This window comes from Henckelia pumila, chromosome 1 (genome assembly GCF_033568475.1).
Source record: "Henckelia pumila isolate YLH828 chromosome 1, ASM3356847v2, whole genome shotgun sequence".
Lineage (NCBI taxonomy): Eukaryota > Viridiplantae > Streptophyta > Magnoliopsida > Lamiales > Gesneriaceae > Henckelia > Henckelia pumila.
In genome coordinates, this window is record NC_133120.1 from 166,304,265 (window position 1) to 166,376,353 (window position 72,089).

The 72,089-nt window shown below is 35.3% G+C and overlaps 2 protein-coding genes and 1 long non-coding RNA gene across 3 annotated transcripts; 2 read left to right on the top strand and 1 right to left on the bottom strand.

Moving 5' to 3' along the window:
- The first annotated feature begins 7,872 nt into the window (after positions 1-7,872).
- Positions 7,873-8,603, top strand: LOC140875831 (uncharacterized). Its single transcript, XM_073279634.1, has one exon. It carries the CDS (start codon positions 7,922-7,924, stop codon positions 8,486-8,488), a length of 567 nt encoding a protein of 188 aa, XP_073135735.1. The 5' UTR covers positions 7,873-7,921; the 3' UTR covers positions 8,489-8,603.
- Positions 8,604-21,876: 13,273 nt separating this feature from the next.
- Positions 21,877-22,610, top strand: LOC140875741 (flowering-promoting factor 1-like protein 3). Its single transcript, XM_073279522.1, has one exon. It carries the CDS (start codon positions 21,961-21,963, stop codon positions 22,267-22,269), a length of 309 nt encoding a protein of 102 aa, XP_073135623.1. The 5' UTR covers positions 21,877-21,960; the 3' UTR covers positions 22,270-22,610.
- Positions 22,611-50,753: 28,143 nt separating this feature from the next.
- Positions 50,754-55,503, bottom strand: LOC140874380 (uncharacterized). Its single transcript, XR_012148132.1, has 3 exons — positions 55,414-55,503; positions 53,991-54,145; positions 50,754-50,796 (listed from the first exon to the last, which is right to left on the bottom strand). It is a non-coding gene; the product is annotated as an uncharacterized lncRNA (long non-coding RNA).
- Positions 55,504-72,089: the final 16,586 nt, after the last annotated feature.

The window sequence follows — 72,089 nt, forward strand, 5'->3', positions numbered from 1 at the left end:
TCGCAAACATCTGGATACTTTGCATACCTTTCTTATGCTTGAAAGTATATCCTGAAGTACAACAGTCACTGATCGCACTAGACCTCGAACAAGTCTGAAGTGCGGATAGTCGCACCTTGTGACTCAAAGCATCAACGGTGAGATTAGCAGCTCCCAGATGGTACTTAATCTCTCAATCAAAGTCCTTAAGCAAGTCCATCCAACGTCTCTGCCTCATGTTCAACTCCGCGTGAGTGAACAAATACTTGAGACTCTTGTGGTCGGTAAAGATCTCAAATTTCTCGCCATACAGATAATGACGCCAGATCTTCAAAGCGAACACAATGGCTGCTAACTCCAAATCATAGACTGGGTAGTTGTCCTCATGAAGCTTCAGCTGTCTAGAAGCGTATGCGATCACATGCCCATTCTGAGTCAGGACACAACCTAACCCCTGAAGAGAAGCATCAGTGTATACCACATATCCTCCAGATCCTGACGGTAATGCCAACACCGGTGCAGAAGTCAACCGCCGTCGAAGCTCACAGAAATTCTCCTCATACTCGGAGGACCACTCGAAATCCACACCCTTGCGGGTAAGCTGCGTCAAAGGTCGAGCTAACTGAGAGAAGTTCAGAATGAAGCGACGATAATATCCTGCTAGACCCAAAAAACTACGGATCTCAGCAACCGTCGTCGGACGCGACCAATTAAGCACCGCCTCAATCTTGCTTGGATCAACAGAAATCCCCTCCCTGGATATGATATGGCCAAGAAAGACCACTCGATCCATCCAGAACTCACACTTGCTCAGCTTGGCATACAATTGCTCATCTCGAAGAGTCTGCAGTACTAACCGCAAGTAAGAAACATGCTCTTCCGTATTACGTGAATACACCAAGATGTCGTCAATGAAGACCACAAAAAACTTGTCCAAATACTCCCTGAAGACACGGTTCATCAGATCCATGAATATAGCCGGCGCATTAGTCAAACCAAATGGCATCACTAGAAACTCGTAATGCCCATAGCGAGTACGGAATGCAGTCTTGGCTACGTCCTGATCTCGAACTCTCAACTGATGATACCCAGATCTCAAGTCAATCTTGGAGTAAACTAAATTTCCCTGCAGCTGATCAAACAAGTCATCAATACGAGGCAATAGATACTTGTTCTTCACAGTGACTCGATTTAGCTGCCTATAGTCAATGCACAGCCGCATCGACCCATCCTTCTTCTTTACAAAAAGAACAGGAGCTTCCCAAAGAAATACACTAGGACGAATGTACCCCTTGTCCAAAAGATCCTGTAGCTGATTCTTCAACTCATGCATCTCTGACGGAGCCAGATGATACGGTGCTCGAGAAATAGGTGAAGTACCCGACATCAACTCTATGCCAAACTCGACTTCCCTAACAGGAGAAAAACCCGGAATCTCATCGGGAAATACATCTGGGAATTCATCCACAATAGGAATACTCTCTATCCCGATGCTCTCAGCGGACAAATCAACTGCATATATAAGGTAGCCTTCCCCGCCAGACTCTAGAGCTCGACAGGCTCTCAAAGCTGATACCAAAGGCATCGGGGGTCGCGCTCCCTCACCATAGAAAAACCAGCTATCACCCTCAACCGGATGAAAGCGTACTAATCTCTTATAGCAGTCCACTGAAGCTCGATAGGTAGTGAACATATCTATTCCCAGAATGCAATCAAAGTCGTCCATCGCAAGAACCATGAGATTCGCTAACAGAATGTTCCCCTCGAACTCTAAAGGGCAACCCATCACTAGACGCTTAGCCAAAGCAGATTGGCCCGTCGGAGTAGAAACAGACATCACTACGTCTAGTACAATGCATGATAACTTATTCCTCTTAACAAAACGTGCAGAAATGAAGGAATGAGATGCACCAGTGTCAATAAGTACAAGAGCAGGTATACCATAAATAAAAAATGTACCTGCGATGACTTTCTCATTCTCCTCCACTGCCTGATCATGTATCAGGGCAAACACCTGGCCAGAAGCTCGTGGCCTCAAATGAGAACTCCCAGCAGGATGTCCCTGCGACCTCTGCTTAACGGTGGCCTGAGAACCAGATCCTGAACCAGAACCAGAACCGCCTCCCCCAGATAGTGGACAATCCCTCCGGACATGACCAGTTTCTCCACAACGGAAACAAGCTCCAGAAGCTCTACGGCACTTGTCGGATGGATGGTTCTTCCCACAGTGATCACACTTGTCCTTCTTACCGAAACGGACAATACCAGCAGAGCCAGAGGAAGAAGAATTAGATCCAGAATTCTTGAAAGATTGGGCACGGGGACCCAAAGAACTAGCAGGTCTCGACTGAGAGAAAGACCTGTTCCGTCGAATGCTGTCCTCCGCCTGGTGACAATGGCTCACCAAACCCTCGTAGGACATGTCGTCACCAACCGCCACACGGTCATGGATCTCAGGGTTAAGGCCCTGAAGGAACAGATTATACTTCATCTCGGAGCTGTTGGCAATCTCGGGGCAATAGGATAGCAGATCAAAGAACTTCTGCTGATACTCAACAATAGACATGGCTCCCTGTCGCAGACTCAGTAGCTCGCCTGCCTTCGACTGACGGAGTGCAGGAGGAAAATACAGCTTCTGAAAAGCTATGCAGAACTCGGCCCAGGTGGCCACTCCCCTCGCCGCAACAAAAGGTGCAGAAGTAAACCTCCACCACCTGCGCGCACGTCCATCCAGAAAATAACCCAAGGTCTCCATCTTCTGCTCCTCGGTGCATTGGAAAGTCTGAAAAGTCATCTCCATGCGTCTAACCAATTCTCCGCATCCGACGGAGACTCACCTCCAACTAAGGGCTTAGGACCCATAGCTAAAAATCGACGCACAGTGAAACGCTCGTCGTCATGATGACGATGATGCCGTTCTCGACGACGCTCTCGGTCGGCATCGCCCCAACGACCGCCTCCACTTCCGTGGCTACTCTCATCATCGTAGTTTGTCATCTACAAAAATACCTCATGATGAGACTAAATCCCAAGAATACTTTTGCATGCTCTGATACCATAAATGTAGTGACCCTTACCTGGATCACCTACTAAACAGAACTTAGGCATGCAATTAACTTATTTAAATGGATATCAGAATAAACTGCGGAAACCATAAAACAATATACAATCCCAAAGCAAGGAATCTGTAAATACCCAGATATTATACAACCAAATCGAATAGCTGTATCAACCCAAAACAACAGAAATAAAACCTAGACGAAGCTCCAGCTGGCCAACCACTGACTAGCCCCTCTTGGATCCACCCGCCTCGTTCAATCGCAAACCTGCCCCATGGAATAGGGTGTCCATAAACACAGAGTACGAGACGTGAGCATAAAACGCTCAGTACGAGAGTATGAGTATACATGCATGCAAAGTGAACTCCCTATAAACTCGAGGTCAAGGATCAGATAACAGAGACAGACCGGACCCTGGTATGTAGCACGCTGTGCCGTCGCTTCAGGAGGTGGCTCCCATACCATAATACAGTGGATATGCCGGACCCAAATCGATGGAAGTCCAACCACTAATAGGATAGGGAAAAACCCTACTAACAGACATCTCGAAGGAGATAGCTCAGTATGCAAATGAATGCAGCATAAATCAATGACATATAAATCATGCAGTCACATAATACATGCATACTCAGTCAGAATATCTCAAACAGTACTTTCATACCTCAAATACTAGGCAAGTGCTATCAGCCCTAGGTCCACGCCTATAATCCGCTCTACACTGCCAAATGATACTACTATCATTATAGCGCTCTAAAAGCCTTAACTAAGCTAAAGCATACTCCTAAATATTTTTAAGAAGCAAAAGTTATACCTTCATCCGTCGTTAGCCCTTTGCTGTCGAGTGCCTCAAAACTAGGCCACAGCTCCACTACGACGCCTGGATCGCTATGCCACTTCTGGATTCCCAATGGGACGCCTAGAATTCCCTAGATCTAAGTTAGAAGGCTAAGGAATCGAAAGAGAAGAGGTGATTGGTGCACTTCAAAAATGAACTTGGCACCCCCTATTTATAGACGGAGTTCGGATCGTCCGAACTGGACTTCAGGTCGTCCGAACACGTTCGGGTCGTCCAAACCCGATATTACGTCATTGCTTACGTCAGCATGATGACATCATCCATGATGACTGTCGGCAGCACGTTCGGAGCGTCCGAATCACTCTTCGGATTGTCCGAACCCTGACTTCGGACCGTCCGAACCTTGACTTCGGAGCCTCCGAACTCGATGACCCTCAAACCATTTTCAAGTGTTCTGAATCCAATTCCGGACTCTGTTAACCCATTTAAGAGTTTCTTTAATCACGTTTACTCTTAACTAGTAGGATTAATGAATTGATTAACACTTAATCACTGATTTCGATTACGGGCTACTACAAATAAGTCATGAAAGATGATCTGTATCTCTTGCACTTGACTAATCAGAGTTTTTGAGTCTATTATCTTGAAATCCAAAAACTTGCCAACCACGAACTTCTTTATGCCGGCATCTTCAGTTTTATATTTTTTCTCCAAGAAATCTCAGAGTTCCTTGGCCGTCTTGACAGAGGAGTAGACACTATAGAGAGTGTCATCAAGGCCATTCAAGATGTAGTTTCTGCACAAAAAATCGTTGTGGTTCCATGCATCAACCGCTGTCCTCCTTTGGGTGTCAGAATCGCCTTCAACGACGACAGGGGGATCCTCCTTGAGTAATCTAGACAGATTGAGTGTAGTCAGATAGAAAAGCATCTTCTGCTGCCAACATTTGAAGTCGGCACCAGAAACTTTGGCGGCTTTTCTCCATGTGCGGGGGCTGAAGCAAGCGGTGTGAAGGAGACAATAGACATCTTCAGAATCCGAGAAATACAAAATTTTGTCTTGCGATTGTTAGTATGATGTATTCCGAATTTTGAAACACTTTAACAACCCCAGCAACAACATCAGAAAACTAGTCGAGGCGAGAGAAACTCTCTATCCGCAAGACGAAATTGCCCGTTAACAGTGCTCAACGTTGGCGGAAATTGTCTCTAAGATACAACGACTAACGATCGTGATATAGCAACACTAAAAATATCACGAACTTCAGCGAACAAAAATAAGTATCAACTTTTCTTTTTGAGAGAGTGAGGGAGATATTTTTTCAGAAATCTGATGTATACGTTATCAGATGTTTTTAGATATATTCTCTGCTTATCAGATATATAACCAGAGACTCCAAACAATACGTATTATGGCCTAAGGATGCAACCCATGACAAAAAAGCCCAAAAAGAGTCATGAATTTTCGGACTGCAAAAGGCGCGCTCGAGCGGTAAATAATTACCGCTCAGGCGGCCAACTTTACTCAACCTTTCTGTCTCGCTTTTTAGACGCTGCGCCCGAGCGGTAATTTTTGACCGCTCGGGCGGCCAAATTTTGGCCAGCCTGCGCACTAAAAATAATAATAAATATTATTATTTTTTAATTAAATTTTATTCAAAAAGAATAATCGGATCATAAGACCTCGTCTCGCCACGCCTCGCCGCGCCGGCTGCGCGCGCGTGTGTGTTTGTTGCATCAATTAGCGTCTTGCCCCTTTACAAAACATCGATGCCCTAAGGACCTAATCCCATAATCCAAAGTTGGATTATATAAGGTGAGCAATACATTGGAGTTGTTCCAATGTGGGACAACTTTTCCTCCAATTTATTTCACAAAATTCAAATTTTTCAACACTTGAGACAAGCTTTTTGGACAAGCATTTCAAGCCATTTTATTCCAACAATTCATTCAATATTTTTTCAACAATAATTTACTATAAACACAATTTCAATTAATATTCTAGATTGAAAAACCAAATACTTGGTTGGTTGAAATTTTAGCCATATGAATTGATCCAACTACTATTTTTACTTAACAAAGTTGTAAAAACCGTTATGATTGTTAACTATCAATACATTGTTTTTGATTTTTTTTTTAAAAAAACTTACCATCCGGCTAGAGATGACAATGAGTTATGACTAGGGGAAGATGTCTTCCGCATCTTCGAATCCAATATACATCCCTATCTATGTCTCAATTCTCACTTTCATACGCGAATTTTTACTTGGATAATCCCCACTCCCGCAAGGATATATACTTGTCTATTCTCAGATAGCACACACATAAATGTAAATTTTAGGGGGTCTGGGAACGGAGATCACGATCCTATTTCCGTCCCATACCCACTTCCGAGAATTCGAGTTCTTCCAGAACACGAAACCGTATCCAATAAATAGCTTGAATCCGCCCCGTTTGAGATGACACCCATGGCATCTGAACTTGTGGGTGAAAATTGTCATGTATTTCTCCAACTAGGGGTGATCAAGATGCGGTTTTGCGGTTTTTTTATAAAAAAATTCAAACCAGATTGTGATATGCGGTCGATTAGTATTTTAAAAAATAATAACGGTTTTACAAGTAGAATTAATTTTACGGTTTTTTGAATAAAACATATTAGAACATATATTCAAATTGATTCGAAAACAAAACAATATAGTGTTAGTCAAATACAAAATATAACTCAAATAACAAAAAAAATTAAAACTAGATAAAACAATACTAAAGATTCAAAACTAAGTTAATAATTGAACACATAAGACATAACAGAATGATTTTTTTTTTTAAAGCAACAAAATGATATTGATACTATGTCATTTTTATTTTACTTTCAAACTTTTTTAAACAAATAAATACTCTAACAAATAAAAAAAACTAATTTGAAGAATATTTAAGAAAAAATATAAGTTTTTTTTCAAGGAGTAATAGTTTTCAAGAGAGTTGAGATATAACGAATGATGATTTCTTTAATTGAGTACATTGTTTACAAATTATTATAACTTTAAGCCAATTAAAATAGCAAGCGGTTTAGGCGGTGCGGTTTGGTGCTTTCTTGATCAAAAAAATAATTGATTCATGTATGTGATGTGATTTATGATTACTATTTTTAATCGTGATTTTTTGAAAAAATAGTAAACACGATGTGCAATTCGGTTTAAACAGTTACGACGGTTAATAAAAAAAACTTTGATCACCCCTATCTCCAACCATCAACTTCATATATAAATATATATACATATAAATTTAATTGATTAAAATATATGTTGTTTCTTCATAAATTAAATATAATATAAGCAGAGACTAATTAAATAATAATAAAAATAAATATTTGGGCATTAGCACGATATATCGAGGGACGAGGATACGAGAAATGGTAATCTTTTTAATATCGTTTTTTTTAATTATTATTTTGATGGACCATATTTTATGGTACATATTGGATATCTACTTAATTCATTAGCCTGCAAATTATACTAATTAGGTAAATCATATCGAACAAATCATGTATGAGTGTGACAACTAGTTCAAGAAAATATTGGTAAGGAGAATTTTATTTTATTATTTTTTTAACGAAAGTGAAAATGTTTTTCATATTTGATGTTTTTATTTTTTATTTTTTTGAATAATAAGGAAATACGTAGTCGTTACTATTCGATATGCATTGAATAAACTTCATATTAATGCAATAAACTATAAACCACGTTAAACCACACTGAGAAACCTCGTACACAACTTCGTCCCTAAATCTAAAACTTACCACCATTCTCACCCCGTAGTCCGATTTTTTTACTCGTGGATTTGCTAGACTTCATATCTAAGCAAAAGCAATTGTAAATTGTAATATTCTACTATGATACAATTTTTACTATTGCTAACTCTAAAATGAATTAAAAGAACTAAACCATATTGGGTCGACAGTCAGGCCCAAATTGAATTCGAATCAAGGCCCATTATATATTCTCTTTCATTTGCCCTAACTCCTAATTCCTAAAACCCTCCACCAAAATCCATGCTATCGCCATAGCAATAGCAAGAAGAAGCAGAGCACGATGAGACCACTGGACGAGAAGGAAACCACCCAAGTCTTCAACAAACTCCACAAATTCGTCGGCGGAAACCTCAAAAACATCGTTTTGGAGAATCAATCGCACGAGGGACCCGACTTCAACCCCGGCCGCTACTGCTTCCGCCTCCAAAAAGCCCGGGTCTACTACGTTTCCGAATCTCTGGTCAAGCGTGCCACCAATATCAAGCGTGAAAAGTTGATCTCCCTCGGGACCCAGATCGGTAAATTCACCAAGGTCGGGAAGTTTCACCTCACCATCCAAAGCTTGAATCTTTTGGCCGCCAACGCGAAGCACAAGGTTTGGTTGAAACCCACTTCTGAAATGAGTTTTCTGTATGGGAACAGTGTGTTGAAAGGCGGGGTGGGGAGGATTACGGAGAATATTCAGGTGAATGATGGGGTGGTGGTGTTTTCCATGGCGGATGTGCCGCTGGGGTTCGGTGATGCGGCGAAGAGCACGGTGGATTGCCGGAAGATGGATCCCAATGGGATTGTGGTTCATAGGCATGCCGATATCGGGGAGTATTTGAGGATGGAGGATGATCTTTAGGTACCATATCTATGTTGGAATTTGTGGAGTGTGTGTTCGTAATTTTATTTGGTTATTAAATGTAACGTGACTGGTTATTTGTTCAATGATAATCCATCCAGCCTTCAAATTTTGTTCCATACACGGTGATCTTTGAACTTATTGTTACTTGGTTCTTTTGGTTGAGGGTTCTGTTCTTTTACTTATTGGTGATCTTTTATTTTGGTTGAAATTTGATTCTGCGGAGTTACTTTGAGACAGGTATAGGTCTTAAGATAAACTCAAGGGGACTTGAATAGCTGGTGAAATCTAGATCAGTGGATGAATACATGGAATGAAATAAATCTTTGGTGATCGTCTTTGTTAGCGAGTTTTAATGAAAACGTAGAGGGAGTGTTGGTACTAATGTAGCATATACTTAGCATAACATTAATTTTTGTCAGTGTGTTGCTGAACTTGATTATGCAAATCTTCCAAGCTCTGGGGATTGTGAAGCAAGGTTCAATGAATGCCTAGCCGTCGCCGCAATGTGATTACAAATTCTTGAGGTCCTTGCATATATTTGTGTATATTCTTCTGCGAACGGAACTCATCTGGGATTCCACATTTCTGTCAATAAGTTAAGCAGAGACTGTGCTAATGGAATTCATCTGGGACTCGAGACTTCTTTGAATAAGTTAAGCAGAGGCTTGCTGTGATACCATTAGCTAGCTGGGTGCATATGCAAAATCAATGTGGTCCTAACTTCTGTATAACAACCTAGGTTCATGTTTGTTCGGGCCACTATCAATCTTTCCATTTTTTTTTGAAGTCGGCCACGATCATTCTTGGCTACTTATATTATTGTGGCTGCAAGCGTGTAGCTTTACATCCTTTAAATATTTGTCAGTGTGTTGCTGAACTTGTTTAGCTAGCTAATTTTCCTAGCTCTGGAGACTGTCAAACGACGATTGACGAATGCCTAGTCGCTGGCTGCAATGCAAATACAAATTCTTGCCCGAATGGATTTCATCTGGGACTCAAGATTTCTGTGAATAAGTCAAGCTAGCTTAGCTTGGTGCTCTGTTGGAACTCAACATTACGGCGAAATGCTAGGGAAGCGGACCCAGGTCGGTACCGTGGGAGGAGGGTACTATGATACCACCATATGACCAGATGCGGTCTTGGACCAAAAACCATTTTGTTGTGATAAATGGCCAACAAGACACATATTCCATCTTATCAAAATTCTTGGTTAAAATTTAAGAAACCCAACATATGGAATAAAGTTCTTCAATTGGCATTTTGTTTGCAATCATTAGCCAAATTAACAATAGAATGTTGCTGAAAATGACAAAGCGAGGATGCTAAATACTTAGCCAACACAAGGAATATATTACATAATAATTTTGCCGTAAAACACACGTCTTGGTAATAATTTGGTCACAAGTGATGCATTAATCCCGTCACCGTATTCTTAAACCATGATTTCAAGAAATTAATTTTCCTTTTTATTTTTTTGAAAATGGAATAGATCCTTCAATCCAAAGCTTCATGGCTCTTTATTCCCAAATTCTTAGCATTTGGCCCGATTCCATCATTTTTATACAAATGTAGATAATCTTTTAAATCGATTCCTTTATAGCCAACCAACAAAATTGAACTACCTTAATTGTTTATTTTTTGAATTAACTTGTGGAACCAAAATTCTAATCGATTACTAGTACTAAAAACCCTTGTTGCAATTCTCTCTTTTTGAATGCCAATAAGGTTTAATCTAAATTCATAATGTAATAACTTGGCGTGTGAGTAACACCTAGATTTTTATAAAAATGTTTGTTAAGTTTAAAGTATACTTCTTGATACAGTAGTGTGAGTGAATCGAATATCATAAAAAAAATTTGAAGCTAGAAAATTTTAATACTTTTAGCTCAAAATATTAGAACATATTCGAGAGCAGCACGAATATAAAGGCCCGAAAGATAAAAAAAAATAAAAAAATACTTATTTAATATATAATTATATATATTAAAAAATTATTGAAATTCATGAGAAGCTCGTGAACTATCGAACTTTCGGCTCAAGTTTGACTCGAGAAAAAACTTATAATGTGTTCAAGTTTAACTCGAATTCAATAATTTCAAATATGAATCAAATAATTGTCAAGTCAGCTAGAAAAGCTACTAAGTCGGCCTTATTCGTTTACACGACCGACTTTTTTGAAAAAAAATAATTTAAAAAAATTACCACTATAAAGCAATTTTTAAAGTTTTTTTTTAATAACATGAAATTTCATAACCCGCTATTATTCGGTGCATACTAGATAAACCTATGAGCTAATATAGACATGCATAACATGCTAATTAGATAAACGAAACCAGGCAAGCCCTCAACGACAAACTTGCTCAAAAATACGTTGGTAAAAAGAATCAAACTTCTGATCATTGGTCAAACACTCAACTACTCCATTTAACATATTTGAGAATGATTTTAAAAGTTTTTACTCAATGCATGTCATAAATTTTAAAATATCATTAATGTTAGATAAATATTAGATTTAAACCCTCTCCATATATCAAAAATAAATATTTTCAAGGACACTCGCTCGATAAATAAATCCAATATTAGAGAATAAATTCGCTTCACATGGCGAGGGTCCGTCACGAAATCATCCTAAAGATGTAATATTTGTATTATAATTGAAGGCTATAATCTTCAACGTAACCTATTACCTACCTCAATTACCTCATCAAGAATAATTGTGGGAACCGATATTTCCTTTTATAATATATAGAGATTTGGGAATAAATAATATTTTATTATGGTTTCCAAGCACTTACCTAAACGCCAGATGTGATTCATTAACTAATTAAATATTCTTTAGAATAAATTCCATCATTAAAAAAAATAAGCATGCGAGATTCTCATTACAAATAATTCCACAAAAGGTGATTTCAATTTTATACCTATAACAATTATTATTACAATTATAATGAACTTCTTCTAGTGTCGTATTCATACATATATGATTAGACACTTGTCCATTTACTGAAAATTATATCTAATGATAACTAAATTTTTAAAATTGTACGACAATTCAGATGATACATTTTGATTGCTCTTCTAGTATGGGTAAGTAAAATTATTGTTTATGTCGTGCAATGGAACTCGCATATCTCCACATGGTATGATATTGTTGACTTTGAGTCTATGCATCATGAATTTGCATTTAAACTTTATCTACAAAACATATATTAATGAAGATATTACTTCATCTTATCCATGTATTTTTCAATATGAGATTTTAATTGAAATCCTAACAATCCTCTCATCAAACGAAGAACTACCGATTATTCTCATGGTTCCGACCTCCTTGTCATTCCTCTTTAGCATATCGAAATCCAAATTGATAATAATAACATGGCTCTGTCATGGTTGTGCAATGGAACTCGTACATCTCCACTATGATGATGTCCATTTTGGGACTAAGCCCTCATAAATTTGCTTTTGGACTTTATCCAAAAAGTCCTGTGTCAATGTCGATATATTTTCCATCTTATTAACTCATGATTTTTTTTTTTAATTATTTTCAACGTGAGACTTTGATTGAATGATTTCAATAATTTCTAACATCCCACGTTCAGTTGTACTCATTGGAGTCCACGTGAATGGAATTTGTGATCTTGCCTCCGTCACCAATTATAAGATAAAAAAAAAATTTCATTTAATAAAAAATTATAACTATTGATGATAATGATATTCAAATATTTTAAACTGTATATATCAAATCAAACGTAGCCTTTCAATGAATCTTCTCTAATCTAAGCAATTAATATTCAGCTTAATTCATTCAATACCGTCCACTTCATAAAACCTAGGATTTCCACCTCAAATTACCCTTAGAAGAAGTTAAAGTCAACGGAATTATGGACTGTGTTCCCGTATTGAAACACAAACAAGTGATCTATTTTTCTTTTTTTTTTTAAAAAAAAACACCACGTACAATAATAAAACTTTTTAACAAATTTCTCTAATTACTTAATATATACAAGATCTACTGTCTACATATCACACCTGCATTTTTACACTTAACAATTATATCATCTGAAAAAAATATTTTAAACACACACACACACACACACACACACACACACACACACACACAGAATTCATTAATGGATCAGTAATTTTATTAATTAAATATGGTTTAATCTATATATATTAATATATGTGAGTAATTAGTTATCAGAAATAATAGCTAACTAAATAAAATAAATAGAGAAAAATAAAATGAAGAAGAAAATCATATTATTTTCCTTGGTCCGAAAATATTGAGATAGGAAGATTTAATATCCAAATTATTCAACCAATTAAAAACGTTAGCAAACAAAGGGCAGCTTTGGAGTTTGTGATTCCCAAAGAACCAAGAAAGTTAAAAAACAAATAAAACATCAACAAATTCATAAATTCTTCTCATTTGTTAAATAAACTTCATAGTTTTTAAATGCAAGATAAATAAATACCTTGACGTAATCTTACAAAAAATTTGACATAATAACAATAAGATTTAAAAAATAATTTTAAAAATACATTGGAATTTTAAAATATTGTATTTAACTATTTTATAGTTTTAATAAATTATCAATTTATTAGAGAAATGTTGATATAATTATACAAAATTTCTCAAAAAATATTTAATTAATAGTAGTTTATATACATTAATTTACCCAATTAATAGGAACAGATTAAATATTTTTAAAAATAGAATGTAATTATTTTAATATCGAAAAAATATGTTATATATCCAATTCTCTGAATCAGATAGAGTAACACTCCTGTGAGACGGTCTCATCTGTGAGACAGGTCAATCCTACCCATATTTATAATGATAAGTAATACTTTTGGCATAAAATGTAATACTTTTTAATGGATAACCCATATAAGAGATCCGTCTCAAAAAAATTACCCTTAAGACCGTTTTATAGGAGTTTTTGCCAATCAGATAAGAGATAAGGTTGACAATAACTAGTTTATACAAGTCACAAGAATCATACAAGTGAACGGCCAGGTGATCTAGGAACAAATAAGCTAAGCTACGTGGGCATATATTTCATTTTTTAACAGGGGCGTATCCAGAAAAAATTTATCAGGTGGGAAAAATTTTATGAGTAACACTCCTGTGAGACGGTCTCATTCGTGAGACGGGTCAATCTCACTTATATTTATAATAATAAGTAATACTTTTGGCATAAAATATAATACTTTTTAATGGATAACCCATATAAAAGACCCGTCTCAAAAAAATGACCCTTGAGACCGTCTCATAGAAGTTTTTGCCAAATTTTATTCGCAATCAATCTAACAGTTTTTGTGACTTTTAATTTATAAGACAATGAGTTTATTTTTGGAAAACAATAGATTTACATTTTGTGAGAAGAATATTCTATTTGATCCGACACATAAAAAATATTAATTTTTATGTCAAAAATATTATTTTTCATTGTAAAAAAGGATAGGTCGATCCGTCACACGGATTTATATCCGTGAGATCGTCTCACAAGATACTTATTCAATTAAAGTACTGCACTAATCATATCCAAAAAAATGCATCACTAATTTTATAACTTAATTTATAAATAATGAAATAAATACATATTTAAATAATGATATTTCGAAAGTGAAAATTTTACCGATTTATTCAGGAAAATAGACTTGAAAATTGAACTAATCAATTTATTGAAAACAAATACACATTCGATTTTGGCTATTCTTTTGAGAATTCCACCAAAATTTTATATTAGATAAACATTGGCATACATCTCCAAATTTTTTACAATAAAAAATCCATGATAATATGTAAATGAATAATAACAAAAATGACTGAAACATTAACATATTTAGCAATTGGTAAGGACGTGGAATAAATACTATGATAATGCAATTTTCATTGCCACAAAATTTGAAATATAATATATATATATATATATATATATATATATATATATATATAAACAAAATATGGGCAAGAGTCTGCCGGGCAAGAGCCCACTCTTGCCCATATAGGAGGTCTGCCTTTATATATATATATATATAGTATAATCGCACACGCGTTGCGTGTGTATAAAATCATGCAATATATTTAATATTGTATGTTATATGTAATATTATTTTTTAAATAATATTTAAATTTATTTTTTAACATTTATAAAATAATATAAAAATAAATTTAATTTTTTTTATCAATTTATCTTATCTACAATGTTTAGTTGAGAAAAATATGGAAATTTGAAATATAAAAAAAACAAATAAAAATAAAATTATAATATTTATATTACATAAGAGCAATTTCGGCAATTTAAAAGATGGTGTCTAAGGGGGAGATTCTTTATATTTATATATATATATATATATATATATATATATATATATATATATATATATATATATATGTGTGTGTGTGTGTGTGTGTGTGTGTGAAATCCTCTTTTATAAAATTGTGTTTTCGTGTATATATATATATATATATATATATATATATGTGTGTGTGTGTGTGTGTGTGTGAAATCCTCTTTTATAAAATTGTGTTTTCGTATAAAATATTTAATGATGCTACCAAGTACCAACCATATATGGAGTACATTACTGATATTGAGATGCTTTGACATAAGAGGAGGCAGTGGATAGTGGTTGCGCTATATAAGGGGGTAAGGGAGAACTTTCTCTATTAAATTTTGATAAAAAAAAATACTTAAGACTTTTAAAATTATATACATACAAATATAATAAAATAATAAAATATTCTCCAAACTCGTACACCGTTAACCAACAACTCATGTTTGAAGAGTGAACATTTTTTCTTGTTACTACAATTCATTTATATATATTGCTCTTTGTAGGGTACTGAGGTACTCCAATCAAAGTGTGCATCAGTTAATCGAATGAAAGATTAATATTTAAAAAATAGTTTAGTTACATATATTGAAAGAGATATACTTTGCAGTTTGTAAAATGTAGTTACTATTAATATTTTAAGAAAATTTTAAGCCGTATGAGATATTATAAGTAAAAATTTAAAATTTAAAATATATTATTTATATTTCATTGTTATATATATTTATTTGTGATACCTACTCTTTGATTGTCCACAAAAAAAATTTTAAATCCGTCTTTGAGAGGATGAATATTTTGTCCATTCAAAATATTTTTAGAGAAATGTTTTTTAAGAGCATGTACAAGGAGCTAGCCATAAAATCATGCAATAAAGTGAGCTTCCTCACCCCATTTGATTTCAAGGGGCGAGGAAAATCACATGAGAATTGCTCCTCATGCGATGTTGTAGGCGGGTCCCGCACGAGTTCCTTCCGTGCGATGAAGTCTCGTCGTTTCTTTGTTTTTTAGAGCATGTAGAAGGATGTGAGAAAGTTGGTGTGGTCAAGTTGGTAACTTGATCGCATGATGATGTCAGCGTTGATAACTTCATTGTACGTTTCTACAATGGTGTGGTGATGTTGTAGTGGTGATGTTGAAATATTATTTTTTTAATCTATTTAAATAATGTTTTTAAAACATAATAAAAATACAATTAACAAATTAAAAATATGCATAATTAAATTTAATAATTACATAATAAAAATGAACATAAATATAAAAAATTAAATATTATTATTTAATTATATTTAATATTTTTAATCATAATAAAATTGAACATAAATATAATAAATTTAAAATAAACATAATTAAAATTTAAAACTTACTTGAAATATAAAATCACTCGAAATAAAGATTACACGCAATAACAAAATACAAGAAATAAAAAAAGACAATAAATTTAAAAGGATTACAACCGAATAAAATATAATGAGATATCACTGAAATAAATTACTAATTGAATCTTTTTCGAAGAATTTGTTCTTGCATCTTCATGTAGTACTGACGTTGAATGTCAGTGAGCCTTGGATCGTTAACATCTTTTTCCATGATTCGATTTTCTTGTTCTCTCTCCATTCTTTCTTGCTCCCTCACCCTCATCTCGTGTTCCATCATCCTCATTTCGAACTTTTTTTTTCCATATTTTGAGCCATTGTTGCATAATGCTCTTTTGTCAAAGCAGTCCTCTCTTCATCCCTTTTTTTTCTACTTCATGTATTGTTTTCAACATTTTCACCATGTTTGTATCTTTCGATCCTTCTCCTCTCATTGCCCTTTTGAAGGCCTTCCGTCCCATCGACCTAGTGGTTTTGCTCACTTCTTGCACATCATCTCCTTCTTCGCCGATTTGTATGTCAGATGGTGTGGAGAAAGGAGATGGAGATGATTCAACATCAATATTCTTAAGCTTCTTCGTAGCATTCGTCGAACCTCCTACGAATTTATCGAACGACCATACTTCCATTTTGGTTGATCCTTCAACACTAACCAAGCTTTCTCATCGGACCATGGATGGTTATGATCTTGTTCGTACATCGTTTGAGCTTGAGCATACTAAACAAAAAAAAAAAAAACAAGTTCGAAAATGTTGAATTTAAATTTAAAAAAATTATGAATTCATACCTTCATATCAAATTAAGATCCGCTTTGGTTGAGTGCTTCAAGTTCGCTTATTTTGTTTTGGAAGGCGAACACTCGTTTTGAAACATCATTCCAATGTTGCCGCATGTTGTCCGGTGAACGTATTTTCCATCCATTTGGTAACTCATGGTTATATTCATTCCAAACCAATCCCCAAAAACTCGAGTTTCTTTGATCATTGTCAAGTGTCGGATTGGTTGAAGCGTTGCACTATGACTTTGCGAGACGTTCATCTTCAACCTTCGTCCAAGGTTTCCTTCTAATGCCTTCACCACCATCGCCAACGACAATATTTTTTCCTTTCCTTCTAGATTTAGTAGACGGGGCTTCAAAGGTAGGAGGCAATATTTCGATGGAATTTTGGGAGAATTGAGTTTGGTTGAACATAAAACTCAACATTTGCTCGTCGGTGAATTGAGAATTATTTGGTGAAGGAGTATTGAGATCATTATTTTTTCATGAATCCATTTTCGAAATTGGATTGAAAATATAATGAAAGTTGGAGAATATAGAATTTTTGGAATTCAAGTAGTAGAAATTGTGAATTTTATGAGATGCATCCAAACCTATTTATAGAAGAATGCTTGAATTTGAAAAATATTACCGTTTGTACTTTTTCAGAATAAAAAAAAAAATTAGATTTTTTTAATTTTTTTTAATTTTTAATATTTTTTTTAAAAAATAGGCTGGGATTGATCTGGGCCAGATCATTCCAACCATTCTTTTTTTTTAAAACTTACTTTTTTTTTTTTTTTTTTAAGATCAAAGGGCCAAATTTTTCTGGCCCTTTGATCTTCAAACGGCCAGAAAGATTTGGCCGTTTATTAAATTTTTTTTTTAATTAAATGGTGGGCTTCACCGCGCAGAGCCTCTCCGCGCGGGGCCCACAATTTTGACCGCACGCGAAAACATCCGCGTGTGGTATCCTCGCCCCTTGGAGGGGCGAGGTGATGAAGTGGGCCGGTCAAGTGGGCTTGATTGCTCCACTTGACCGGCCCTTGTACATGCTCTAAATGATCAGATACAAGACTAGATTAATATGTTTTAAATAATTAAAATTAACAAGAATAATAAATTAATAACAATTGTTTAAAAAAATAAAAGAGTGGTTGGGTTTTTAATAGAAAAATCATTTTAAAATTTTAAAATAAAAGATTTAAAAAAATGCATATAAATCTCCGGGCTATATATATTCTTCTATCTCCTATAAATTTAATTCATTGTACCGTCAAAAAATCACAACTTCTACCACTTTCATTCTAAAAACAATTCAATTTTTTCATACAATTAACAACATTTCACACGCAATTTGTTCCTCATGACGCACGTTAAAAGTTCTTCTTCGTCATATTTTAATTACGTATTTTTTTTATTTATGTGTGTTATTTCTTAATATGTTTTTTTAAAGTTATGTCTAAGATTTTAAATTTTAATTATGTGTAATTTAATTTTTTTCAATTACATGAAATTTTATTATGTTTTTAAATATCCATTTATTTCATGAAATAAAAAATTAATATTTTCAATGTCATGATCATGCAACATCATCTTAATTACATTCTCATGATCATGCATGCGATGAAATTACTTACACTGACATGAGTCTACTAAGGTAGTATTTGAAAGAATTTTTAGAAAGCACTTCTCATCTTTTCATTAACACAATTTTGAAATTTTATGAAATTTTGTTAAGAAAAAGCTGAAAAGTGTTTTTTAAAAAATATCTCAAACCCTACCTAAATATCATCGCATCACAAAATATGAATTATAAGAGGGAGATTTGCGCCGATGACGTGTAGTTCATCTGACACCAAGATCCCTAATATGAGATGAAGTCTCGAGTTCGAAACCCAATTGTAACAATCCTCTTTCTCAACTCAAAAAGCGAGAGATTTGCTTATGACCAAAAATGGAACACTGTCCCCAATTAGAATGGAGATATAACTTATATTGTGACAGGACGTTTTATTACAAAATATTTGACTTTGGCTTCTGCAAATATCTAGGCTGCCAAGATTTCGTGTACACGATAGATACAAAATCTCTATATATCTTTGTGTCATATATTTTACTTATTTTTTTCATTGGAAATACACTCCTCTAAATTCAATTATAAGTTCTAAATATTAACTCGCATCCAATTCTCTCTTAGAAAATTCTAAATCAATTAGAATTAAAAATCTGGCTCTGAATCATTTCCTTCTCAACACTAAGGGGGTGTATTCAATCCAGAGTTTTAATGACTTTCAGTGACTTTTTAAAATGATAGACTTTTGTTGAGTTGATGGATTTTTATTGATTTTTATAGAATCTCACGGATTTACAAACAGATTTGCATGGATTCTTTGTAGACTTTTGAAGAACTTTTATAGAGATTTGTAAACTTTTCATGTATCTTTAATATATCTTATTATTTTTCTTTTTTTTTTTTCCTTTGAAATAATAATTATTTGACATAAATAATAAATTTATTTGAAATATTTTTTTAATTTATTGATGAAAATGGATTTCATTTATTTTACACACACACACACATATATATATATATATATATATATATATTAACGTAGCAAAATTATAAACTAAAAAATTTGCGATTGTGTAAAGTTTTTTTTAAAAAAAAACATATGATAAATTATAAATTATATCATAAAAAATTATTTGTCAATTTTTATTTTTTATCATGTCTGTTATTCACTATTCAAATATTTGAATTAAATCATATTATAATTTTTTGAATCATATATTATTATCATTAAATATTATAATTATTGGTACAAATCATAATTTAAAAAGCACAAAATATTTTTAAAATTTCAAATATTTAAATAATATTTTTTATTTTGATTTTAGGAAAAGAACGAATATATAATTCATTTTGAATATGAGAAAGAGTGAAATAGAGAGGAGATTCATTTTGAATATGAGAGAGAGGGAGATAGAGAGGAGTGAGATAGTGAGGAGTGAGAAAATGTGAGAAAAAAAAGAAAATTATGAGTTTTATTATTTTAGAAATCCATCCAAATCTTTGAGTTATACCAAAGACTTTTTTTTACAAAATATAGTTGTACCTTAAGCATTAATGTTTGTATGTTCATGATTTTCATGGAGTTATTAAAAGTTCATTGACATTTTGAATAACACTAGACTTTTATAGAGTTTTTAAAAGTCAAGGTTGAATACCACTTGACTTTTAAAACTCTATAAAAGTCTATTTTGAATACCACTAGACTTCTATAGAGTATATAAAAGTCATCATTGAATACCTCTAAACTTTTAAAATACATAAAAGTCAATAATTCTCCAGATTGAATACACCCCCCTAAATTTATATACATACACATGCAGTGTGGCCTAAATCTTTAATAAAGGAGACAATTTAGTTTATAATTTGGTAAAAAAAGGGCTAAATTTTAATTTAATTTATATATCACCTATATTGAGGCACATTGACTTTTGAATGGACTTTACAACACGTTTGTAATATGCTTTCGACAATTTTCTTTGAACCCCCATTCCTTCCCCGAATGGGCTACTATGATATTTCCCTCTCCCTCCTCAGGTATCAACTAAAAATTATATATAAAAATAATTAAATTAAATGGGGGAAAATAAATATATATTTCATTAATTTCTTTCTTATCCTATCCATAAAGCATGGGTCGAGAAAGTTGTAAATTTCTTTCTCACGAGTTTGATTTTGACAACTTACAGCTTTTGTCACACTCATGCCATGCATGAAGCTTAATATTTATTTTATATTCATATTTTTCAATTTAATTTTACAGCAACAAATTTTAATGAATTAAAACATGTATGTTGGAGTGTAATAATTGTCCGTGTAACGTAGGGCAATCGAAATATATGATTTGACCTATTATATGATTTAAAAAGATTTAAGTGAAATCATTACCATCAGCTATAGATAAAACAACAAACACTGATGCAATAATTGTGAGATAGACATTGATATGCAATAATTGTGTATGCTGGCTGCTGCGTAAAATAATTGAAACGTAGTGCTTAAGCTGTTGTACGATTTTTTTTTTAAAAAAAATAAGTTGCAACATTTCCACTAACTATAACTTTTAGTAAAGCGGTAAACGCTCGGTCCTGAGTTGCCATTGAATTGACATATAAATATTAGAAAAAGAATATTTGGAGGAAATTCTTTTCCCAAATCATCTTTTATATTCACCCCACAATAGATTCATTTAGAAACTTTTTAATGGGCAATTTTATTACATACTATTGCATGCATGTAAGAATATTGAGAGAAGGTTCTTAGGAACCCATTAAGACAAAAATCTTGTATATTTAATTATGTAGCCTTTATTCACTAGGGTTTTGGGACGTAGAATAGCCTTTTAAATAAGTTATTTACCCATGAAAGGCTCTTTCCGAAATTCTTGTGCTGTTTGAATCAATTAAAAAGCAACTTTTTATTTAAAAATACAACAGGAACCTAGTTCCCAATATTTTTCTTTTTAATCACACAAATGAACGATTTTAGTTCCAATTTTTTCTTGCAAAAACATTACAAATTCTTGAAAATAACTACTATTGCGACACGGAATTTAGACACGAACTGCATAATAATTTATATACATGTTTTTACTTTCCGAAATTTGTAAATTAATTGATGTCTCACATAAGTATTATTTTTTTTAAGAAAAAAAAAATCAAGAAGCATTAATATTGATAAAGTGACTTATCAAGAATAAAAAAGCTTCATTTCTAGATAGCATATGGGTAATATATAAAAAAAGAAAAAGAACAAAAAGCAAATTCCAGAGCATCCACTATATAATAAACCTTTGCATGATACAGAAACTTATCAGCTTAATCTGAGCTATCACAAACAGTTCCACACAGTAATTTTCATTATAATCCACAGTCTTTCATCCAATATTTCTCTTGAATCCATAGCAACAAATAAGGAAGACATGTCTGGTGTTTGGGTATTCAAAAACGGCGTCGTTCGGCTCGTCGAGAACGCCGGAGAATGCAATACCAAGAAAGTCTTGGTGCATCTCCCCTCAAGTGATGTGATCACTTCATATAGCGTTCTCGAGATGAAATTGTTGTCCCTCGGATGGGAGAGGTATTACGACGACCCCGATTTGCTGCAGTTCCATAAAAGATCCACAGTTCATCTCATCTCTCTTCCTAAAGACTTCAACAAGTTCAAGTCCATGCACATGTATGACATTGTTGTCAAGAATCGCAACGAATTTGAAGTTAGGGATACGTAATCATCGTGCTCGGTTAGGATTTTAACGGGTGTTTCGGGTTCTGGTAATGGATTAATACTGTTCTATCGATTGATGAAGTTAGTGCAAGCTAAGGGTGTGATTGATGTTGGAGTTTATTAGGTTTTTGTGAATGTTTAAGGTTTGTGTGTGCATGTGAATGTTGTCATAGCTAGGTAGAGATTAATGTTTGCTTATATATTGGTATGTTTCTTGTGAAATTGGGGTTGTGATGCTTGGTTTTAGGGTGAGGTTGCCATTATTGTTGCATAAAAGTTGTTCACTCTCATGATGATAATATCTGAAATATGAAACTTAATAAAGTTTGGTCTACATTATTTTGATTTGTGTATCCTCATTTCACCTATATTTGATGTTACAATATTGATGATATATATCGGACCGAACAATTGTCGTTTTATCAATAGTTATTGTACCAAACATTAAAATATCATGATATTTTTTATATGTTTTCCATCCCATAAAATTTATTTAATTTTTAAGAGTATAAATAATATAGATAGTTCTAGGTACTTATTGAAAATTGCGAGAACACAATTTTGTAAAAAAAAAAAAAAATGGGTTTTCTATTATGATGGGAATGGTAATTAAACAAGTAATTAATGGGTATTTGGGTCAGATTCTAACTTTAAAACATCCCTTTTTGACGATAATGCTTCAAAAGGTTAGTTGATTTCCCACCCCAAATAAGAAATATACTTGTACCAAATATTCACTTTGCCATAACCCTAATCATTAAAATTATACAAGTAGAAGTAAAATCTTTTTGATCAAGCTACAATATTCTCAGTCCTCATTTTTATTTCTTAGGTGGTTCCATGTCATTTAAAGATTCTTCCTTTTTGGGTCCTCTAATTAAGAGCCATTTATTATTATAAGAGAAAATAATAGAATTCGTCTTCTAAGTTGGCCTAAATTGGATTCTAGCTAGTTCTCTAATCAGTTAAAAATAGGTCTGGACATAACAACTTATTGTTCTATAGGCAAGAAAAAAACTTTTGTGAGACTGAATGAATTTTTTATTTTTATTTTTAATTATACAGGGTTTAACTAGAGTTTGAGACACCCTATGATATATAGGAGATGTTTAAGGTTTTATTGAAAATAAATAATTAGTATGAGTGATAAACCTAACTGTAATTAATTTTTTAAAATATACCATCTTAAAACATTTGTTGTTTTTATAGATAGTTATTGTTTGCTCTATTTTTGTCTTGCAATGTCCATCTTGTATAGCAAGGGATTTCCAATGGCCATAAATGTGTATTAAGTAATGGTATATATATATATATATATATATATATATATATATATATATATAAAATCACTTTCACTAAAACAAAAACTTCAATGAGATGCCGATGAGGCCTTATCCCAATGACTAAGGTTGAGGTTCTGAGACCCTTTGGTTTCATGTTCGATTTTCGCTGATTTAGGGTAATTTTCTTAATTTATTTAAGTAGAATTAGAATTTTTCTTTGTAATTTTTTGCTCGAAATAAGCACGTCTCGAGTCCACGCCCAAGTTCCGTCTGTAGTGCGGACAAATAATTTATATGGTTGTAATTTAATCAAGATTGTATTTGTACTCTAAAAAAAAATTCAATGAGACTATCTCACGGAGAAAATTTTTTAAACGGATATTCGATTGGACTCGACTCATGAAAAATATTAATTTTTATGAAGTATTACTCTTTACGACATCTATGAATCAGATCAAATCGTCTCATGGATATTAGTGATATTACACTAAATATATGATATAAAAAATATCATCTTTCATGAACAAGCAGAAGGTGATAATACGTACAAAATTTATTTCAAATACCCAAATTTTCAATAAAAATAATTTTAATTTTTGTTAAAAATAATATTATAGTAAGTGATAATTTTATATATTAAGATAAGCTAAAAGGCACATTCACGATTAATTTGGTCCCTCGGTTTAGTCATGTACCAATTTAGCCCCTATTTTTTTTTTTAAATTGGCTCGAAATAGTCGTCAAATTTAACTCGACCACTAACAATTAATGAATTACACATTACTAAAAAAAGATCAAAGCAACTAAATAAAACATTGTTTTAATTAATATATTATCTTAATTAAGATAAAGGCACATTCACGGTTAATTTGGTCCCTCGGTTTAGTCATGTACCAATTTAGCCCCTAAAATTTTTTCAATTGGCTCGAAATAGTCGTCAAAGTTAACTCGACCACTAACAATTAATGAATTACTGTTAGTCAAAATGCTAAACGCGAATTGAACAGAAACAACATACTAAGAACAAGTAATGATTGTAGCACAATACAATAGTATAACGAGTGCTTAAATACTGAACAGTAATAAACAACTGATTAAGCAGCAAGGAAACAGTAAAGCAAATGATAAATAATAAGAAAATTGTAAAGCAAACCGAAGTCTGTAGCTAAGTACAGTTTTCTTAAAACAGATTCGTCGCTTTCACGAGGTGCTTGAGGATCAACACATACAGACGTCTGTTTCCAGGATACAACAAAAAAATCAGTAGCAAATTAAGCACAAATTCACTACTCCGGCGAACTTGAATCGTCCCTTCACTTTATCACCAAAACTTAACGGAGGCCAAATGAAAAGATAACAATGTGAAATGCAAGAGAATACTTCAGTGAGATCTTGAATATTGTGTGTGTGGATTGAAAAAATGAGCACACTATTTATAAGATTCAAAAGGCACACCAAAATTCATAAGATTAATTAACTCAATTAATCTTGTAATTAACTCAAGAATGTGGAGAGCCAAAAGTCTCAAATTAATTCAAGAATGTGGAGAGTCAAAGGACACTCTCACATTCATGAACCATAATTTTCATTCAAAAATTTAATTTAAATAAATTTCCAACAAACCCCACATGAATGAAAATTGATACGAATTTTGGTGATAAAGCTCTACAGTTGAATCCTGCATAGGATAGACAAGTATTACCTTTTGAACCTTTCCTTGTGAAAGCATAGTAATTCACTGGTTGACAGTAGACGCGGTGTCTTTGAACTGTATATCTGTTTGTGTAAATTAAGATATGCTTCACACATGACTCTCCTTGATATTATCAGTTCTCATGAATGTGTTCGTTCTGGCCATGAACACACGCCTGGTTCTGTAAGAGGATCTAGAATTGAGCCTTGTAATTCCTTCGAAGCGGCCCCACTTCTCTCTCACATAGGTGATTCTATGTTGAATTTCATCATAATCATTAAGTCATATACTTATCCTCAACATTCACTGTTTACAATAAGAATAGACTGGGATAACCTCCACAGTGATCTACCAAACCAGTGCGATTAGGTTATCCCATTGAACCTAGTTCTTGGGATCTCCAGTCAGTGTAGGTTGGGTTTTCCTTCGCACCAATTTATTCTACAGGCTTCAGTCTCATTCTTTTTGACAAATTTTCAAATAATTATGTGTTTAACCCTTTGGTTAACACATCTGCTATATTATCCTTTGACTTTACATAGTCAATAGAGATAAATCCAGTTGAGAGTAGTTGTCTAATGATATTGTGTTTACGACGTATATGTCTGGACTTACCATTATACATATGGCTCTGTGCCCTTCCAATTGTAGATTGGCTATCACAATGTATGAAAATACCCGGTATAGGTTTCACTTATCCTGGAACATCTTCTAAGAATAAACGCAGCAATTCAGCCTCTTCAGCACATTTTTCTAGTGCTATGAACTCAGATTTCATCGTGGATCTGACTATTACAGTTTTTTTAGAAGATTTATATGCAATTGCTGAACCTCCTAAAGTGAATACAAATCCACTTGTAAATTTTGAGTCTTTCATATCAGATATCCAGTTTGCATAACTGTATCCTTCTATAACAGCGGGATATATGGTATAGTGAAGTCCAAGGTCACTAGTGTATCTTAAATACCTTAGCAATATGATATTTGCTTTCGGATTACTCGTGAATCTACTCAATTTTCTTACTTCATAGGCTATGTCTGGTTGTGTATAACTCATTAAGTACATCAAACTTCCAATGAATCGAGAGTATTCTAATTGGAAGATATTATCACCTCGATGCTTTGATAGGTGCTGACTTGAATCTATCGGGGTTCTAGCCAATGCAGAGTCATTATTATTGAATTTCTCAAGAATTTTGTCCACACAATGTGTCTGACATAGAACCATCCCTCCAGATGTTCTATGTATTTTAATTCCAATGATAACATTGGCTAAGCCTAAATCTTTCATGTCGAATTTAGAGTTCAACAATTTCTTAGTGGATTTAATCATCTTATCATTGCTCTCGATGATAAGCATGTCATCTACGTAAAGAAATAAAATGACATAGCCACTTTCAGTGTTTTTGATGTATACACATTTTTCACATTCATTAACTTTAAATCCACTTTCTAGCATGTCTTTGTCAAATTTTTCGTGTCATTGTTTTGGTGCTTGCTTTAAGCCATACAGAGACTTCACCATTTTACAAACCTTATTTTCTTGCCTAGGTACAGAAAATCCCTCAGGTTGCTCCATGTAAATTTCTTCTTCTAAATCTCCATTTATAAAAGAAGTCTTTACATCCATTTGGTGTACTTCATGATTCCACAAGGCGACAATTGCAAGTATCACTCGAATTGAAGTTATTCTCATTACTGGAGAATAAGTGTCAAAGTAATCAAGCCCTTCACGTTGATGGTAACCCTTGATTACCAATATGACTTTATACTTATCTATTTTTCCATCTAATTTTATTTTCCGTTTAAAAATTCATTTATAACCTATTGGTTTGCTTCCCAGAAGAAGGTCCAATAGTTAACACGTATGATTTTGCAAAATGGATTCTATTTCGAAATTTATAGCCTCTTTCCATTGAGGTCCTTCAGATGAATTCACAGCTTTCTTGAAGCTTTGAGGTTCACTTTCCATCATGAAAGTGATGAAATCCGGACCAAATGATTTCTCAGTCCTAGCTCTCTTGCTATGTCTAGGTTCAAACTCGTGGTTAACCTCTTGTTTCATTGTCTCGTGAGATCTTTTGGATGAACTTGGTTCTTCCTTAGATTTGAAAGGGAACACATGTTCAAAGAACGAGTCATTTCTTGATTCTATTATCGTATTCTTATGAATATCAGGTATTTGAGATTCATATACAAGGAAAATATAAGCGCTACTATTGTGTGCATATCCAATGAATATACAATCAACAGTTTTAGGTCCAATATTTACCTTTTTCGGAGTAGGTACGGCTACTTTGGAAAGACACCACCACACTTGCAAGTGTTGGTAGGAAGGTGCTCTTCCTTTCCATAATTCATAAGAACTTTTGTCTTGCTTCTTTCCGAGTCCCTTATTTAAAAGATAATTAGCTGTTAGAACAGCTTCCCCCCCCCCCTTCCCCCACATGTTTTGTGGTAAATCAGAACTCAATAATAGTGCATTCATCATTTATTTCAAAGTGCTATTCTTTCCCTCTGCAATGTCATTTTGTTGATAAGAGTAAGGTGCAGTTCTTTCGTGTTTGATGCCATGTTGAGAACAAAACTCAGCAAATGGTGATTCATACTCACCTCCATGATCACTTCTTAGCACCTTATCTTGTTAAGTTGGTTTTCAACTTCACTTTTGCAATGGACAAACTTTTCAATAGCTTCATCTTTACTTTTAAAAGATACACATAACAATTTTTTGTGCTATCGTCAACAAAAGTAATGAAGTATTTATTTCCACCACGTGTTTGCACTTCTTTTAAATCAGTATGAATTAAATCAAGGGGTTCATTATTTCTTTCAATGGAATTGAAAGATGATCTTGTTAGTTTTTCCTCAACACAAGTTTCGCATTTGTGTTGCTTATCGATATGGAATTTAGGAATGCCCTTTAAATTAATTAATCTATGTATTAAATCATAATTAACATGTCCTAACCTACCATGCCACAAATTGAAAGACTCGAGCAAGTAAGTAAAATGTTTCATTTTTTTTATCACGGGCTTAATAGCCATTACATTGAGTTTGAACAAACCATTGCTCACATAGCCTTTTCCAACAAAAATTTCACTCTAAGACAAAACTAATTTATCTAACTCGAACACAATGCGAAAAACATGCTTGTTAAGCAACGACACAGACAACAAATTCTTACGGATGTCTGGCACATACAACACATTGTTCAAATTCAGCTCTTTTCCAGAGATCATATTCAAAACCACTTTTACTTGTCCATTGATTTTAGAAGTTTTAGAATTTCCCATGAACAACATTTCCCTGTTCTCGGATTCCTCAAGAGTTGCAAACATCTATTTGTCTGAGCAAACATGGAGATTGGCACCTGTGTTGATCCACCACTCCCTTGGATTTGATCCAACTAGATTAACTTTAGAAATGACTGTACAAAGGTTCATATTTGAAACCTTATGAGATAAGTTCTCCACCATGTTCACATCTCGGTTTTTCTTTAGCTTCTTGCGCTCAGAGGCCTTGTGACCAGTACCATTACAGTCGTAGCATTTCCCGGAGAAAGTCTTCTTCGAAATGCCTCCTTTTGGTCCCATTTTCATCCTTTTGTTCGAAGGATTGAAGTGTTTCTTTCTCGAGCTTTGGCCATGATCGCTAACATTTGCTTTAGAAGCAGCTGGAGAAAACAATCTTCTTTCAGAACTCTTGTTGTCTTCCTCGATACGAAGTCGAACAATGAGTTCTTTAACATTCATCTTTTTGCGCTTGTGTTTCAAGTAGTTCTTGAAATCATTCCATGCTTGTGGTAGCTTCTCAACAATGGCAGCCACTTGGAAGGATTCGCTCAATGTCATCCCCTCAGCGTGAATCTCGTGAAAAATCAGTTGGATCTCTTGAACTTGGCTGATAATCGACTTGGAATCCACCATCTTAAAATACAAAAAGCGGCCTACAAGAAATTTCTTGGCCCCCGCATCCTCGGTTTTGTACTTTTTGTCAAGGGATTTCCAAAGCTCCTTGGCTGTTTTTTTTTCACAGTACACATTGTAGAGCGAGTCGGCCAATCCGTTCGGTACATAGTTTCAACATATGAAATCAGAATGATTTCATGCCTCCAAAGAACTGACATATTCAACATTTCTTTCACCCTCCTTGAGCTTAGAAGCATCCTTCGAGAGGAATCTAGCCAGGTTCAGCGTCGTCAAGTAGAATAGAATTTTATGCTGCCACATTTTAAAGTCCACACCAGTAAACTTCTCCGGCTTTTCTCCGTGGTTGTGAGATAGAGGAACAGCAGCACCTTGTGGGGGCAATAGGAGGAACGACACGAAGTGGAAAATTGACATGAGGGGCAACAAGAGTAGTCTCACTTGAAGCAGAAGCCATTTATGAAACAATTCACGTAATGAGTACACAATATGTTTTAAGTTTGTTAGCCAAAATGCTAAATGCGAAATAGTTGTCAAAGTTAACTCGACCACTAACAATTAATGAATTACACCTTACGAAAAGAAGCTCAAAGAAACTAAATAAAACATTGTTTTAATTAATATATTATCTTAATTAAGATAAAGGCACATTCACGGTTAATTGGTCCCTCGGTTTAGTCATGTACCAATTTAGCCCCTAAAATTTTTTAATTTGGCTCGAAATAGTCGTCAAAGTTAACTCAACCACTAACAATTAATGAATTACTGTTAGCCAAAATGCTAAACACGAATTGAACAGATCGAAAGAATATACTAAGAACAAATGATGATTGTAGTACAATACAACTGTATATTGAGTGCTTAAATACTGAACAGTAATAGACAACTGATTAAGCAACAAGGAAACAGTAAAGCAAATGATAAATATTAAGAAAACTGTAAAGCAAACCGAGGCTGTAGCTAAGTACAGTTTTTTTAAAACAGATTCGTCGCCTCCACGAGGTGCTTGAGGATCAACACGTACAGACGTCTGTTTCCCAGGATACAACTAAAAAACCAGTAGCAAATTAAGTACAAATTCACTACTCCAACGAACTTGAATCGTACCTTCACTTTATCACCAAAACTTAACGGAGGCCAAATGAAAAGATAACAATATGAAATTCAAGAGAATACTTCAGTGAGATCTTGAATATTGTGTGTGTGGATTGAAGAAATGAGTACACTATTTATAAGATTCAAAAAACACACCAAGAGTCATAAGATTAATTAACTCAATTAATCTTGTAATTAACTCAAGAATGTGTTGTGACCCCGATCTTGGAGAGCCAAAAGTATCAAATTAATTCAAAAATGTGGAGAGCCAAAGGAGACTCTCACATTCATGAACCATAATTTTCATTCAAAAATTTAATTTAAATAAATTTCCAACATTTACACCTTACGAAAATAAGCTCAAAGCAACTTAATAAAACATTGTTTTAATTAATATATTATCAATTAAAATTATAATGTTTAATCATATTATACTACGTGTAGTATATACTACAAGAAAATTGACTTTCGCAGCGTTGCATTAACAATACACATTAAAAACATGCTGTTAATATTATTTACGACATTCTCATAAATGTGTGCTGTTGATGTTATTATAGTGTACATATACAACAACGTGCATTAAATGCACGCTTTCTATGACTGTTTCAACAGCCCGCGTTATAATTATGCTGTTGAAATTTAAGTTTTATAGCGTGAAAAATAGGCTTTTAAAACTCTAATTAACCCTAATTTCATTCACTAATCCACTCCATACTTTCTCTAATCCTTATTTTCCCTCTCATCGATCACCTTTCAGCTCTGTGCGCCTCAATCTCTCCCAGAATTGAAAAGATTTCCTCGCTCAATATCTACCCGAATTTCCTCACTCACTCTCTCCCTAAATCTGAATACGCCATAGAGAAAGCACCCAAAGCCCAAATCTTCGCCGTAGGACGCCCAAAGTTGCAGCTGCAGAACCCCCAAAATTCAGCGGCCTAACGCCCCGACCCTCTGCCACTGTGATTTGGGTGAGTTTTGCCTTTGCCTTCAAGCCAATCATTTGTGAGATTTTATAATTTCCTACAATTTGGTTATGAGTTTTCTCTTGCCCGTCGTGAGTTATTTTTATTTTTTTGAAAATTTTCCTCTTTCTAATACGTAAAGATCCGGTAGAAAAAAAAATGGAACGCTGGGCCTAACAAAAGAAAAATTGGGTTTGGCGTGGATGTAAAAGTTCGAGAGTGTGTCAATATTGAACACCGTTAAATCTGTTATTTTCTTTAGGAAGGGGCATCGATAAGTTCAAACTGTTCTTTTTCTTTTAGAGAAGGGGCATAGATGTAGGTTCCTTAGGAGCAAAGATGTTATGGTCATATAACAGCATATCTCAAGTCGATATCCAGTATAAGGAGTTGGAACTTTGCAAATAGAGTGACTTCTACGTTGAAATAGCTACTTCAAATTATTTGTGTTAACTATATTAATAGATTGGCTTAATTGGCAGATGAATTAACATTTTGAATAGGATTTTTGTTATTTGTTTTGTTAATCTCTTATTTTTCTAGTTTTTTATTTATTGCTTTTTTTCTTCTCTACTTGGAATGAGAAATTTCATCCTTTCATGGGGGCATGTAATATGCTTCGATGTTGCAAATCTCTTGTGCTTCGTGATATTCCTAGAGTTTGACGCAACATTGTAAACTCAATCTAGGAGCCCTTCTCTGTCATCATAGTATAGTATAGCTTGATTTCTATTCATATGTACCTATACATGATACATTAACAACCCATCACCTTGTTTATTCTTCAAATTTGAGTGGAAAATAAATTCATTAAATGAAATGTTTATATAGAAGCAAACCTCGATTTTATCCTTTGAACTAAGAATGCCCTATTTGTCATAAAGCTTATATTCAACCAAAACCTTGCTAACTTTAACACAATAGGTCAAAAGTAACTTGTAAATGGCCTTAGTTGTGTGTGCCATGAAAACTCGGCCCCTGACTTGGTCGAAATTGAGAAAGAGAGAACTATGAGCCCACAACACAGAAATAAGTTCATTGTCCTGTTTTAAGTTCATGATCAAAGAAACCAACCATTTCCTGAAAATATGGGAGAGAAGCAGCATGGTCCAAGTGAAAATTGCAAGAAAAAGTAACATAACAGTATTTAGAGACCTAAATGTAGGATTCTACAGGCTGAAAATATTAAAACTATATGTAGTGACCCTTACCGAGATCACCTACTAAACAGAACTTAGACATGAAATTAACTTAATCGAACAATAAACCAAAATAAGCTGCGAAAAAAATAAACATTAATACAATCCCAAGGAAAGGAATCTGCAAATATCCAAATAGTTATACAACCAAATCGAACGCTGTATCAACCCAATAAATAAGAATAAACCCTAGGCGAAGCTCCAGCTGGCCAACCACTTCCTAGCCCCTCTTGGATCCACCCGCCTAATCTAATCGCAAACCTGCACATGGAATGGGGTGTCCAAAAACACAGAGTACGAGACGTGAGCATAAAACGCTCAACACGAGAGTATGAGTATACATGAATGCAAGTGTACCGTCGACTGACTAGAGGTCAAGAATCAGATAGTAAAGACAGACCGGGCCCTGGTATGTAGCACGCTGTGCCGTCGCTTCAGGAGGTGGCTCACATACCGAAATACCAGTGGATACGCGGGACCCAAATCGATGGAAGTCCATCCACTAACAGGATAGGGTAAATGTAGTAACCCATATCCAGAATTATCGATTTATGAGTAATTATAATACGATCATGTTTAGATGTAATGAAACATGATTAAGGGAGTCCCAGATGAATTAACAGAGTTCGGTAATGGATTCAGAACACTCGAAAATGGTTCGAGGGTTGTCGGGTTCGGAGGCTCCGTTGGTGAGTTCGGACGGTCCGAAGTCAGGGTTCGGACGATCCGAAGAGTGGTTCGGATGCTCCGAATGTGCTGCCGACAGTCGTCATGGATGACGTCATTATGCTGACATAAGCAATGACGTATTATTGGGTTCGGACGACCCGAAGTCGAGATCGGACGGTCCAATCGTGTTCGGACGCTCTGAAGTCCAGTTCGGACGGCCCGAACTCCGTCTATAAATAGGAAGGCCGAGATTCAGTTTTGAGCACACCGATCACCTTTTCTCTCTCAATTCCTTAGCCTTCTAGTCCAGATCTAGGGAATTCTAGGCGTCCCATCGGGAATTCGGAAGTGGCATAGCGATCCAGGCGTCGTAGCGGAGCTGTGACCTAGTTTTAAGGCAATCGACAGCAAAGGGCAAACGACGGACGTATAGATTTTGCTTCCTAAAAATATTTAGGAGTATGCTTTAGCTTAGTAAAGGCTTTTAGAGCGCTATAATGATAGTAGTATCATTTGGCAGTGTAGCACGGATTGTAGGCGGGGACCTAGAGCTGATAGCACTTGCCTAGTATTTGAGGTATGAAAGTACTGTTCGAGATATCCTGACTGAGTATGCATGTATTATGTGACTGCATGATTTATATGTTATTGATTTATGCTGCATTCATTTGCATATTGAGCTATCTCGTTCGAGATGACTATAGTAGGGTTTTACACTATCTTGTTAGTGGTTGGACTTCCATCGATTTGGGTCCGGCATATCCACTGGTATTTTGGTATGGGAGCCACCTTATGAAGCAACGGCACAACGTGCTACATAACAGGGCCCGGTCTGTCTCTGTTATCTGATCCTTGACCTCGAGTTTATAGGGAGTTCACTTTGCATGCATGTATACTCATACTCTCGTGCTGAGCATTTTATGCTCACGTCTCGTACTCTGTGTTTCTGGACACCCTATTCCATGGGGCAGGTTTGCGATTGGACGAGGCGGGTGGATCCAAGAGGGGCTAGGCAGTGGTTGATTAGCTGGAGCTTCGTTTAGGTTTTTATTATGTTGTTTTGGGTTTATACAGCTATTCGATATGGTTGTATATTATTTTGGATATTTACAGATTCCTTTTCTTGGGATTGTATTAATGTTATGGTTTTCGCAGTTGAATTTTGATTTTTGTTTAATTAAATTAATTGCATGCCTAAGTTCTGTTTAGTAGGTGATCCGGGTAAGGGTCACTACATTTATGGTATCAGAGCATGCATAGTATTCTTGGAAATTTAGATTCTTCATAAGGTAACCGTGAGGTACTTTTGTAGATGGCGAACTACGATGACCAGAGTATCCATGGTAGTGGAGGTGGACGCTAGGGAGATGACGATCGTGAGCGTCGTCGGGACCGTCATCATCGTCGTCGTGATGAGGAACGTTTTAGCGTGCGCCGATTCTTGCAGATGGCACCTAAGCCCTTGGTTGAAGGTGAGTCTCCGGAGGATGCGGAGAACTGGTTAGACCGCATGGAGATGACTTTTCAGACTTTCCATTGCACCGAGGAGCAGAAGATGGAGACCCTTGGCTATATTTTGGATGGACGAGCTCATAGGTGGTGGAGGTTTACTTCTGCACCCTTTGTTACGGCGAGAGAAGTGGCCACCTGGGCCGAGTTCCACACATCTTTTCAGAAGCTGTAATTTTCTCCTGCACTCCGTCAGTCAAAGGTGGGCGAGCTACTGAGTCTGCGACAAGAAGCCATGTCTATTGACGAGTATCAGCAGAAGTTCTTTGATCTGCTATCCTATTGCCTCGAGATTGCTGACAACTCTGAGATGAAGTATAATATGTTCCTTCAGGGCCTTAACCATGAGATCCATGACCGTGTGGCGGTCGATGATGACATGTCCTACGAGGGTTTGGTGAGCCGTTGTCACCAGGCAGAGGACAACATTCGGCGGAACAGGTTTTTCTCTCAGTCGAGGCCTGCTAGTTCTTTGGGTCCCCGTGCCCAATCTTTCAAGAAGTCTGGATCTACTTCTTCCTCTGGTTCTGGAAGTGTTGTTCACTTTGAGAAGAAGGACAAGTGCGACCATTGCGGGAAGAACCATCCGTCAGACAAGTGCCGTAGAGCTTCTGGAGCTTGTTTCCGATGTGGAGAGGTTGGTCATATCCGGAGGGATTGTCCACTATCTGGGGGAGGCGGTTCTGGTTTAGGATCAGCTTCTCAGGCCACCTTTCAGCAGAGGTCACAGGGACAGCCTGCTGGGAGTTCTTATTTGAGGCCGCGGGCTTCTGGTCAGGTGTTTGCCTTGAGGCATGATCAGGTTGTGGAGGAGAATGAGAAGGTTATCGCAGGTATATTTCTACTTTATGGTATACCTGCTATCGTACTTATTGACACTGGTGCATCTCATTCCTTCATTTCTGCACGTTTTGTTAAGAGGCATAAGTTACCATGCATTTCACTAGACGTAGTAGTTTTTGTTTCTACTCCGACGGATCAATCTGCTTTGGCCAAGCTTCTAGTGATGGGTTGCCCTTTAGAGTTCTAAGGGAAAATTCTGGTAGCAAATATCATGGTCCTTGCGATGGACGAATTTGATTGTATTCTGGGGATAGACATGCTGACTACCTATCGAGCTTCAGTGGACTGCTATCAGAGATTAGTACGCTTTCATCCGGATGGGAGTGAGAGCTGGTTTTTCTATGGTGAGGGAGCGTGACCCCCGATGCCTTTAGTATCAGCTTTGAGAGCCTGTCGAGCTCTAGAGTCTGGAGGGAAAGGCTACCTTATCTATGCAGTTGATTTGTCCGCTGAGAGCGTTGGGATAACGGCTTTCCAATGCATTTGACCAGGATTAGCCTGATATCTGCTCGTGACACTCAGAGCAAATGCTACATCCGGTCTGGTAGATATCATCCCATACATGATACTACCTATAGCTGACGCATATGGTACATGTGTCATATTCTCTATCTCTGCATCAGTCTTGGGACACATAGACTTGGATGAAGAAACTCCATGACACATGGGTAGATGTCCTCTCTTGGACCCATCCATTGAAAACCGTTTCAATATGGTGTCGATGTAGGTTGATTGAGTGAGTCCTATCATTCTCTTAGATCTATATCTATAGATCTGTATCCCAAGAATGTAGGATGCCTCACCCAAATCCTTCATCGAGAATCTACCTGATAACCATATCTTTGTTGACTGCAACATCCCTACATCATTCCCAATGAGTAGGATGTCATCAACATAAAGTACTAAGAATGTCACAGCATCCTTAACTACTTTCTTGTACACGCACGGTTCCTCCGGGTTCTTGATGAAACCAAAATCTTTTATTGTTTCATCAAATTTTTGGTTCCAACTTCTTGATGCTTGTTTTAGACCATAAATTGATCTCTGAAGCTTGCATACCTTATGCTCGCTTCCCATGGATGTGAACCCCTCTGGCTGCTTCATATAGATTTCTTCCTTAATGTCTCCATTAAGAAAAGCAGTCTTCACATCCATTTGCCATATCTCATAGTCATACCATGCAGCTATGGCAATAAGGATTCTTATGGACTTGAACATTGCAACTGGTGAAAAGGTTTCATCATAGTCAACTCCTTGTCTTTGAGTGTAACCTTTTGCCACCAATCGCGCCTTGTAGGTCAATACCTTACCATCAGGCCCAAGCTTTCTCTTGTAGATCCATTTACACCCTATTGGAACAATTCCATCAGGAGGATCTACTAAAGACCAAACTTGGTTTGTATGCATTGAATCCAATTCAGACTGCATAGCTTCAAGCCATAAATTTGAATCCGCATCAGAAATTGCTTCCTTGAAGTTTCTTGGATCACATCCAATGTCGGGTTCATCTTGATCCCCTTCAAGAAGAAGACCATATCGAACAGGAGGTCTAGAAGTCCTCTCGGATCTTCTAGGTTCAGGCGTGTCCAGCAATGGTTCCTGAGGCGTAGGATCGTTATTTTGTATTTCGGGTTCTTCTCGAACTTCTTCGAGTTCCATCATCTCGCCTTTCTTATCCAATAAGAACTCCTTCTCCAAGAAGGTGGCATTCCTAGAAACAAACACCTTTGTTTCAGCAGGATAATAGAAATAATATCCGATTGAATTCTTCGGATACCCTACAAAATAACATAAGCTGGATCGACTATCCAACTTATCTCCCACTGTCCGCTTCACGTAAGCTGGACATCCCCAAATCCTCAAGTACGAATACTTAGGAGCTTTGCCATTCCATAACTCGTATGGTGTTTTGTCCACTGCTTTAGTGTGGACGTTGTTCAACAACAATACCGCCGTTTCAAGTGCATAGCCCCAAAACGAAGGTGGAAGCTCAGTGAAGCTCATCATGGATCGAACCATGTCCAACAAAGTTCGATTACGACGCTCCGATACACCATTAAGCTGTGGTGTCATAGGAGGAGTCCACTGAGAGAGAATCCCATTCTTTTTTAGATAGTCCAAAAACTCGGTACTCAAGTATTCTCCACCTCGATCCGATCGAAGTGCTTTAATACTTTTACCTAGCTTGTTTTCTACTTCAGCCTTGAATTCTTTGAACTTTTCAAATGCTTCAGACTTATATTTCATTAAATATAAATACCCATACCTTGAATAATCGTCAGTAAAGGTAATGAAGTAGGTGTGGCCATATTGAGTCCAAACTCTAAATGGTCCACAAACATCTGTATGGATCAAATCCAACAGATTTTGACTACGCTCAGGCTTCCCCTTAAAAGGAGATTTAGTCATTTTCCCTTTTAGACAGGATTCAGAAGTAGGTAGAGAGTTAATATCAGACATATCAAACATGCCCTCTCCCACTAGCTTGTTCATCCTCCTTGAGGAAATATGACCTAGCCTAGCATGCCAAAGGTTCGCCGGGTTTTGACTATCGATTTTCCTTTTGTTTGTTGTTGCCGGTTTATCAATATAATTTATTGGAACGTCTTTCAGTTTTAAGTTGTATAGATCGTTTTCAAGTTGTCCATTTCCAATCAAACATTCATTCTTGTAAATATTGCAAATCTCATTCACAAAATTGCAAGAATAACCATCTCTATCTAGCATAGAAACAGAAATAATGTTTTTAATTAAATCCGGAACAAATAAAACATCTCTTAAAAATAACTTAAAACCGTTCTGCAAAATTAAACAAACATCTCCAATGGCTGTAGCTTCAACTCTGGAACCATTCCCGAGCCTCAGATGGGTCTCACCCATTCTAAGCCTGCGACTTCTTGTCATCACCTGCAAATCATTGCAAATGTGAGATCCACATCCGGTATCCAATACCCAAGAAGTAGTATTAAGTGAAATGTTTATTTCAATATAGAACATACCCTTTGCAGTTCCCAACTGCTCTAGATATTCCTTGCAGTTGCGCTTCCAATGACCGGGATTCTTGCAGTAATGGCAAACATCCTTGGATTTTCCATTGTTTGAAGCCTTTGTCTTGTGCTTCTTCTCGGGCTCGACTTTCTTGGGTGGGGCAGAACGTTTCTTGCCCTTCATACTTGGCCCCTTCTTAGCAGAAGATGAGGAGCCCACCAAGAAAGCTGGCTTATCCTTCTTAAGTGTGGATTCATATGTCACAAGCATATTGACCATCTCTTCAAGGGTGGCCTCTATCTTGTTCATATTAAAATTTACCACAAATCCGTCAAACGAAGAAGGAAGAGACAGAAGCAGTAAATCCACGTTGAGTTCATGCTCCAACACCAAATCAAGGGTCGCTAACTTTTGTATGAGCCAAATCACTCGTACCCCATGATCACGGACCGAAGTCCCTTCACGCATGCGACACGTCATTAGCTCCTTAACAGTAGCGAACCTTTCAGCCCTCGATTGAGCCCCAAAAAGTTCCTTGAGTTGAGCGTGAATGTCAGCAGCATTCACGGTGTCCTCAAATCGCCTCTGGAGTTCATCAGACATCGAGGCTTGCATATAGCATTTGGTCTTGATGTCATGGTCCCACCATGCATCAAGTTTGGCCAATTCCTCCGGACTTACGTCAGCTGGTGCTTCCTTCGGAGGTGATTTCTCTAACACGTAGAGCATCTTCTCCGAAGTCAAGACAATCTTCAACTTCCGGAAACATTCCGTATAGTTTGCGCCAGTTAACTTGTTTTGTTCGAGGATCGAGAATAATGGATTACGCGAATTCATTGTATGAAATACTGAAAAGAAAAATAGACATATATCAATGATTGTTTAAGCAATTTACTAAGACATAAAATAGGCGAATTTAATTTTATGAATCTCACTCCCACTATTTTAACAATTTCACTACCCTCTAGTGAAAGCGGGAAACCTTTTCCTTAGTGAGAACATGGAGTCCAATTGACAAACTTATGGTCCCGAATAATATCAGCCAACCATAATTCTCAAAAGGTAGAGCCCAATTGCTTTCAAAGCAACCCCCATGTATTTACCTCATGTCCAATAAGGGCCCAATAATATGACGCCGTTTAAAGTGACATGTCAAGATGACCCATCAATATTAAGTTGTGATGGACGGTCGCCATGTGAATCCCCCAATAATATGAGCCGATCCCATGGGAGTTCCACCCAACTTACAACATGTGTCGATCCAATGTACAGTTTTCCGACGGACGGGCCCCCCCAATAATATGAGCCGGACCGTATCCGCGGGTAGCATCACATACATTGACCGTTGATGGAAGGTAGGAACATTTAAACAAATTTAAATTTCCTTTATTTATCTTGATATCAATTTTAAATCATATTTAAAATGAGGGATTTTTAATTATGAAAATTTGTCTCATCATTTTTCAATTTATTGTATGCTTGCCGGATTCATACAATTATGTCTAAAACATGCATACAATCATAATATCATATATTATATATAGGATGATCGATTCCATTTCTAATTGACTCGTGGTTGCCAATCACGAGTCTTAGTCCAATCCTAGGTAATATGCAGTATGCAATGCAATCCTATTACATTAGCTTCCAATTTACATTTCTTCGTCTTTATTGTCTGCTGGGCCCACCATCTTCAAATCTTGATCTCCCACTAAATCTAATGTATTTACAATAAATAGCAATGACAAGTAGGGGATACATTTTAGGGGTGGGAACGGGCCATAAACCAAACCCACTTTTATTACATATGACATTCATATTGGGCCATAAACCAGGCCCATTAATAAAACCAACAACAATAAAACAAATGTAAATTCCTAACATACACCTACAAAATTGGTCATGGCAATCGATCATCCTTATCCAATAACATTTAATTCAAAATTAATTTATTGGATATCATGAATATGGCAATTTAAATTTAAACAGGATAAAATCATATTTTATATATAAAATCATATTTTACATATAAAATCATATTTTACCTTTTATTAAATAAAATCATATTTTATCTACAGAATCTAATTTTATAGATAAAATCATATTTTACTTAATATATACATAAGATCAAATCTTATCATCAATTGTACCAAAAATAATTGATTTCAAAATTCAATTTAAGGATAAAATATTAAAATTTTCCAAAAATTCAAATTTATCCAAAAATCAATTTTAAAATTTTCGGACTCGAACAATTCGATCCGATGCCTCGTGAACCAATCAAAAACAATTTTTGACCGGACCAAAAATAAAATTTTAACACATTAAAATTAATTTAAATAAAAAAATAATAATTTTTCCCGCGGGCCGCCCGGGACACTCCCGGGCCGGCCCACACCCGTGGGCGCGGGCCGGGGCAGCGACAATCGCTGCCCTGGCGGCAGGGGCGGCGCCGTGCGCTGCCCTGCGCTGCGCTGCGCTGCCCTGCGCTGCGCTGCGCTGGGCAGCGCCGAGCGCTGCCCTGGCGGCGCTGAGCGCCGCCCCTGGGCGGCGACGTGCGCCGCCGTGGGCGGCGCTGTGCGCCCCCTTTGGGCGGCGCCGTGCGCCGCCCGGGGCAGCGATCCAATCGCTGCCCGGGTTTTGCCCGAAAATTTTTTTTTTTTTATTTAAAATATTTATTTTGTTTTAAAAAAACCAAGACTCAAAAATTTTTGTACAATCGATTAATTTAATCGTTTGATCTGAGCAACCTGGCTCTGATACCACTGTTGAAAAACGCTGGCGTTCAGATCAATCACGATTGATACCCGGTGCAGCGGAAGTTTAAAATTTTATTATGGAACAATTCCATAGTGTAGGTATCAACCGTTTAACGATTAAATTATTTGTGTGTGTAAAATTAAATAACTATTATTAAATTTTACCTTCAATCTCGAAGCGAGATTATTGGACACCACACAGATTTCTCTGCGCTTCTTGTATCTCCCTGGAACTGATGAACAAGCTTTCCTTCAATCAGGTCCACGAATAGAGGTTTAATCCCTCTGATATATTGCACTAGAAAATCTATCAGAAGTTTTCTACGAAGAGAATAAACGAATTTGATTCGCTATTCCAGACTGCAATTCAAAATCACAGACCGGAATTTCTCACGCAGAGAAGGGAGGGGGTGGCCGAATTTGAGAGAGAGGAGGCTAGGGTTTTCGAAAAACCTGTCTCAAATTATGACCTGTTGTGTGTAATTTCTGTACTGTAATAACTTATTTATAATGCAGGCCACTAACACCTTAGGGCCCATTAGTCATAAGTTGAGGCCCGACAAGCAAAGCCCGCATGTTCAGAAATTAATATAAAATTCATCGTGACTCCGATTGATAAACCGATTTTACCAATGTGCACAGAAACCATTTCTGCACATTTTAAAGTCAAGATAAATTTTCCTGAATCCGAATTCAGTGGTTTCCAAAAATGTACATCCCTATGCCATTTTAGGAAATCCTACTCCCTTACTCTTATTTAAGAAGTCCAACTTCTTTATTCATTAAATTTAACTCTTTAAATTTAACTATCTCAACGGGGATTAAAACTCCATTACACTGTGTGACCCTCAATGGTTCAGGGATACAGCTAGCCGTGGGCTCACAACTCCTTGTGACTCGGAACAACGATTTCCGACTTGCCCAACGAATCATGGTAAAGCGCCTAGCAACATCGCCCCATGATTCCCTAGGTATCACTGATAGTGCCTACAAGAACCAGTAGATTTTGGTTCGCGTACAGTACGGTCCCTTCATCCATATATCCCGATCGAATCAACAACCATTGGTATATCGAGAGTCGCTCAAGATTCGATAACTATGCAATACATCTTGAAGATCAAATTAGTGACATCGCATGTGCTACTAAGAAACCATTTCTTAAATCACATCAAGTACTCTGGCCAGAGATTCGTCACACTAATATCTCCTCAGATCGCATAGGATATCCACACTCGCAAGTATGTGGTGAATCCTTGACAACAATGCATCGACTTCTATATGTGTTGTAACTGTACCCAATCCCGACACCTGATGACCCCCATAGAGTCGGTAAACGAGTCAAAGCACAGTACTAGCATATAGAGTCTCCATGATGTTTCAAGTAGTAAGGACTAATGGTGTACAACCAAAACCGCGGACTTTATCCACTCGATAAGTGATAACCACTTGGAAAGTCCGGATAGGGTAGTTCGATTATTCATCCTATGAATATCCATTTGCATGCTTCGAACATCTCCATGTTCCCTACCAATGAAACGTGGTACTCCGCATCGCAAATGCTAGTCTCAAACTCGAGCGATCCTTATCCTTATTATCGGACGGCTCAATCGACTAGGAACAGTTTAGAATATACAGTGACTATAAGATGTATTTCATGATAGACATCCCCATGTTCTACCACATCTTACATACACTATAGTATATTCAAGGTCTTTATCAAAACAACAATAGTATATCATAATATAACAATATGAAGAAAGATAAAGTCATTGCCATTAATAAAAGTGTAAATTATATTAAACAAAAGATCGTTTGTACAAAGAGTCATCAAAGCCCATAGCCACAAGTTGGCTCACTGGGCACCCACTCTTTCATCAAGTGCGTAAGCAATGACGCATTCTGATGGCACGAACGTTGCGTCCGATCCCCGGACGTTGCGTCCATTCCTCCTGACCCTCTGAACCATTTCTGATCATTTTGGGTCTAATTCCGAACTCCGCTAATCCATTAGAAGTCTCCTTAATCATGTTTAATCTAAACTAACATGATTTGTTGGATTAAATAACAAGTATTCACTAATTCTGGATATGGGCTACTACACTATAGCTTCATAAGAAATCTAGAAAAAAAAGTTTAGCGAGGATTTAAAGTAAAATTATTGGAATGTGCTTTTTAAGTCATACAACTTTTTAAGTTTTTTTGTGTTGTTTTCATATGATACAAATATTATTGAAGTACTAATTGTTTATTTGATTTGAATTTATATAATTGATGTGCTTTCGATGATAATTCACCATTATAGCATCTAATATGAGTATGAGAGTTACATTACCTAAAGAGATTTAATTTCTGATGCTTTTTTATGCTTATCTCTATTGTTTGTTACGGTTTTATGGGATACGTTATTAAAATTTTCTTGTGCAGGATTGATCTCTATTACCAAAAGACGGAGATGAACTAAAGGCAATAGTCGAATTTACAGCCTTTGGAGCCTAGATTATGTTATGAAGTCATTATTATTTTATTTTATAATCTCTATATGAAAATGTATGTTTTTTTCTGACAAAATAGCAAAATAGTACTAGGAAAAATGCTTTTCTCATATGCCACTAAATATAAGATGGACAATAAATTTTGTTTACTACACTTTTATTGACTTTTTTTATGTATATTAAATAAATATGCAAATCATTTTAATATTGGATCTTTATTACTGTATTTTGGTTGGAATTCTTTAATATTGGAACTTTAAATGTTTTTTTGGTTTAGGAGCTGTAAATAATCTGTTTTGGTTTAATTTTTCTGGTTTGAACTTTGATCTTGAGGTAAAGATGCTGGTTTTATTGTTGGAATTGTAGTTTATCTTTTTTTGGGTTTCATTTTTCTGGTTCAAGGTTGAATATTGGAGCTTTATTGATGTATTCTGGTAATGTTAACAAACATCTAGCTACTGCTTAAGTAACAAACTATATATCTTTAAATTATATGTTTCTAAACCAAAGTTGTTACAACAATATAATGCATGGTAAAATTAATAAATTTTTATTTTTATTTATTTATAGTCAAATTTGAAGAATGCGAGTCGTGGAGAAGTTTATGATAATACTAAATGTAAGCTACTGCATTGGTGTGTTGATGGATTAACTGTTGCAACAGGTAGAATTGCATCTACAGGGTTGATAGGGTTTTTGTGGAGAAGGTGGACTTGATTCGAGCAAATGACCAAATGCGTTTTCTCGAGGATGCAATAGGAAGTACAGTAGCATGGCTATCAAAATTTATTGTCTTGTGTGATTGATATACATTCTACCGATTTGAGTGGATTAAAAGCATGTACATTTTAATGTGTAGTTAGTTTGTGAGGAATTTTATATCTTTTTTGTGTTAAGACTTATATGTTGGTAGCAAATGAGATAATTTTTTAATTATATATATATATTAGAGCTTATATTGAGCGCAATTTGTGTAAAAATCTTATTTTTTTGGTTTTTATAAATGAAATATGAATTGCTTTATTTAGTTTTTCATTTTCTTTGTTGAAGTTTTTGTTACATTTAAATCATAGAATGATGCGGATGCTAGTTTCCACGCTGAATATAAGGTTTCCGCAGCATGCATTATAGGCTGTTAATAATATATTTGCAGCGAGCAATGCACGCTGCGAATGTTAATTTTCACAGCGCGTATTGCACGTTGAAGATTCTTATTAGCAGCATGCAATGCGCGCTGCGGAAACAAGAATTGGTAGCGTACAATGCATGCTGCAGATTCTTGTTTCCGCAGCGCGCATTGTAGGCTACGGATTCTGGTTTCTGCAGTGTGCATTGCGCGCAGTCGATAACCCATCAGTTTCAACAGCTTGCTACGTTGCAGCGTACTCAAATTAGTTGCATTAATAAGTTGTTTAATTACTTGTAACAATAAACTCAAATTAGTTGCATAAATAAGTCGTTTAATAACTTGTAACAATAAAGTTGTCTCTGCAGATGACACTTCTCTATATAAAAGTTTTTAGTTTTAGATAATTTTTAAAGATTATATTATAATTAAAAATTTTAGAAATTATTTTTATGAGATTTTTTAGTAATTGATGAGAATAATAATTTAAATTTCATAATTTTTTGTTATTTTTTATACACAAAACTCCAACAACACAATCTCACTGATCAATTTTGTGGGCTGGATATCATATTTAGGTCACCAATGAAAAAAAAATTCTTTTTTATGTCAAAATTATTACTTTTTATCAAGATTCTAAAAAGTGCGAAGCGTAACGCAGCGTCACGGTCAAACTTCAAGCTTCACAATTTTAAGAGAGTTTAGAACATTAAGCGAAAAAAAAGTTTTTTTTTTTTTTGTATAATTTTAATTATATTAAGTTAATTATAGAATAAATAACATTTAAACTTAGGTTGCGCTTGGATGAGAGGATTTTAAATTCATGAATTTCGATTATGTTGAAAACTGATGCGAGCCAAACTGAAGTGAGATAAACTGAAGATAAATTAAAGGGCTAAACTGTCTTGAAAAGAGAAGTGCAATTTTATGAGTAAAATCGCCTAACCGAGTCTTCAGGGAAAATAGCGACTTTATTAAGAAAAATGCTAAACTGAAAAGCGCGATTTTAAGATAGCCAAATTGATCCCTTCAAAGATCAACTAGACTGAAGATAGCCAAACTGATCCCTTCGAAGATCAACTAGACTGAAGATACCAAGCTGAGTCATCAACTGTTATTGCAAAGACTTTACCAAAGTAGTAGACTGATCCTTTTAACGCCTCACACTACATCAGTCTACCATCAAGATCATCAGTCTACCCTTGCAATTTGGTTTGGATAAAGTTTTCTGTACTCTGACACTACCTGCAACAAAACGCCGCGATCCCAGAAGTTGTTGGGTAGAGAGAATGTCGGTGAAAATGACGAGACAACGAGAATAATTCAAATCCTATGAGAGACCTTTTTAAAATTATTACCGTTGGATTCCGAAGCCTATAAATAGGAATCTTGAACTATCAAGGAAGAACTCTTGCTCTCACGAACATCTAAATATTCAAGCTTTCAAGTCTGTTAAGAAATTTTATCGAGAAACTCGAAGCACAACACTTAATCTGTTACTCTGATCATTCAAGGATCATTTTTGTGCAAAGTTCAAATAGAGTTGTAACATTTATATCCTATATGTTTAGGACTGAAACCTAGTTGTAACTAGGAGTTCTGAGATAGACTATTATGTGTAAGTCATAGCCTTGAAGTGGGGTTTTGCAATTGTGTTTTAAAATTCAAAGTCTTCTAGTGATATCCTTTCGAGAAGGAAGAAGGGGTGAAGTAGGAGTGATTGAAATCTCCGAACATCCATAACATCTCACTGTGTTTTTCATCAGTCTACTTACATACAGTCAAATCTTGCATACACATTTACACAAAGTGTTTAGAATCTGCCCCTTCACATATTTTCTCACATATACTGTTTGTCAAATTGCATTAGACACCAAGATAAATCTGGAATTCAATCACCGAAAGTAATGAATTCACTATCAGCTCATTGGAAGAATTTTTGAGTGTATTCTCCCCCCTCTACACTCTAATCCGATCCTAACAAGTGGTATCAGAGCGGGATTTTTATCTTACCTCTGAACACTATCTCAAGATGTCTTCATTCATCAAAATTTCTATGTTCTCTAAAGAGGACTTTGATGACTGGAAGATACGTATGCAAGCACATCTATCAGCTCTAGATGATGACATGTGATTTGTCATCACTAATGGACCTCTCACAATCACCAAAGTAAACACTGCTATAGCTATCTCAAGTGGTGGGCCACAATACATCAAGAAACCGAGGGTTGAATGGACTGCCAAAGACAAGAAGAAAGCAAATCTTGACAATGTTACTAAGGACATTTTGTATAAGACTCTTGAAAAAAATACATTTATCAAGATCAATATGTGTAAAACTGGAAAAGAAATTTGGGAGAAAATGATTCAGCTTTGTGAAGGAAATGAATAGACAAAATAAAATAAGTTATCTGTGGCTACACAAAAATTTGACAATATCAAAATGAATCTAGGAGAATTTATGACAGAGTTTGATGAAGAGTCAGCAGCATTGTGATTGAACTCAATGCATTGGGAAAAACTTATCCCAATCGAGAAGTATTCCAAAGGTTATTTGAGGTCTTCACAAAGAGTGGGATTTCAACACAATGGTTATGACAGAATCAAAGAATCTGAACAAACTTGAATTACATGACTAATTTGCTGATTTAAAGGCTTATGAGTTCGAATTAAAAATCAGAGAAGAAGATCAATCTACTTCTCAACTGACCAAAGCTATGGCAGCAGTCAAAATAGAATCTCCAGCTTCAATAGAAAGAACCGTTGAACAACTAAGCAATGATGTTGTGCCACTATTCGTCAAGAAGTTTGGAAGGTTCATGAGAAAGAATCAAGAAGGATCCTACAGAAGAAACTTTCAGAAGAAAGAGTCAAATGATGAACCAAGAGCCTGCTTCAACTGTGGCAAGACATGAAACTTCATAGCAGATTGTCCCAAACCGAAAAAGGATGAGAAAAGATCAATAGAGAAAGGAAAGAAGAAGTTTGAAACGAAGAAAATTTCAAGAGATGCAAAACACACATCCAGAAAGAAGCATGAAACACTTGTTGCTGAGGAGAGTAAAGCCAAGTAGGCAGAAACTGATAGCGAATCAGATGAATCAAACTACTCTTCTAGCTCCATTGATGATGAAGAAGAAGTAAGATGCTTAACGGCCAATGATCATGAACAGACATCTACAAATGAACAGGTATTTGACTTTAGCTCTGATGAATATACCAGAGAAGATCTCATCACACCACTTCATGAAATGGCAAATGAGTATCACAAACTGTCCATAGAATTCGATGAAGTCAAAGCAAAGCAAAGCAAGAAGATCTAAAAGACACCTCAACTGAGCCCAATTGGGAACAGTCAGTTGAGAAAATCAGATCAAACAGAGATTGCTAAGCTCAAGACTGAGAATGAACAACTTAAGATGAATTTTCATGAATCTTACAATGGAAAATCAAAGATTAAATGATTTGATAAGTTCATGGAACAAATCTTCAAGCATGCTGAAAGAGATGTAAAATTTACAAAAATCCACAAATGAAAAAAGCGGTTTAGGGTCTGGTAAAACTAAGAGCATCGGTGAATCGAGTACTCTATCCAAACTAAACATGTGCAAAGGGAAGTTTATACAAATTGTACGAGCATGTATGTAAAATAAACATGGAGAAATCTATGATAAACCTGTCCTAAAAAGATGGAAGTCAAGGTTGAAACTGCTAAAAGTCCTGATCGAACTAATGCGGTTCAACCAAATCCTATGAGAGGAATCGAAACCAGTATCACAATCAATGTCCAGTTCAGAAGCGATATCGGCAACTCAACAATTTGAGAAATGAAAATCAACATTTTGTGTCACAAGCACATCACTTTCCACGACATTGGAACAACCATAGCTCGAAGCAAACGTGAAGAAGTGTACTGCATATTTTTAAGGTGAAGCAGATGATCAAGTGGACCGTGGGTTAGATTTTTGTGCCTTAAAATTCTAACTATTTGTGATTATTGTGTGAAGAATAAAATGTGGTTTGTTATTTGAGTATATGTCAGTAAAATAGACTGAAAAATTGTAAGACTGAAAATTTGTATCTTTATTTTTTAGATGCAAGCAAATTAGGTTTCGACGTTGGAATTTCAATTTTATGATCTGGTTTGTGTTTCATGTTTTCAATTAAATGATTCCATTAGACTTGTGCATGTTTTCAATTTTAATGCCAACATGTAGGATTTAGTCCTGGACTTATTATGTGGGGTTCATTAGATTACTCAATTTTTACTGATTTCGTGTGATTTAGATTTTTCTAATAACTTTTTTTTCCCCCCATATTTTACACTATGGAGTGAAAATTCTAGAATTGCATTATAGTAATTGATTATAACGACTTCCTACCCAATTTTTAGGGGTTAGTTCTCCAATCGAAAAATATTTCAATTTTTAGGAATTAAAATCTACAGACGGTTGTTTGAGAATGTTCTCTCAGTGTAAATGCGGTCTTTAGGGATCACAACCTTGCATTTTTGGGTGGTTGTAAATGAAAACAACAGTTGTGTTTGCGATTTCAATTTTCAATGGTTATAGTTTGATGAACATATTCGCTAATCTTGGCAAAAAATTAAATATTAAGACTTTATTTCCTGCAATCTACTCTGTTATTAGTTTTTAAATTATAGAAGATATTTTTGTTTACACTTCTGCATGAGAAAAAGATTGTTAGAAGTAGAATCAAGCATATGTCTATACCTTCAAGGAGATTGACACATTCAAGTGACAACATAAGTGGTTTACGATTGCTATGATGATTTTGTTTTTGAAAATGTAGAGCAAGAATTGCTTTATCTTGTTGTGATGTTGTTGTATTGTATCATACTCTATTTTATTTTGTTCTTATATATTGTTGTACGATGTGAACTTATTGTTGTTTTTATGGTTTATGTTGACTTTTTATCGTGTGCATGCAAGTAGTTTTTGTAGTCGCTAACAATGTTATGCACTTGAATAATTTGTGTTTGTATTTAGTGTTATATATGTCTGCAAGACTGAATGTGTTTTTTTTCTTTAAGTTTGGTTTTAGTGGTTGATATATGAATGATCAATTCATATCCAATTTCGCACAGAAATAGGGTATAAATATTAATAAATTAGGTATATGGTATATGTAGGCCTGGTTCGGTACAATATACCGAAATTTACAAAGAATACTGTATACCGAAAAAATTTGGTACCGAAAAATGAATACTGTTACCGTACCGAAATTTCAATATATCAAAATATCGGTATACCAAAATTTTGGTATGACACACAACTCCATACCGTTCTTATTGAAAAAATTCGGTATACCGAAATTTCGGTACATTATTGGGATAATACCATATTTACCAAAATTATAACCAAAAAAAATTAAAAATTGGTGTTACTCACATAACAATCATAACGAAATGAAGGTGCTGAATTCTAACCATAAAAAAACAAAAAACAAAAAACAAAAAAGAAATAAAGAAAGAAAGAAAGTTTCTTAGAGCGATGTAATTACAATAACCGAACAAAGATTAATCTTATGATTCTTCAGTTAATTTGTACATGGAAAGCTTTAAATATGTAAATTAAAGAAAATTCAGACTATCCAACAAAAAGAAACAAACTTATTTAACACAAAAGTACTTATCTTATAGACAATAAAAAAATCAGAACCAAAACAAACCCAACTCATACATCAAATTTCACTTGGCAGCCACAAATAACTTAATTTATCCAAATGAATTTCAGGCATTATACGTATCCTAAGTAGAGGCAATCAACAAACATTTCGACTTTCATGCTGTTCATTCAAGTCAAAGAATCAACCTCAAATTCATGTTGAAACGAATCATAATAATAAAAATAATAATAATAATAATAATAATAATAATAATAAGAACAACAACAGATGTTAAAATACCGTGGAACATGATGAGAGAAGTATCAAATCTTGCAGAGAAACCAAAGCAAACCCTATAGTGACCAAAATAAGAAAACATGGTAAGTATATCTCAAAACAAAACAGGTCTTTGTAGCAATATGACAAAACTTCAACTACACAAGTCAGCTACATTCAAATGATACTAAAATACCACATATCAAACAACAAGAATGCGACAAAGTTTTAACTACACAAGTCATAGCTAATTTCAAAGAAAACTAAACACTACATACAAAATAATAGAGTTTTATAATATCTAAGTTTCAAAAGAGCAAGCCAAAAAGAAAAAAATTCTACCAGAAAAGCAAAAGTATTCTCAAAACAGAAGTGCCACATCAAATACATCACAAGTGGTCAATCTAAAAAGCTATAGGTTAATTGCCAAAAATAGTGTCATCTCGTGCTAATTTTTTTAAAATCCAACATCTAAAAGTAGAGCCATCAATTTGGGTTAGGTTCGTCGGGTCACGTCCCATCACACAATTTAAGTAGGTTGATGTTGAAAATTTTTCAACCCAACTAAATGTGGGCCTAGGTGGGCCAAACCGTGCGGGTCGCGGGCCTAGGCGGGTTAGCCCGCGGCCGGCTTAGGTTGGACCGCGAGCCTGGAGAATTATTATTATTTTTTTACTTTTATAGTGACATATATTTTTTAATGAAAGTTATGAATTTTTTTTATTAATTGCTTTATATAAAATTTATACATATGAAATCAATAATTAAAAATTTTATTAATATGTTTCTATTAATATTTATTTATGAAATGAAATTTATAATTAATTATAATTATTTTTATTTATGTTTTATTTATTTTTATTTGTAATGATCCAACCCGCGGGCCACTCCGTCTAACATGCAACCCACCTTGGGTTGGGATGAGTTGAGGATTTTCAGCCCATTAGAATGGTGGGAAGGCATGCCCTTGACCTGCCAAACGGTGGGTTTTTGGTGGGCCGGCCTGCTCCACCATAGGTTGGCCCGTCTGACAGCTCTATCTCAAAGAACTTGCAAAAGTTAGAAACTAAGTTTATTTAAAAATATTAAAATTTAATAAGTAAACATAAATATATTCTTACTAAATGTAATTTTTTTGGAACTCCAATATATCAAAGTACCTTAAAAATTTAAAAACTAAATTTAGTTACAAATATTAGAATTGAAATAAGTAAACATAAATATAGTCTTAATCTTCAATTTAGACCAAAGTGGCGGGGAAAGATGAAGTTTTGCCACGGTCTTGAGTGATATTTGCAGCTACAAAAAAAAAAGTTATTATGCATGTTTGATTAACAAAGATAAATATTTATATAAATTTAAACTTAATTAAATAAAAAAAGGGTTACTCTTGTTAATTTCTTCAAGTTCCTTATATAGTTCAAGTTCATCATCCGTTGGATCTTTCCAAAAAGAGATCCACAACTCTTTTGCCGAAGCTAAAAGAGGACTCGCTAGCAATGGTTGAACATGGAATTGAAAAAAATATAATTGGCAATCAATGAAATGATTGGATAACTAGTTTCACTTCTTTTCTACCACTCCAAAAGATTGAATTAATATTGATTAGAACATTTTTCAGTATCATGGGCCAAATACTTATTCACTTCATTGTATATCTCTTAAAGTTGTTCTGCTTCATTCTGTGTTTCCACATCATCAAACAATTCATCACAAATATCAACACCATCATCACTAGTACCACCATATCCACCATCACACTCTATTTGCATACTTTGACTCTCAAGATTCAATATATTATTTATTCCTTTGTACTCCATCCACAAAGTTACCAAGTCTTGTTTGACCTTATCAATGAATTCTTTGATCCTTGCAGGTGAACCTCCCAATTTTCTGACGGTGGCTTTGATCATCTGAAGTTTGTTCCTCGGGTCCAAAATATACCAATAAATATCAAAGGGTTCATGCTATTCCAATTTCCCCAATACTTGTCAACTTTGACTTCATTGCACATGCTACCTCTGTAAGAATTTGATCTGAATCATTATGCCTCTTTATATCAATCTTTGCTTGTAGTGCAATAATTGATTGATAAATCAAGTAGGAGTTAGGATTTTTTGATGCATTTATCTCCAAAGTGGAATCATAAAACTTTTTCAGAAAGTGTACAAAAGTCTTTGCTATCTTCCAATCATCAGCAATTGGAGGCTCAATCCTTTCTTTACCCTTATCATCCTTTTCACGGAAATAATTCATAAAAGACAACCATTCCTCAACCATTTTTTCGAACACCCTCCTATACTTTAATGCAACATCAAAAATTTTATAAGTTGCATTCCACCTCATTTTGACATACATAGGTATGGTTGAAGACATACTGGAAAACTTGGCTAGCATGGCAAACTCCTTAAGTTTATTCAATTTTGATGAAGAAGAATGAATTAAAAAAACTGCATTCCTTATAACTTTAATTGAAACATTAAACTCCTTGAAGCCATAATTAACAATTAAGTTAATTATATGACAATCACACGTCAAGTGCAAATATTTCTCTTAAAACAACAATGAATTCTCACTTTTCATCCTTATTTTCAAGTAATCAATTGCAGTCTCATTAGAGGAAACGTTTTCAACTACAATTGAAAGACTTTTTCTATCCCTCACTCTCTAAGACAAACGTCAACCATCTTCCAATTTCTTCACCAGAATGATTAGTTATTTTTGTGAAGTTGAATATTTTTTTATGAAGCTTCCAATCAGTATCCAAGAAGTGATATGTCACTACCATGTAATTTATGTTTTGAATGCATGCTCAAGTATCAATAGTGATACTTACCCTTTGGTCGCCGATCAAACTTTGTATCTTAGCTTTTTCAACTAAGAAAATATCATAAACCATACCTACAACTTCTTTCGATCAGTAATTCCGAATCTCGATTGTAATTCATGAAATAATTCTACTAACCCCTTCCCTTCGACAGCCCTAAAAGAAACTTCATCCACAATCACATGCCTTGCCACTTTCAATTCACATCTTTTTTTTTTAATTTATTAAAAGTATGAGGAACCAAGATACTTCATTTTCCCAAAGTCTCATTCGTCAATATAATTTGAATTTTATCATTCGCACTCGCTTCATAGAGCGAACTTGACTTACACCTCTTTACTAAGTGGTTTCTTAACCCACTATTACTTATGTAAACTGTTGGGATCTCAACTTTGCAATATTTGCATATCCCTATCTGTTGTATGGTATCATCATTCAACTTACTTGTCCCCTTTATACAATGCTCCCAAAATTTACTCTTTCCTTGTTTAGGAGCTTTAGGAGGCTTCCTTGGTCGCGTTCGAGTCGCCGATTGCTGTGTTTCATGTTCGGTTGCATTTGATATTTGGGAATAACTTAGGAGAGTATTAGACTCTATCCTGAAAGAAAACCAAGAAGATTGCATCATAATTTTATGAATAATTCTAAATATTTTATCAATATATGACACTAAATTTATCAATAGAAATTATATCATGTATGCCATGTTAGAAGCATGAAATCCCAATGAAACTTGAACAAGTTTTTTTTTGTTGAAACTGTAAAGCATAAATTGTATTTAAAAAAATTGTACTCAATAATTTCGTTTTCTATCCAAAAAAAAAAAAGAGAGTTTATTCATATTTGTTAGTTGAAGTTTCTACCTTAGCCTATAAAATTGAGTTAAATAGAAATTCAATTTTTCTCTAAAAAAAAAATCAGGACGATGCATTTCAAAGTCACTAAATACCACTGTTCCAATAATTTCACTTCCATCAATGGAATACAGATAGATTTGTTAGTTCTTTTTTTATGTCAGTTCAAGTACTACGACCCAAGTTTGGTTAGTGTACATAGTTATACCTACAACTGCTAAGTTGGATTAACCATTGATGTCTCATCATTTTACTTGGCTCTAAAATATGAAATTATGCATTGAATAGGACTATATCATGAGTCCACTTTTCAGCCAATGTAAAAATGCAGAATATCTAAAATCAATGCTGACTTATTTATGGAAAAACCTAAACAGATGGAGATGCCTTCTTGGACAGTCGGACTCCTTTTTCCATGAATGTCATAAATGTAACCGTATTTTTCACATTTCAATAAGTGACAAACTACTACTTATGTGGTCATTCCGAACTGACTTAACATAAAAACTATGTTCAAATAATCAGTTTAATAAAAAAAATGAATGACAACACAAAAGGATAACCTAACATCTGAAATTTAACCATTCAAAATAGAAAGAAAAATTAAATGATGCATAATACATTACGCCATCTGCAATTGTCACAACGAATTAGTGCCTTTAAACAAAATAAAAACAAAAAAATATGACACTGAAAACTAGATAAAATAAGTAACATGGTTAAGTTTAAAAAATAAAAAATAAGTTTCACCAAAAAACCAGCGGCAATTTTCAACTGCCTATCAGGGCACTTAGAAAATAACTTGTACTCCTCGAATAGATTAGCAATCATGCACTAAAAAATAAATTATTCCCTGTTAAAAATAACAACTTTCTCAATTGAGCCTCAACTTGTAGTTGCACTTGAAAAAGCTACAACTAATTGGTGAAAAAATAAACTTAAATAAACTCTAATTGTAAATCCAGGAACACAAAAGTATAGAGTAGTTGAAACTTGAAATTATTTTAATCCACCTTCAAAAGCAAGCATCAAACCCCAACTATATCACAAAATCTTCTTCATTTGAACCCTAAGCAAAGGTAAAAAAGCCAAGACTCCTCCCCTGCTTGAACAAAAAGCTATTAAAAAATAAACATCGAAGATAGATGAAACGAAATTTTAAAAATAAAACATTGCGGTACATAATTCTTTTCCAAAAAAATAACAAAAAATACGCAGCCGAAAGAAATTATAGTGCATTTACCGCATATAAATTATGTGCATTAGTTTAGGGTTAGGGCAATAATAAAAGAAAAATAAGAATGATTGAAAGAAACGATGAAGATGAAGAGATTTCTACGTTGCTTTAGGCCTATAAGATAATTGGACCAATGTTTAAAGGCCTAAAAAGCCCAACCCGAAAAATAAAAATTGAAAAATTAATTGTGCTCAATACGAAATCATTATTATCATTTTTTTAAAAATATAAATGATTTTTTTCGGTTCCAAAATACCAAAATTTTTTTAACGTCATACCGATATCGTACCGAATTTTTCGGTATACTATTAAATTCGGTATGTGCAGTATTTTGAGGTACAACAAATGCGGTATACCGGAATGTTTGGTATTTTTTTCCACCTCTAGGTATACAAAGATAAGTACAATTACTTAAAATTTGAGTATTTTGATACTTATTTGTGAATTGAGTACATTGTATAAATTATCACAAATAAAGAAAAATTTAGAATGAATTGGATAGTTTGATAATATTTATGAGTATGTAGTTCGTGAAAGAGAATAATATGGGCTAATTGCATTAATATTCCATGTGTAAAGTCTAAAAGACATAAAACCCTTTGAAAAATATTAATATGCTAATGCATCCTTCATTTTTTAAAAATATAGCACATTTCACTTTTATGTTATAAAAACTCAGGCACATTTATGGTTTTCCCTCACTCTGATAGGGGGTTTTATGCTCAATTTTTGAAAACATATGGTCTAACATGATATTAATTTTACATATAGTGTTTTTTTTATTTTTTATTTTTTCATAAAAAAATGCTAATGCAATTAGTCCGACATAATATGAAGTGCACCATACATTCTGACGTAAAATTTTGACATAGATACAGAAATTATTGTGCTATATTGTGAATTCTAACAAATTAAGAAAATAATTAAGTATTTTGAAATGCACGAATACATAATTATTTGAAATGGTTATATTTTTGAGGTTGATGTAAGTAGGATAGTAAGATATTAGTGAATATTTTACATAATTGAGCATAATTGTTTGTCTTATGGGGTTCATAATTTGGTCTTACTAAAATTGAACATGCCCTATAAAAATAATTTATGATGGAATGGTAAATAATCCATAATAATTCGAATTAATAAAGAATAATTTGTGACATTTAACAACACAAACAGTTCTTGTTTTATGTAGGTAAATATATACTCTTATGTGTAATCTCATTATTCATATCTAGATTATCATAATCTCGTGTTTGGTTTGAAAATGACAATTATGGATCGCCAGTTGAATATCATAACATAAATTAATATCGAATGGTAAATAATTTTAAATAATTTATGCTTAATCTAACACAACACATGAACAATAATAGTACACATATGGCCTAATTGAGCATATTTTGTTCTGATTCTCGTGATAAAAATTTGGATCCCTAAGATCTAATTTTTCAAGTGAGTAAATTAAGTTCGAATTGTCCCCGATTTGGAATAATCTCAAATATATTAGGAAAAATCTTGGATATTTGTTGTACAAACTGAAATGCAATTTGAAATGAGAGAGTCATTCTTTGCGCACACACACCAAGATGTTATCATTTGGTGCATAACAAATTATGATAATCATGATGAATTTTCATTGTCGTATAAATTGTCACTCAATTACATTTGTATTGGTCATCCGATGTCATGTGCACTACTTTGAAAAATGTATAAGATGACTACATTGTTTATTATTCAATGAGATCACATGTGGTACTGATAACATTCATTGCTCAATGTTTATAATTTCATAATTAGTTATAATTCTCAACTTTAATAGTTGTTCAATGTGATATTTAGTCATTGATTATTTCAATTATATGACGACACGTGTATTTGAAATATGATGTTAAAAGAGCATGTGGGATCATGGGGTACGACACAACACATGAACAATAATAGAAGACATGCGGCCTAATTGAGCATGTGTTATTCTATTTTTCAGAATAAAAATTTGGGCCCCTAAGATCTACGTTGTCAAGTGAGAAAAAAATATGTTCGAATTGTCCCAAATTTGGAATAATCTTGGATATTTGAAGCAGAAGAAGATACACAATTGGGAATGAGAGACTCATTATTTGCACACACACAAATATGTTATGATTTGTTGCAAAACACATATTATTATGCTTATGATGAGTTTTCATTGTCGTATGAATTTTCGCTTAATTATATTTGTGAAAGTCATCCAATTTCATGTGCACTACTTTGTCAAATGGGGGAGATGAATGCATTGTTCATTACTCAATGATATCATATGTGATGATATCATTCATTACTCAATGTCTACAACTGTTGGGGTGCAATAATTATCCCTGATAAATATATATAGCGATCGAACTATGACGCTTGAGCTGTTGTGCACTTTAAAATATTTGAGTTACACTATTACCACCAACTATAGCTTTTGGTAAAGCGACAAGCGCTCGATCTTATAATTGGTATCAGAGCCAATATCATGTGTTCGAATCTCATTGATTGTGATGCGTGCTATTATTGAGAGGGAGATTGTTGAATGTAAATGTGACGCCCGGGGCTGAAGAAGCAGGGAGTGATCGCCGATGCCAAGAGGTTGCACGGACAATGAGCGGCTCCTGGTAGGCTTCTAGGCGGAGGAAGACATGAATGAACCGATCCCGTGCCGAAATGAGAGGGATTCTGAGACTGTGTAGGTATGGGACTACATGGTTGAGGAGGGCTTAAAAAGATTTCATATGTACTATTTATATCAAGAAGGTGCATATTCTTTTCGGAAGCTCATCACATAAGAATTCCAAAGTTAAGCGTGCTTGACTTGGGGCAATTATAGGATGGGTGACCCCCTGGGAACTTTTCCAGGTTGCGTGTGAGTGAGGACATAAGCATGCTGAAAAGACCCGTCTTGATACAGTGGGGCGTTACAGTAATATTGTTGAATATGATATTTTGGTATCGATTACCCCAATTTATAATACGAAAAATATATTTGAACTCCACTATTAAAAGAACATGTATAATCATGGGATATGACACAACATATGAGATAGAAAAGTACACATGCGGCTTAATTTAGCATATAACGTTCTACTTCAAATGATAAAAATTTTGGCCACTGTGATCGACATTCCAAATCAATAGTAAATTAGGTTCAAATTGTCCCTCATTTGGGGTAATTCTAAATACATTTGGAACAATATCAGACCTTTGCAATATAATTAAAAATATAGACAATGGGAAATGAGAGACTCACTCTTACAATAATGAAATAGATTGTAAAGCTATACTTTTGAAAAGATGCATTTCATATGGGATTACTATAATTGAGGTTCTTTTTCCAAAATTCGATTTCAGATATTGTCTTATAATTAATATTGAAATCAAATAACCTTTTCAGTACCTAGATTTTTGAATTTAATATTGACATCAAATAACTAACTTTGTACACTCGAATACCCAAATTTTGTGTTCACGTGCTCCATTTTTTTCTAATTAATAAAGAATATTTAGATTTCTTGAATTGAACCTAAACATCAAATATTTTCATACATTCGAATACACAATTTATGTGTTTCAATGCTCGAATGTTTCTAATTAATACTCAATTTAGATACTTTTGTACTTTAATTTTACAAAATATTAACTTGAAATTTTGAATTGAACATTGTAATCAAATGATCTCTACAATTCGGATACTCAATTTACATGTTCTACCGCATTATTTACTTTAATTATTGTTCAAATTAGATATTTTTGTATTGTGATGTTTCAAAACAATATCTAGATTTTTTTGAATTGACTATGTCTCATTTTGAATCATTTATCAAACACAAATTTTTTAAACAAACGACCACATTACAGAGTTACATTATAGAGTTCAATTTCAACATCACATACCTAGTGCAATCCAAAACACCTCACATCATAAACGCATATCAAAATTCACCATATTTTTTTTTTTGAATAAACACATGTCAAATCCAAAAGACTATTTAAACAACTCTTTCTCATGCATGCGAAAATATAGTGTTCGCAAATCCTGCTCGAAGCATGCTCATTTTGCAATCATGATCATATTTCCACAGTTTATCGTCATCACGAGCAAGGTATTCGATCCATGTGGATAATTAAACACCACAGTCAACATTTGCACTCTGTTTTAAAAGTATAGTTTGTCTGAATAAAATCCCATCAATATCATGACTTGAAATTCGTCACCCGAGTCTCTGCCCTTGGCCTCATCAACCTATTTACCTTCCTAATCATTTCTACAACAAGAGATATCAAATGATTTTTATTTGACAAATATAATATTCATACTATGAAATATAGATTTTCATCAATGTAAAACAGACATTACATTAAATATCATGAAAACCAGAGATACAAAATTTCATTAATAGAATACATATTATAAAACTCAATTAATTTATTCTAATTATTGAATTCCACACAAATAATTAACCGTTCAATGCAATTTTAATTATCAAAATGAATATACTAAAACTTGATACAAATTTTATTTTTTAGCCCAAAACCACCAAAATTGAGCACGAAGTAGCTACAACTTTGAACTCTATTTCTTGCGTTAAATTTTTTATTTTCAAGTAACAACCACAAGATTTGGCACCTAATTGCTGAGTAGGCATCAAAATATTTCAGTTTATTACTTCAAACCCTAAAAAATGGGTATCGAAATGCAATAATATAATATAAATTAGAATGAAAGAAATGTTAAAAATCTCTAAATTCGTAATTGAATAGTTCAAAATGAAACAAATTTAAGATCAACCCACTAATGAACACTCATTTTCATTTTTTTTTTTAAAAAAAAACCTAAATTGCATAGTAGAACGAATTTTAGAAAGATTATTCATTTGAGTTATCAAATAAATTATGAAATCAAGTAGTATCACAAAACATCCGATGCTAAAGCAAGTTGGGATCGAAGTTGGATTGCCAAAACTCAAATCTTCCGATCGAGTCACATACTTGTTGTGTTCTTCGCTAGTTCATGAACATGAACAAAGTTTTGTCCGCGCTTACTTCGATAAATAGGTATGTATTCTCTTACTCCTCCAGTTATCTTCATGGGGTTCCTTCCAATATATGTAGTGATATTTGTTGTTTGATTGTTTTTTGTTTTGGTTTTGAATGTTTTCAATGGTGATTGGAGGTAAACATTGGGTTTCTATTTTAATAAGATTATATATACATGAGGGTCATATTGGGTTTTTGTTAATTTTTAAGGGTATTTTGGTATTTTGAGGGACATGAGGGAGTTGAAACATATGATTTAGTTGTGTCAAGGAGTGGGAAGAAAAATTTTGTTGACTAGGGATTGACAAGAGACTAAAGTTTGCTATTGGAGATTTATCAGCAATTTTTCTTTAAACTAAAAAATATTTAAAATAAAATTTTAACTTAAATATTATTTTTAAAAAATTACGTTTTTCATATTTTTCACGTTTTTTATGCTTTTTTGCGCTCAATATGGTCAACCAAAGGGTTAACAGTTTTTTTCCACGTTTTTGCCTAAAGCGATGTTTTTTTATCACGCTTCACATTTAATAGCGCTTAAGCGACACATTTTCGCGCTTTTATATAGTAACCCGACTCCTACCCGAATCCTGTTTGAGTAATTATGCGGTCTAAGAATGTTTAAATGGTTAAACATGATTAAAGAACGCTTAATTAAGACTACTAAGTAGAAAATTGAATTCAAGATGTTCGGAAATGGCCCAAAGTTCACCAAGGGTCTGAGTAGTTCGGAAGGTTTGAACTGGAGCATGGAAAGTTCGGAAGATCCGAACTAGTTCGGATGGTTAGGATGGTGTTTGGAAGCACCGAGCAGTTCAGAAGGTCCGAACTCCCTCAGACTGACAGGTTATGGGTTTCTGATTGGTGATTTGATTGGGGTGAGTTTGGAAGCTCTGAACTCTTGGATCGGAAGCTCCGAACTCTGTCTGCACAATGAATTGTCCAATCACAGGACACACGTTCGGTGAGTATAGATCGAAAGCTCCGAATGAGCGATCAGAAGCTCGAACGCAGATCGTAACGTCCGAACGCAGATCGAAAGGTCTGAAATTTTGGCTATAAATAGGGTTCGAGACCCTTATTTTAGATTTCCAAGTCCACAGCTCCTTTCTCGTTCAGTATTTAGTTTTTAGGCTTTTTGGGCGTCATCTCAAGGGTCAGGCGATAGAAAGGCGCTAACAAGATCGTAGCAAAGTTGTGTCTAGAGTTTGGGGCTATCGCCATCAGTGAGCTAACGATGGACGCAGGTAATAATCTAAGATCCTTGATAAGTTTGGGAGTATCTATTATCTTAGTTAAGGATTTTAGAATTGTATATCTGATACCATATATATTTGATTATAAGATTGGATATCAGGCTGTTCATCTAGACTTCACCTAGAGTTACGTAAGTACTGACTGAGATATTCAGCTGATTATGCATTCTTATGTGTTGTATTTTATATTTCATGATATGCATGTATTTCTGTTCATATGTTGCATTTTCATGTATCACATTGAGCCGAATCTCCTTCGAGATAGCCATACCTATAGTAGGGTTTCTCAGCCCTAGATTGTGGATGATTGAGCATCATGAGTCACAATAGTCGACGGGTCAGGAGGGATTTGATGTTTCTAGAACATCTCAATTCCACATCCATATGAGTGTGCTAGTTATCCATAGAGGTATTTTCAATTTGATACTATGCACTCTGGCGCCTCCAGTCTGAACATTTCCTTGTTGATCGAGTTGTCTAGTCCATGTCATATGCATGAACATATAGGTTTGTAGACTCATGTTTTATGTACTGGGCATTAGCGCTCACGTCCTTGTTTCCATCTTGGACACCCCCATTCCACAGGACAGGCCTCATGTTGTATAATGCAGATAGGAGTGAGCTCCGAGGCAATGAGCAGCGCCATTGAGATTTTGGTTATTTGGTTCAGTTGTTTTACCTTGGGTTGTATATTGATACACTTATTTCAATATGGTTGTACCTTAACCAGTATTTTAGATTGATGTTTTCGATTTGGTTTTTCTATGTATTCCTTCGCTGATTTATTTGATTAATGTTACTTAATATTTAATTGCATGCTTAAATTTTGATTAGTATGCGATTCTGGAGCAGGTTACTACATTTATGGTATCAGAGCATGCATTAGATTTTGGGGATATAGAACATTCCGTTGTGTTGATTTTCTTTGTGCCTTGTAGATGGCAAGACTAGATGATGAGAGCAGTCACAACAGTGTGGGCCGATGGGGGTGATGATGAGGGTCGTGATTGCAACCGGGAACATCGACACCATCACCACGAAGGCCGTCGTCACTTCGACATGAATAGGTCCCTTCAGATGGTACCCAAGACACTGGTCGGCGGAGAGTCAGCTGAGATGGTAGAGGATTGGTTGGAGCATATGGAAGGATGTTTTCAAGTATTCCATACCACTAAGGAACAAATCCTGGAGGCAGCGAATTTTCTTCTGGAGGGCCATGTTCGTAAATGGTGGAAGTCTGTTTCCACTCCATTACTGCGGGGAACGAGGTACGGTTACTTGGGATGATTTCCGTACTGCATTGTCAAAGTTGTATTTTCCTCCTGCCCTTCACCAGGCCAAGTCTATGGAGCTCTTTTCGCTGAAGCAATGGAACATGTATATGGATGAGTATCATCATAAGTTGTGAGAACCTCGATTCTAATCATCTAATCAAAAATTAAACTATCAAGAATCCACAACAAGTCAAGGCTTAAAGCCTAGATTTTTTTAAATTCGAACCTCTCGCGCGGCCGCGCCACCGAACGAGAGCCTTACATTTCATGGGAACTCTTCGCGCGGCCGCGCCAAAATGGCAGCACAGCTGCGCGATGGGTTCGCATGAATGCAAACCTCTACGCCCAAGGGTGGCGCGGGCGCGCTCCTTCAGTAGCGCGGGTGCGCTGCCCCTTCGACCTGCACAAGAAAACTACCAAAAACCAAATCTAAAGCTCGGGAATGCACAACAATCATAGCCCAAATTAACATTAACATGCATTGATACACCAATCTATCAAAATACAATACATGAAGTTCTAGAGTTGATCAACTACTTAAAAGGGTAGAACATGCATCGGTTCTAGCTATTACAATTCAAAATACAAAACAAGTTCGAGTAATACAAATTCGACTTCTAAACCAGTCCTCACTTCTATCATTCCCAACTCGATCTAGTCATGCTGCCTTTGACTCAATCATGTCCCACCTGTTGCCAAGAACACATACAAAGGCAAGACAACAACAGGATAAATCTTGTGAGAAATATTCCCAGTAAAAGAGACAAAACATATAATCCACGTAATATATCAAATCATGATATACGTAACAACAAGACAAGCAAGTCAAGTAGTGTATCAACAACTCCATTTGAAATGCAATAAAATGCAATGCATGTCTTTAAATCGTGTTCTCATATCTGATGAATCAAAGGAAACGGTTCTCTACTCTTTTTGGGATCCCGAGGACAAAATATCACACAACTCACCGACTCTACCGATCGAGGTGGAAGGTGCATATTTCAATCCTCTAGACTCTGGGGCATCTACAGAGAGTTGATCAACAATTGGTAGTAATTCGTCCACCAATGTCACTCAAATATAATCCCCAGAACGTCTAATTCTCCTTGGTTTCTGTGCCCTCTAAAACAACGTAATAGGCTCAATATGAATGCAAGTATAATTCCAAAAACAATCAAACATATACTTCATGTGACATTCAAGTATGTGATTTCTTCGGGAAAACTCGAATCAATTCGGCTTCGAGTTACTCTTCCCATGCCCGTCAATGTCGTCTCTTACCTCTTCTTTGATTCGATGTAGCTGAAATCCGGACAAGCGTTCTTGATCAAATCTTCAACGATTCTAATTCTGCTAATTTTGAACTCCACGATCTTCAGTCAACTCTGTACGGACATATAAAATCATTCAATATCAATCAATCCAATTCAAACAAATCCCAAAACTCAATCAAACTTCTTACAATCTGAAAATCTCAAACCGGCGACATAACGGCTATAATTTGATCAACCGAAAACCACAAACAGCAGTATATCAATCCAAACAACTCATAACAACAACAATTCAACCAAATCAACACAATACCAACAAATCTAAAAACCCAAAATTTCGAATTATGCTTCCAAAATTCTTAACAAATCTGAACGTCGTTCTTTTTCTGATCCGACTTCGAATATACGATCTATCTTAGCTCAAGAACGACATATCCAAAAATCATCCAATTCTAACAACATCCCAAAAAATAAGTATACTGGATCGAAGAAAAACTTACGGTATAATGGAGCTCTCGTAGCCATGATCGCAAATAAACCTTCGGATTAAAATTTTATCGGGCGGATCGTGCACGGAATGAAATCTGAAAGCTTAAAAAGGCTTTCGGAAGTCTTCAATGGAGGGAACGGTCGAGAGAGAGATAGAGAGAGAGAGAGAGAGAGAGAGAGAGAGAGAGGAAGGAGAAGACTAATTCAAAGAGTAAGGGCCAAGAATATATAAAAATCCCATTTTTGCACTTTGGTCCCTGAATTCTTCAAAAATTGCAATTCATTCCATTATCGAATATCAATAAATCCTCAAATTTCCTAATCTCCGATTACCAATCTTAATCTCCTAAATCTTGATTAGGCTAATTTTGGGTGTTACATAAGTTCTTGAGCTCTTAATGTATTACCCTTGTATCCACTCCAGCTTTGAGGCAAAGTATGACCACTTTCTTCAGGGCATGAATCAAGAGTTCTTTGATCGGATGTCATTATGTGACGATCCGACATCCTACAAGGGATTGTTGAACCATTTTCGACAGACAGAGATCAGTCTGCAGAGAGGTAGGACTCCGAATTATTCTCTCCCTTATGGGAACTTGAGGTCGTGGGCTCAGTCTTTTAAGAAGTCTGCTTTTTCTACTGCTTTTTCTGGATCTAGAGGATTTCACCGGTTTGGTCAGAAGAAGGGACAGTGAAACCATTGTGCGAATAATCACCCGACTAATAAGTTTCATAAAGCTTCCAAATCTTCTTTTTGTTTTGGGAGGATCGGGCATCTTAAGAAGGACTATCCACAGATAGGAGGAGGACAACCATCTGGTGTTGGTTCTCAGGCTACATTGCAGCAGAATTCGTCAGCATAGTCAGTGGGAGGATCTATTCGTCAGTATTGTGTACCAAGCCAAGTGTTTGACCTCAGACATGATTAGGACTTGGAGGGGAACGAGAGGATCATTACAAGTACATTTAATTTATGTGTCATAACTTCATTTGTTCTTATTAATACTGGTGCATCTCATTCCTTCATTTTTCATCATTTTGTAAAGAGTCACCGTTTGCCCTATGTTTTCCTAAACGTAGTAATTCCCGTTTCCACACCGACAGGTCAGTCAGCTTTAGCTAAATGAATTGTGGTGGATTGCCCATTGGAATTTGAAGGAAATGTTTTGACTGCGAATTTGATGATCTTATCAATGGAGGATTTTGATTTTATCTTGGGTATCGACGTACTGACCTTGTATCGAGCGACGATCGATTGCTATCAGAGACTTGTGCATTTTCATCCAAAAGGAATTGATAGTTGGTTTTTCAACGGAGAGGGAGCACGATCCCCGATGCCATTTGTGTCCACTCTGAAAGCATGTTGTGCTTTGGAGTAAGGAGGGAAGACTACCTTATATATGCAGTAGATGCAACCATTGGTAGTGTGGATATTGAGAACATACCAGTCAATAATGAATTTCCTGATATTTTCCCTAAGAGATTCCTGGTTTTTATCCGATCAAAGAAGTGGACATCGGGATCGAGCTCGTACCAAGGACAACATCGATTTCTAGAGCTTCGTATCATTTCGTTCCATCAGAGATTCGGGAGTTAAAGCAACAGCTGCAGGATCTCTTAGAAAATGTATATATCAGTCCTAGTGTTGTGGTTTTCATCGATGATATACTGGTCTACTTGCAAAGCGTGAATGAACATACAAGGAATTTGGGGATCGTTCTGCAAACATGGCTAGCAAACCAACTCTATGCAAAGTTGAGTAAGTGTGAGTTTTAGATTGATCAAGTGGTATTCATTGGTCATGTTATATCCAACAAATTAATTTTTATGGATCTGAGCAAGATTTAGGTTGTACTGAATTGGCCACGTCCAACGACAGTGGCTGAGATCCAAAATTTTCTGGGTTTAACAAGTTATTATCGACGATTTATCGCAAATTTCTCTCAGTTAGCGAGACCATTGATGCAACTCACTTGTAAGGAGTTACCGTTTGAATGGTAATTAGATTGTGAAGAGAGTTTCGATGAGCTTTGTAGTCGTTTGACTTCCGCATTGGTACTAGCTCTATCATCAGGTTATGGAAGGTATATTGTATATATCAATGCATCCAAGCTAGGATTGGGTTGTGTTCTAATGCAGAATGGTCATGTTATTGCATATGCATCCCGACAGTTGAAGAAACACGAATAGAATTGTCCAGTTCATGATCTGGAACTGGCAGCGATCGTGTTTGCTCTTATGATTTGGTGACATTACCTCTACGAAGAGATATTCAAAATTTATACTGATCACAAAAGCTAGAAGTATATCTTTACTCAAGCAGAGTGGAATATGCATCAAATACGATGGATGTATTTGCTAAAATATTATGATTGTGAGATCAAGTACCATTCGAGGCCAGAAAATCTCACAACAGATGCTCTTAGTCACAAGGTAAGATTATTTGTTCTACAAACCAGTGTGGTTCAAGTACAATTCAGGAGTGTTGTTCGATGAGATTTTGTTTTTGAAAAAAGAAAGGGATGGAGAGTGTCAGGGTATGTAGCATCCTATCCGAACCAGATTTGTATGTCAAGATCAAGGAAGCTCAGTTTTTTGATCCGAAAGTGCAGAATTTAGCTAGGCTAGCTAATGGATACAACACATCTAGCTTTGCATTTCAAACAAATGGAACTTTGTGTTTGTCAGAAAGGATTGTAGTACAGGGAGATACTGATTTGAGAAATGAAATTCTAGACCAGGCTCACAGGAGCAAGCTAAGCATCCACCCAGGAAGCATGAAAATGTATAAGGATCTAAGAACTCAATTCTGGTGAAAAGGTATGAACCGTGATGTAGTACGTGTCTAGGTTCTTGGTATGTCAGCAGGTTAAGGCGGAGCACCAAAGACCCGAAGGTTTTATCCTTAGTCTATCGATTCCCGAATGGAAATTGGAGCATATCACGATAGACTTTGTGAACCATTTGCCATTGTCATCGAGAAATTGCGACTCCATTTGGGTAGTAGTGGAAAGACTCACCAAGTCAGCACACTTTCTTCCGTATAACAAATATTACACATTTGATCATATGACTCGTTTGTATATCTAAGAGATAGTATGATTACATGGTGTACCAATGAGTATTGTCAATGATAGAGACCCCAAATTTACTTTCAGATTTTGGAAAAGTTTTCAGCGAGCTTTGGGTACTAATTTGAGTTTGAGTACTGCCTACCACCCAAAGATAGATCGTCAGTCTGAGAGGACCATTCACATACTTGAGGATATGTTGAGAGCGTGTACCGTGTATTTTGGTCCAGTTTGGAAAGATCATTTGCTACTGATTGAGTTTGAGTACAAAAACAGTTATCACCGCGGTATAGGTATGTCACTTTTTGAAGCACTGTATGGACGATGATGTCGTACCCCACTGTTTTGGGAAGAAGTCGGGAAAAGAAAAGTGGAAGGAACAGAATTGATTCAGAGGTTGTTGATATTGTCTATCCATATTTGACCAAGGTGAGTTCGGAGCGTCCGAACTAGGATCGAAGGATCCAAACCCTTCGGAGGCATGAACCAAGGATCGGAGTGGTATTTCTTGGCCACATTACATCCAGGATGGAGTTTTTGTTGATTCGAGCAAGATTGAGGCTGTAATGAACTGGTTGCGTCCGACAACGGTAGCTGAGATCCGTAGTTTTCTGGGTTTAGCAGGATATTATCGTCGCTTAATCGCAAATTTCTCGCAGCTGGATCGACCCCTGACACAACTTACTCGAAAAGGCGTAAATTTGAATGGTCTTCAAAATGTGAAGATAATTTATGTGATCTTTGTAGGCGGTTGACTTCTGCACCAGTGTTGGCTTTACCATCTGGATCTGGAGGATATGTGGTGTACACAAATGCTTCTCTTTAAGGACTAGAATGTGTCCTGACTCAGAATGGGCATGTGATGTCATACGCCTCTATATGAAAGAGTGGGTGCCCGGTGAGCCAACTTGTGGCTAAGGGCTTTGATGACTCTTTGTATAAACAATCTTTTGTTTAATATAATTTACACTTTTATCAATGGCAATGACTTTATCTTTCTTCATATTGTTATATTGTGATATACTATTGTTGTTTTGATAAAGATCTTGAATATACTATAGTGTATGTAAGATGTGGTAGCACATGGGGATGGCTATCATGAAACACATCTTATAGTCACTGTATATTCTAAACTGTTCCTAGTCGATTGAGCCGTCCGATAATAAGGATAAGGATCGCTCGAGCTTGAGACTAGCATTTGCGATGCAGAGTACCACGTTTCATTGGTAAGGAACATAGAGATGTTCGAAGCATGCAAATGGATATTCATATGATGAATGATCGAACTACCCTATCCGGACTTTCCAAGTGGTTATCACTTATCGAGTGGATATAGTCCGCGGTTTTGGTTGTACACCATTAGTCCTTACTACTAGAGACATCATTGAGACTCTATATGCTAGTACTGTGTTTTGACTTGTTTACCGACTCTATTGGGGTCATCAGGTGTCGGGATTGGGTACAGTTACAACACATATAGGAGTCGATGCTTTGTTGTCAAGGATTCACCACATACTTGCGAGTGTGGATATCCTATGCGATCTGAGGAGATATTAGTGTGACGAATCTCTGGCCAGAGTACATGATGTGTTTTAAGAAATGGTTTCTTAGTAGCACATGCGATGTCACTATTTGATCTTCAAGATGTATTGCATAGTTATCGAATCTCGAACGACTCTCGATTTACCAATGGTTGTTGATTCGATCGGGATATATGGATGAAGGGACCGTACTGTACGCTAACCAAAATCTATTGGTTCTTGCAGGCACTATCAGTGATACCTAGGGAATCATGGGGCGATGTTGCTAGGCGCTCTTACCATGATTAGATGGGCAAGTCATAAATTGTTGTTCCGAGTCACAAGGAGTTGTGAGCCCACGGCTAGCTGTATCCCTGAACCATTGAGGGTCACACAGAGTAATGGATTTTTAATCCCCGTTGAGATAGTTAAATTTAAAGAGTTAAATTTAATGAACAAAAAAGTTGGACTTCTTATTTAAGAGTAGAGGAGTAAGATTTCCTAAAATGACATAGGGATGGACATTTTTGGAAATCACTGAATTCGGATTCAAAAAAATTTATCTTGACTTTAAAAGGTGCAGAAATGGTTTCTGTGAACATTGGTAAAATCGGTTTATCAATCAGAGTCACGATGAATTTTATATTAATTTCTGAACATGCGGGCTTTGCTTGTCGGGCTTGAACTTATGACTAATGGGCCCTAAGCTGTTAGCGGCCTACATTATAAATAAGTTATTGCAGTACAGAAATTAAACAACACAGGTCACAAAATAATTTTCGAAAACCCTGTTTTTCTTAAGTGTGGCCGCTGCCCCCTCCCCTCTGCTCGGGAAAAATCCAGTCTGTGAATTTTGAATTACAGTCTGGTTTAACGGATCAAATTCGTTAATTCTCTTCGTAGAAACTTCTGATAGATTTTCTAGTGCAATCTATCAGAGGGATTAAATCTCTGTTCGTGGACCTGATTGAAGAACAGTTCGTCCATCAGTTCCAGGGATATACAACAAGAGCAGAGCAATCTGTTGGTGTCCATAATCTCGATTCGAGATTGGAGGTAAAAATTTATAATTGTTATTTAATTTTTACACACACAATTTAATCGTAAAGTTTTGATACCCATTATGGAATCGTTCCATATAAAATTTTTAAACTTCCGCTGCACCGGGTATCAATTCTGATTGATCTGATCGCCGTTCTCCAACAGTGGTATCAAAGCCAGGTTGCTCAGATCAAGCGATTAAATTAATCGATTGTACAAAAAATTTTTAGCCTCGGTTTTTTGAAACAAAATAAATTTTTTTAAATTAAAAATTTTTCGGGCAAAAACACGGGCAGCGATTGGATCGCTGCTCGGGGGGAAGCGAGAGTCGCTGCCCAGGGCAGCGATTGTCGCTGCCCTAGGGGCAGCCGGGCTGCCCGGCCCGAGCCCCTTTGGGGCGCGGGCAGCTCGGAAGCGTCCCGGGCGGCCCGCGGAAAAATTAATTTTTAATTTTTAAATTAAAATTTTAATATGTTAAAATTCTATTTTTGGTCCGATCGAAAGTTGTTTTTGATTGGTCCACGAGGCGTCGGATCGAATTGTTCGAGTCCGAAAATTTTAAAATTGATTTTTGGATAAATTTGAATTTTTGGAAAATTTATAAATTTTATCCGTTAAATCAGATTTTATGAAATTAATTATTTTTGGTACAATTGATGATAAGATATGATCTTATGGATATATTGAGTAAAATATGATTTTATGTATAAAATTGGATTTTATATGTAAAATATGATTTTATTTGATAAAAAGATAAAATATGTTTTGTATGTAAAATAAGATTTTATATATGGAATATGATTTTATCCTTTTAATTTAAATTGCCATTGCATGTTATCCAATAAATTAATTTTGAATTAAATATTATTGGATAAGGATGATCGATTGCCATGACCAATTTTGTAGGTGTATGTTAGGAATTTACATTTGTTTTTATTGTTGTTGGATTTATTAATGGGCCTGGTTTATGGCCCAATATGAATTGTCATATGTAATAAAAGTGGGCCTGGTTTATGGCCCGTTCCCACCCCTTAAAATGTATCCCCTACTTGTCATGGTTATTTATTGTAAATACATTAGACTTAGTGGGAGATGAAGATTTGAAGATGGAGGTGGGCCCAGCAGACAATAAAGACAGAAGAAATGTAAATTGAAAGCTCAATGTAATAGGATTGCATTGCATACTGCATATTACTTAGGATTGGACTAAGACTCGTGATTGGCAACCACGGGTCGATTAGAAATGGAATCGATCATCCTATATAATATGTGATATTATTGTATGCATGTTTTAGACAAAATTGTGTGAATCCGGCAAGCATACAAATTTTAAAATGATGAGACAAATTTTCAAAATTAAAATCCCTCATTTTAAATATGATTTAAAATTGATATCAAAATAAATAAAAGAAATTTAAAATTGTTTAAATGTTCCTACCTTCCATCAACGATCAATGTATGAGATGCTACCCGCG

Coding starts and splice junctions, on each gene's coding strand:
- LOC140875831 (XM_073279634.1), top strand. CDS start 7,922: ATGAGACCACTGGACGAGAAGGAAACCACCCAAGTCTTCAACAAACTC.
- LOC140875741 (XM_073279522.1), top strand. CDS start 21,961: ATGTCTGGTGTTTGGGTATTCAAAAACGGCGTCGTTCGGCTCGTCGAG.